Source organism: Carassius gibelio, chromosome A4 (assembly GCF_023724105.1).
Source record: "Carassius gibelio isolate Cgi1373 ecotype wild population from Czech Republic chromosome A4, carGib1.2-hapl.c, whole genome shotgun sequence".
NCBI lineage: Eukaryota > Metazoa > Chordata > Actinopteri > Cypriniformes > Cyprinidae > Carassius > Carassius gibelio.
Genome location: NC_068374.1, coordinates 21,807,601 through 21,879,689, shown reverse-complemented (window position 1 = coordinate 21,879,689; position 72,089 = coordinate 21,807,601). Strand labels below are relative to the sequence as shown.

Sequence of the window (72,089 nt, the reverse complement as noted above, 5' to 3'; positions counted from 1 at the left end):
TGAGCTGCATTAATGGATATCAAAGCCCAACTCAGACCTCATGAAGGCTTTGGCCACCCAAAGCATGACCAGCAGGCAGGGGAAAAGGGTTTTCTGCTTCTGCAGTTCTATCAAGTTTTTACTTTCATTAGCAGCCATTCATGCAGAAACATCTATAATGAATCTATACCATCCCATCTGTTTACCTCCTCTTTGTTCCATTCAGGATGTATAGACCCTAGTACCATTTAAACATCTTAACCCTATTTACAGACCACAGTTGAGATGCAGGCGGGACGTGATGAGAAATCAGATGACTGACAAACACACAAGGAGATTCTACAAGGATATCAGAGTGAAAATCCCCGCAGCGATCCACATGGAGGTGTTTGAGTTTGTTGTTTATTGTGACACGGCCGTACCTGAAAATGTGTGAAGGATGAAGGAAAAGCTGTTAAATCTCCAAAAAGACCAGACGACCAGATGTTGGTTTGAAGTGAGCTAACAACACTGCATGTGTGCCCATGTCTAACTACATAAACACGGATATTTTCTCAATCCTGTGATCACAAATATACTGTATGAGCAGCTAGTAGGCGCTGACTAAACACAATGATCTTCACAGCCTGTGGAGCTCAGAGCTTCAGCAGGACTCTATCTGAACATCAGCATGCTAGATTGATCTCAAAAGCTGCTCTTCGATGGATCTTAAAATGTCAACACTTCAGTTTGTGCGGAATCAAAAATTGGTTTGATATTGAATCAGCCTTTACATGCTGTTTCACAGCTAAAAGGAGGAAGAAGGTCCAGCAGTTATTGCAAACACAGAAAGGCAACTGGTGGACGGACAAAAGGTTTATGAAGTGTGTCCATGAAAGTGATCCCTTCAGGGTAAAACAAAGTTAGAAATACAGATGTAAAATGTGTTATTGTCTCAAATGCAGGAAAAACATGGGGCATAAGTCATTTTTCCCTCAGAGGACAAAGAGTCAGAAGCCACAAATCAAGAAACAGATATTCAATGCTCTCTAGAGACGCACACCCCTGAACATAATGTTGAAATCAAATGAATAACCATGACAGTCCATGAGGGTTTGACTCATCTTAAAGAGCTGAATAATATGATATTGGGTGATCTTACGGTTTTCAGACATCAAAATTAAGTTAAACATTTGCACATTTAAACACCTTAATCTAATCTAATCTCACTTTTTGTTTATTAATGCATTATGGTAATAGCTGCTTAAATAGTTAAGATAATGCTGTATTAGAGGGTTATTTTATGTAAATCTTATACTCTGTAGATTTATGAATGTTTAGCACTGTGTTGGAAAACTTCTCATCATGTGCGAGTCTTGGTGTCTGACAGTAAATGGGTCGTTGAGCACAGCGTCAGAAACAGCTGTGATTTCAGTACCCAGAGGTTTTGACCAGCATTCATTCAGATCTGTGTGACCTCTGACCTCCCTAAAGTTTGAGACAGAGATGTAAAAATTACAGGCAGACAGTAATGTTAGACTAGGAATTATAGTTGAACCGTAACCTGGGTTTAAAACTGTTAATATTATACATGAAGAACTGGAGACTAGATCTTGTTTATTTAACACATGCTGTAATAATATTTGAAAAACAGCAACATTTTAAATTTCTACTCTTTACTGGCACCCTCACATCTGGATATCACGTGTCACTGTGACAATATATTGTTAGGAAACTTTTGTGAGAACACCAGTAAATTAAAGCCAACCTCACAAAAAATTAAATGGAAACCAGGTTTTAATAAATTAAAAAAAAAAAAAAAATGCAATAATCGCTACTGTTATTGGTCTCCATTTATATACAAATATCCCATATTCATTAATTATGGTTGTGAAATAGTGAACATTACTATTGAAACTATTAGATTTTGATGTACTACAAGAACACTAATCGAACTACAGTACTAGTCAGAAGAATGAATTAAGACAAATACAAAAGGAGGCTTGTTGGTGTTATACTAAGATGCTGATAAACCACATATCAATGTCAGGCAGCATCATCATAACATCATTTGCACAAAATAATAAATCACTGACACATGAATCTCAAAAGAATGAATATTCACTGTGATCTTTAAAGAAATCTGTGCTTACTCTCGTTTTCCATTTAAACAAAAAAGAAGAAGAAAAAAAAACATTAAAACTTTGGTAACTTGCTGACTGTAGTTGTAATGGTTTTACAGTTTGGTTAGCAATGTACTCTTTGAGAGCAATTAATTCGCCAAAAAGTGCTTAATTGCGCATATAGACGTCACGCAGCATCACCAGTTCCCATGGTAACAGCAGAACATTATAATAACATCTGGAGAGCGCTTTTACCTTCTTTCTCCATTCAGCACGTACGAGCTGCGGAAGAAGCCCAGGAGCTCGTGCTCGATGTGCGCGTGAAAAGTGATGTTGATCTTGTAAGTTCTGAGGGGCTTCATCTCTCTGTGCAGCGATGTCACATACACCTGCTTGGGCTGGTAGTGGAAGCGGCGCTGGATCCTCATGGCGCCCGCTTTCTTACTTTCCGAGTACACCAGCACCTTCTCCACCTGCAGCCGGTCCGTGTGCAGCACGATCAGCTTCGTGGAGTGGACGCATTCAAACTCAATGTTCACCTCGCCGGAGAAAGTGAAGTTCTCCATGGACACGGACAGGCGGAGGTCGTAGTTGCGCGGGCGCAGGGTGGCCGGTAAGCGCAGGTGTCTCCAGGGCTGCTGGCCGTCCTCTGAGTCTCTGTGACTGATGTTCCCGTCCCGGGACTGTTTCCACTTACTGTTGCTGGAGCCGTTCGCTACCAGAACCCCGCTGCTCTCCGCGGCGCATCTCTCGAAGCTCAGGCGGAGTCTTTCACACCATGATGTGCTGTTCTGTCGTCCGGGGCCGGACAACCATGCTGTCGGCCCACTGGTCGGACAGAGCCCGTCCGTTCCTCATGCTCGCGTCCTCGATCCCCATTATATGACGAATCTGATGTGTTTTATATTCATGATCAGCCTTCGTTGCGTTCAAATGCTGGAGCTCATCAAGTCCTGCCGCACATCCATTTCTGCTCGAACGTGGATGAAGGTCCAGCACCTGCTTTCAGATCAGTCGCGAGAGTATCTCTCTTCGCTCTCTTCATTTCTGCCTCCATCCTCATCCCGGTTTCTCTCTTTCTCATGCGTCCTCTTTCTCTCTGGGTGTGTGTATTTTCCTCGCTCGCTCTAGTAGCAGTAGTCTAGTAATTCTGTCTTAAACTTATGTTTGAAACTGTTTGATTTTGTTTCTGTTTGTCTTCTTTATCTTAATAGATTGATAAAGTAGGAGGTAACTTGGAGTAGTATTTCTGAATTATTCAAAACGGTATCGCTGATTTATCATGGTCGATTGTGATTTGGTATTGGTAATTACTGAGGGTAGGACTTAATAAGCTTATGGCTTCTACCTACCCTTTTTTTTATATTTCGAACAGGTTGAGTGTATGTGTGGAAGAAAGGGAAAGAAAAAAAAGAGATTTTTTTTTTAATTTGTTGTTTGTTTGTTTTTTTTTGGGGGGGGGGGGGGTACTCATTTGTATATTTATTATGTTTTTTTCCTTTTGTATTTTTAATAGTTCGAAAAAAATGGATAAAAAAATATGTTTAGTTAAATCAAATTTATTAAACAGTGAAATATTCAGAAAGGCTGGTGTTACTTCTCTTTCACACACATATTAACTGCTGAGTTGCATAAATATGCAATAAAATAACGGAATTAAGACAAATTAAATGAAAATTATACACTCATCTGAGACAAACTATCACCCCTATGAGTACACGCTGTAGCTAATAACTAAAATGAAGCAGTTAAGTTTTGTGCAGTAGTGTGTATTTCAGTGTTTGTGTGGCTCATCAAGGTTTCAGTTTTATAAAATAATTATTAAGCAAATATTCACAATGTGAGCAGCAGCTGTACAAAATTAAAGGCTGCTGTCCATGGTGCTGAATCAAGAAGTAGCTATTTCAGCACCACCCCTGCAACCTACTATAAACTACAATCCCTCATCAGTCTAAGCTCACGCCACTGGTTTTTAATTCTCAAACAATTCTTGAACCACAAAGCCATTTTTCTTTCAGGGGGAATCAAACTACTAATAAGCTGCATATCAGTTTTTACATACTAATAGTTGAAGATTTATACAGCATTTTTAATTTATTTAAAAAGTTTGTTTACATTATTTCACTAGTAAATATCAAAAATCCTTCTCGTTATTCTACTTGTCTGTGGCCATACATGACAGTAACGCCGATATATGAGCTGCCTCATGAATATCTTTTCATCTTGTAGGTATCAAATAATGAAATACAGCAGTTGCCGAATTAATCTGCTCTGTGCTGGTTTGGTTTAACAGACATCAAACTATAAATTATTGAATCTTGGCTTTTATCGTGTTAATATTGAATGTGTGCCATTGATTTAGTCTGTAATCAGTGATGTCTAAGTTTCCATACAAAAAGCTTCAGACTAGCAGAAATAAGATTTAGGAAACCATCTCACAAGCAGATATATATATATATATATATATATATATATATATATATATATATATATATATATATATATATATATATATATATATATATATATATATAATTGAAGATATTGTTACAAATAATAAATTCAATCCCTACTCAAAGATAAATAAATACATCCGTAACAATTAACAGGGATCCACATAAGGAAGATCACTGGGGTCCCCGCTCTCACTCCCCAAACTACTACTACGACTACTACTGCTGCTGCTGGTGCTACTACTACTACTACTACTACTACTCACAAACGAACCTGGAAATCAGATAACAAATTAAATATGAATTCTTACCTCCCTGCTAACATAAACAGGAGAAAACAAACACAACAAACTAGGCACCCACCTCCCTACCAGGCTCCCCTTAACCAAGGTCCTGGAAATGAACATAAAATACAACTAAACCATTACATTCAGTGATTGGCAACAAATGTCTATGCTAATGATCCTTTCACCAGTTGCATTAACAGGAGCAATAATAGTAACAAAGACACCAGAAGAGAAGGGAGCCCATGATTCCTTTCACCGGCTGGCTTAGGTAGTGCAGCAGTCCTTCAAATCACCAACCAGCCCAGGCCTCCTAATCAGCTCCACCTGTAAACAGTTAGAGTGAAGAGGGAGAGACAGAAAACACAAGAAAAAACCTACACACGCGCTCAGGAACTATTGATATAGGGTTTCCCTAGCAACACATGAATCCATTCGTAAAAATATATAAATCAAATGAGCTCTAGCATGGGTTTTGGTTGGAAATATTTTCTGATGACTAAGAAATTTTTTCATGAAGACATCAACACTGGTCATGCTGCACTTTCTGAAAGAGATCAACATGCTCTATCAATGTCTGTTTTTTGTATGTGGCTTTATATTGCTGCGGTTGTTTCTGTGCACTTTTATAACATGGTAAAAACTCTGGCTTCCCAGGAGTTTTTGATGGATTTCTGAGCAAGTGTGAGGAGGAAGACTAATGAGGAACTGGTGGTTCCTCTTTGATCCTCATCAGTTATGACATGGTGAGTGTCATCTACTATGTTGTATTGTGAATAATATGATTTTGTTCATTTATCAACAAATCGTCATCTTTATCTTCAAAAGTCTTCCACAAACCCACAAACACCTATCACTTTAATACCACTTTCACATCTCCCCTCCCTATTTTCCATCACTCATTTGTCTCAGTACATCTGTCATTGTTTCATAAAGGAAGAACAGCTGCGGCTCTTTGAACAAAAAAAGATTGCTCCAAACACCAAATAACATTCTCAATTTGCAGCCGTCGGCATGGCTGGTTAAACAGCAAAGTGAGAGGAGATTCATGAGCAAGTGAAGAGACCATTGAAGGAGCTAAGAGAGAGAAGGCAAGGTGAAAGAATGAAGCGTATAAAGTGAAAAGTAGAAAGTGGGCTGCTAGTTCGACTGATTTTACTCACATCTGAAATTCTCTAAACTAGAACAGGAAGGAAATGCATTTAGATTCCCATTCGACGAAGATCCTCTATGTCCCTTTGCCCCCAAGTTAATTTAAAACCGATTCTTATGAAATAATGGGGCAGAGATGGAACATTCTGGAATGATTGCAAGATCTTCAGATCACATGAAAATGGAGGTGCATTTAAAGAGAAAAATAAGCAATTTCCTTTTTGGCATCCAAACGTAAAAGTCCGGGTCATGGTGTGCAAATGTGCGTGAACCATGTGCCTCCTGTTGAATGAAAACTTATAACACAAGATCAGTCTAGAGGACTGTGAGGGAGGCTAATTGAATAAAAAATGTCAGTAAAATGTCCTTGAGGGCAGCTGCAACTGCTGACTTATATCGGGCCATTTCAGAGGGGAGAAATGAAGAGAAGCACACTCACACAGACAGAAAAATAGAAGAGATTTGTTACTACATGAGCAGAGCAGAGACATATCGCCCCCTGTAGTCCACAAGCAACATTAGCGTAAGAATCACAGTCAACAATGGACAGAGATATACACGACACAAACTGGAAGTGTTATCCAAGCAATCTGGTGAAGTCTCTCTGAAACCTGTAAAGTGTTGCTGTTTTTCATCATTTCAGCAAATCAAGCAGATGTCCTTGTCCAGTGGAACTTCTACAATCTTAAACAGCTGTTCTGTTTCTGGCAATGAATGAGCCCACCTGCAGAGCCATTGAGAAATCCACCTCACACACCTGCTTGACTTAGACTGAAGACAAGCTGTAGCTGTTTAAACGTGAAAGATAAAAACTGTTGGTAAGTACACATTGCATATCATCCTTGCCACAAGGGGTGCTGTAGTGGTCATTAGGCTGGCTTTTCTATGGTCAGTTTTCTATTTCAGGAAATTACTGTCTTGGTATAGCAATAGAATTTTGATGATCTAGTTGGTATATAGGCAACAAGTGTTAGGTTTATCAGAAATTTGTTTTAAATTTGCTTTATGTAAAAAAAAAAAAAAAAAAAAGGATCCAGGAGGTGATGATTTTTTCACATCAGTCTAGAAATCATCCATCAGTGGTTTCAGTCACACACACATATTTGACATTCATTTATAATTCATATGTCAGATGGATATGATGTCGTATAAGCAGTATGACACAGTCAGACAGCAGGGAATTGGTATTTTTACCCATCTCTATGATAAAATCTGACTGTGCGGCTGATGCAAATGCTTCTGTTCATCAGTAGATTGAGGTGCATCTGATTCGGAGACGTTTCCAGAGAGATGAATGTGCTGAAATATTCTTACATTATCACGGCGCCCTAAAGAACAAAATATTTTACTCTCACAATGTGAATAAATTTGGTTAACTAGCTTTAAATGAAAAGCTTTTAGCAATGATAGAACTGTGGAGTGAAATATGCCTGAGGAAGGACATACTGTTTCTGGATCTGAATGTTAATGGCTGCTCTCATACTCATCTCTCACAATGGAGACTCTTACAGTCACACTGTGCTGAAGATTCAGTAAACACTATTATAATGAGCCAGCGATCATGTATCTATCTAGAGGAAGATGGAGGATTCCATTGAAACTGAAAGCCTATTTTAAATAAGAAGAAATAACATATCAATGTGACATCCGAAGTGATAAATGTTTTACTACATTAAACTCATGCCTGAGATGCTTGGCTGTTCTGTTTACAGCTCAAATGCAGTTCCTTGTGACAGCCGATGATTTATTGTCCATTCAGCAGCTTTTATCTCGTCATCTTGAACTCTAATGATTTCCGAGGATCAAACTACGCTTAGAAATAAAGCAGCCAGGCAGGTTGAAAATGAACAATCGTTGTCATATTCAGAATGACATCCAGATGCAATTTGCACAGGCCTTGATGGGATGATGATTTACATGGTCCTGCTGAGCATCATATGAGAATGATGATGAGAAAAGGGTCAGTCACTGTTAATAGTGGAGCTTTGGAAAGAGCACATTGTCCCTGGTGTTTATAGACCAGAATCCCACAATGTTCTTGTTTAACTTGCAAAGTCATTTCAGCCCATTTGCATTAAATGAGCCATAAAACTTCATAGGTTATTAGGTTCTTTACATTTAACAAGCAAACTGTGGTTTGACCCGTAAGAGATACATCATCAAATGGCGTACTTTATAGTCCAACAGCCTGTGTGTTTTTGTACAACATTCCTAGTGAAATTAAAAGTTGCACCAAACTCCCAGAGAGTCGCCACAAACAGGAATGATCAGTAAAATCTTTAGGCTGAATATTTTCTCATCATTCTCTCTGCTGATTAATTACCGTGATTTTCTCCACTGGTTGTCAAGGCAGCAGCCGTGTTTTTGGTTCTCAGCACTGTTTGGGCCGGTGACAGTATGTAATTAAATATAGGACTGAGGTATACACTGTAATTATAAGCCTCTGCTTGTTCCCTGTGGTTTACCAGGCTGCTGGGGAGGCACAGTCACTCAGATGGCCGCCCAACTGCCCCCAAACACTGATACAGAGGCCCGTCTGTTCCTAAGAGAGTTTGCATGGAGATAGGAAACAAGTCATGGTTAATTTAGAAATTTGTTAACAAAAGCAGAGGTTATCACAAATGGACACATACATATATAGGTATCAATGGCGTGTATGTTAATCACAAAATGATATTGTCTAGGAATCTCGTTCGCCAGTCTTTAACTTCATCTTGTTGAAATCTTAGGCCGCTTTAAAAGAGCCAGAAGGTGAAAGGGGTGAAAATGAACCCAGTTCTCTTTTTGTTCACTCATAACAAAACAGTTTTGATAACTCTTGTTATCATCTGTAATTCATTTCCTATACTCTTATCAAGGATGATATTCAATACAGGAAGTTAAGAGCAGAAATCGATATCTGAGAAAGCAAGTCAAATGGGTATTGAACAAATACATGTAACGTTGCCTTGTACCTACATGTGCAGTGACAATAAAGTTGAATCTAATCTAATCTAACTAAAGTGTGATATTGAGCTACAGTGCACATGTGCATGAATCATGTTTTCCTCTTTTAGTATTGCTGATATTACCTCACAGAAAAAGTTTTATTTTTATTTTATTCTTCCTTCAAGGTCTCTATCTCGCAGTGCAGCATTATCATGAAAACTGTATGAAATGTGTTGAACTGAAACTAAAGAGCTCAATTCTTATTTCTTTGCTCGGGGACACACTGCAGTCTTTTAAACACACAGGTTTGTTATTGTGTTTTATGTCTTATTATTATTAAGGCTACTCCAAGATATATGTATGCATGACATCTTAAACTTTGTCACAGTAATTAATTTATGGTTCATTTACAGAAACTTATGAGACCAAAATCCATCTGTTCAGAAACACAAGTGTTGTTTTAGCCTCAGATCATAATACCTTCACACAACTTCAGATTATATCATTTAACAGGCAGATCCAGCACAGAAAACTGCTAAATATATTAATGTAACACAAACATTGATTAAAATGAGGGAAGTCCTCCACAAAATAAAACAGGCCTTGTGAACTGAGAACTGTTACATTATCTAGTCTAGATGGAAAGATGTTTATATAAGAACACTGAGCTGAAAGATGCTTCCTGTTTATCTACTGGAAATAAAGTAGACACATTAAAAGGGTTAGTTCATCCAAAAATGAAAATTTAGCCATAGATTACTCACTCTGAAATCATCGTAGGTCTATATGATTTTTTTCTTTCCGATGAATTCAGTTGGAGTCATTTCAAAAATCTTCTTTGATCTTTCAAGCTGTTTGATGCACCTCGGCGGGGTGTTGCACTGCATCGGTCCATGTGAAGTTTAATAAAAGCTCATCAATGGAAAAAAAAATGAAGTGTTTCACAGGGCTCCGGGGTGTGAACAAAGGCCTCCTGTAGCGAATCAATAATTTTTTTAAAGAAAAATATCCATATTCAAAACCTAATAGTCACTTTAATCTAGCTTGCGCTCAATGTCGTGAACGAAGCAGTTCCGGGGGAATGACGTCTATTACTCCACAATGTTTGTAGTCTTTTTTTTTTTTTTTTTACTCCTTTTATTTGTATTTCTAGTTCGCAACCGAATCATTCGTCAAAGTGCAATGGATTGTGGATAATACTAGCCATTAGAGTGCACGGATCCACACTTCAAAAATCAGTCTTAAATATAAGATAGAAGACATGGGGACTTTATTTACTTTACTTTTTCTTAAGTTTATTTTTTTGTTTCCCTTCGTGTTGTGCTGAATAGTGTTCTGTGGTCTTGAGTGGTGTCTTGTTTGGTCTTATTATGTGCTTGTGTGTGTTTTGCTGCTGTGTATTCCCTCCAGTCCTGCTCTACCAGCCTAAAATTCCCAGCCTGTTGGTTGGTTGGTTGGTTGGTTAAGCATTTTGCCAACTAAGCCTGGTGCTGAGAACCTAATCTCTGATTCTGGCCTGCTTAGATTCCCTTCACTCTGACGGCACTCTCTGCTGTTCTCTGCTCTGGTATTCTCCCCATCTCTTCTGCCCAGTTTGGCCAACAACTGAGTCTGTTCGCCAGACTGTCTACCTCTTGGGGCAAAGTTCTCTTCCTGCTGGTTGGAGCTGTCTCAAGATTGTGTGCTGTGTGAATTTGTTTTTAATAAATCTGTTATCCACTCACTCCTGCTGACCCTGTCACAGATTTTCAAAGAATGTTGCTTATGTCAAACTTTCATATTGTTCAGGTTGTAAATTAACCAAATGCTCTTTTGGAGCTTCTCTTGCACATCTAAGAAGCCTATAATCAGCCTCTTAATGTATTTGTTTAGCCTCAGTCAACAGCAAGAGGTTGTGTATGTGCTGAAAACATTTGAAGTTAAATCTGTTCACGGCTCATTTTCTCCCTCTGGGTCAAACTGGAGGGAGCAAAGCAATGTGGACACAGTTCCTGAACAAACCTGTTATCATCTGCATGACGCAAACGAAATTCTTTCGTGATATTTGTCCCCAATGACCTTGGACACCAAAACACAGAAACCACTGCAGTTCATCTCATAGAAAATAAGCTATTTGCACCTTTGTCACGTTTAACTTCTCCGAGCTTATTTTTTATGCGCCTGTTGCCTCCATTCATTCCTCCTCTTTCCTCCGTGCTGTTTGTTTTATTGGGAGCTGGTTCTCATTAAATCTCTTGAACTCATTTTATATGTGTGTTTTCAAATTGAATCTGCATCTCTCCAGGCACTGTGATGGACTCGCTCGCATTAGCCTCCTCATTTGCTCTTTAGACACTTTAAATCCTTCCCAGCCGACTGGAGGATTTAACAGACAGATTATCATTTTAATAGTCAAATCGATCCGTCGACGTCACGCCATTCATTGCTTTACATTTCCACGTATATGAAACTATTTGTAGTCCCCCCCCCCCCCCCCACATACACACACAAACAAACCTGTTGCACCTTGAAGGCAAAAACACTTAACGCAGATCTAAAATACTCTATGTGTATTTCAGTCGCTCTGGATTTGCCCCTGAGAGCAGCATAGCGAAGAGGTCCAAAAGAAACCTATAATTGATAAACCCTCCAGCTCTCAGTGAACACAGCTGCTAATCTCCACATTTGTGCTCTTCTCTATCACTGTAGCTCCTATGAGGATGGAGATCTGAAGTGTCTCAGAGTGTCTCTCCTTGAGCGGAAGCAAAGGTGGAGGAGCAGGTGACACAACATTAACTTCGTCCTGATAAGAGAAATCAGCATCTCTTAATGTGTGAAGCCACATTTAATATTCCAAACCCAAGAGGAGGGGTTAGTCATATTTTCGACACACCATTTTCACCATTAAATTGATAAGAGCACGTCAAAAAAAAAAAAAGCTCAAAGTGCCCGACAAACTGAATCATAAAAAAAAAATCTAATGTGTTTTAAGAAATCCAGGGAATAGAAACAGTATTACAATCTCAGCTATGACACGATCCTCAACACGGTCGCACAAAGGACAGCTCTGCCTCAAAAGAGGAATTCAAAACTTGAGCTTGTCGTTTTTACCCTGAGGGTAAATATTTTAAGTCCACTCTACGTTTAAACTCTAGTTGGTTCTGGAGGGTTTTTTTTTCTTCTGTCTCTCTTTCCTTCAGCTTTAATATGACTGAATTAACATTCCAGGTGCTTCTTGGTTAAATTGTACAATATTTCTCAATATTACTGCATTGGCTTTGCACCAGGACTTCACAAACACCTAATGGTGCGATTTGTAATTATTGAAGGAGCTCCACATGGGTTATATATTCCTCAATTCACATCAGAATCTGAACACTGACCATATTATGCACAAAAATGTCCAGCTCTAAATTGTTTAGCAAGTTTATACCATAGTCTGCGGTCAGGTCAGTAAGATTTTATTTTAATGTGTTTAATGCTTACCAAGTCTGCATTTGTTTAATACTCACCTTCATATATATATATATATATATATATATATATATATATATATATATATATATATATATATATATATATGTATATATATATATATATATATATATATGTATATATATATATATATATATATATAGCAATTTAAAATAACTGTTATCTATTTTAATATATTTAAAATCTAATTTATTCCTTTGATTGCAAAGCTGAATTTTTAAAATCAGTGTCACGTGATCCTTCCGAAATCATTCTAAGACTTACTAAGACTGATTTAGTGTTCAATAAACATTCCTTATTACTATCCATGTTGAAATTGATTGTTATGTTTAATTTAATTAAAAGAATAAAATTATATATAGTATGTGATAAATAAATGTTATCAAACTCAATACTTTATTCATTAATTCCTTTTGACCACAAACTTTTGAATGGTGTTGTACACAAATTTTAGTTGGTCTTCCTTGTTGCTCTTTTAATGTGATATTAGTCAGGTAAAATAGTTAAAAATGTCATGTAAAAACAAAACAAAATGTGATTGACTGCTTTTCGTGTCAGTCAAACCATCCTTGATTAGTGGGTCCTTTGATTTGTATACGCTGCCATCACATACGTTATGCTGATAGTCAAAGGTACTTATAAACTATGAAATCCTTGAAGCACAAGATGAAATCAAAGAAATGATTTCATGCCTTGCTGCTTCTACAATGTGTAGTTATTTCAGCTTAGTAAAACACAGTTTTGTGAGGGTGTGTGTGTGTGTGTGTGTGTGTGTGTGTGTGTGTGTGTGTGTGTGTGTGTGTGTGTGTGTGTGTGTGTGTGTGTGTGTGTGTGTGTTTGTGTGTGTGTCAGCTGAATGTAGTACTGGATTTACAGACTATATTTAATTACAGTCATAGCTGAGCCTGTAATTTCAGTGGTTTACTAACAATCCCACTGCAAAGACACCTGGGACTTAAATGCTCATTGGTCAGTAATATTTCAGTTTTCTCAAGCAATCACGGTGGGTTTCAGATGTGAGGTTGTACCGTGTCTTTTACTCTCCTCTCCACTGTTGACAAACTTTGATGAAACTCGTCCCATCTCTCGTTCTCCCTGCAGCAATAGATAAATGTCACAGGTCTTCTTGTAGAATTAAATTCTGGCATTTCTCACCTCTTCTGAGTGTATCAGCACCCCTTCACCTACTCACGAGCGTTCCTGATATATTTCTAATCCCTCTACGAGTAATAGAATAACAATGAAGTTTGCTCTAATAGTCACACTGCAGTGAGGATGTCTTTGTGTCCTTGACTCATGTCTGATCTGCTCACAGACGGTCACACACAAAGGACAAATCCCTGACTGGCAGCCAGTGGACGTTTGATGAAACACAGATGAGAGGCAAAGTTAAATATAAGCAAGCAGTTGAAAGTTAAATCAAGGTCCTCAGTGAAGCAGAAGTTTAAAAGTATGCAAAAACAAAAGACAACATTTTGTCATCATTTACTCAAGATAATGCAAAATAAATTATTATTCTAAATATCTTATTTTGTGTCCTGAAGAAGAAAGAAAGATACACAGGTTTGGAACGACATGAGAGTGAGTAAATTATGACTGTATTTTCATTTTTAGGTGCACTATTCCTTTAAATAATCTTGTATATTTATATAAAACAAATGAAAATCATATTTCAATGTCAGAAATGTTTTATAACAATTATTTTGAAATGCTGGCCCTTTAAGGGAGAATGGAAAACAAAGCAGTCAATGCAAGTAATTTCAAAATGTGTAAAAATTCATATTTTCACTGTAAAGGTAGTTGGATATTCTGAACGTCGAGTCATTGTTTTAAATTATCACCAAGAAACATATTGTGCTGAGTAACAATACATAATTTTGTTGCCAAGAGCAGTGTCTGTTTCTCATTACTCATATTACTGACTTCTTTTCTTTTCAAATTATTTTCTATTAAACTTGTATTAAACTTCTCTCTCTATATATATACAGGTGCTGGTCATATAATTAGAATATCATCAAAAAAGTTGATTTATTTCACTAATTCCATTCAAAAAGTGAAACTTGTATGTTATATTTATTCATTACACACAGACTGATATTTTTCAAATGTTTATTTCTTTTAATTTTGATGGAGAGCCCAGGTTGCTCTGATAGTGGCCTTCAGCTCTTTGCATTGTTGGGTCTGGCATATCGCATCTTCCTCTTCACAATATCCCATAGATTTTCTATGGGGTTAAGGTCAGGCGAGTTTGCTGGCCAATTAAGAACAGGGATACCATGGTCCTTAAACCATGTACTGGAAGCTTTTGCACTGTGTGCAGGGGCCAAGTCCTGTTGGAAAAAGGAAATCTGCATCTCCATAAAGTTGGTCAGCAGCAGGAAGCATGAAGGGATCTAAAACTTCCTGGTATAGGGCTGCATTGACCTTGGACCTCAGAAAAGACAGTGGACCAGCACCAGCAGATGATATGGCACCGCAAACCATCACTGACTGTGGAAACTTTACACTGGACCTCAAGCAACATGGATTGTGTGCCTCTCCTCTCTTCCTCCAGACTCTGGGACCATGATATTTACTTATTTACTTTCATCAGAGAACATAACTGTGGACCACTCAGCAACAGTCCAGTCCTTTTCGAAGTGAGATGCTTCTGACGCTGTTTGTTGTTCAAGGGTGCCTTGACACAAAGAATGCGACAGCTGAAACCCATGTCTTGCATTCGTCTGAGCATAGTCGTTCTTGAAGCACTGAGTCCAGCTGCAGTCCACTCTTTGTGAATCTCCCCCACATTTTTGAATGGGTTTTGTTTCACAATCCTCTCCAGGATGCGGTTATCCCTACTGCTTGTACACTTTTTCTACCACATCTTTTCCTTCCCTTCGCCTCTCTATTAATGTGCTTGGACACAGAGCTCTGTGAACAGCCAGCCTCTTTTGTAATGACCTTTTGTGTCTTGCCCTCCTTGTACAAGGTGTCAATGTTCGTCTTTAGGACAACAGTCAAGTCTTCCCCATGATTGTGTAGCCTACAGAACTAGGCTGAGAGACCATTTAAAGGCTTTGCAGGTATTTTGAGTTAATTAACTGATTAGAGTGTGGCACCAGGTGTCTTTTATATTGAACCTTTCCAAAATATTCTAATTTTCTGAGAAATTTCCTTAGTTGTCAGTTATAAACATCAAAATTAAAAGAAATAAACATTTGAAATCTATCAGTCTCTGTGTAATGAATGAATATAATATACAAGTTTAACTTTTTGAATGGAATTAGTGAAATAAATCTACTTTTTGATTATATTCTAATTATATGACCAGCACCTGTGTATGTATGTATATATATATATATATATATATATATATATATATATATATATATATATATATATATATATATATATATTAAATGTCGAGGAAAAGTTAATTCAATTGAGTAATTCAACAAATTGTGAAACTCATGTATTAAATAATTTCAATGCACACAGACTGAAGTAGTTTAAGTCATTGGTTCTTTTAATTGTGATGATTTTGGATCACATTTAACAAAAAACCCACCAATCTCAACAAATCTCAACATATTAGAATACTTCATAAAACCAAAAAAAAAAAAAAAAAACAACAACAAAAAATGAAAGTGAATTGTTGGCCTTCTGGAAAGCAGATTCAGTTACTGTACATGTACTCAGTACTTGGTATGTGCTCTTTTTGCTTTAATTACTGACCTCAATTCAACGTGGCATGGAGTTGATCATTGTTTGGTCTCCTGTTTCTCATCTTCCTCTTGACAATAGCCAATAGATTCTCTATGGGGTTTCAGGTCTGGTGAGATTACCGGCCAGTCAAGCACACCAACACCATGGTCATTTAACCAACTTTTGGTGTTTTTGACAGTGTGGGTAGGTGCCAAGTCCTGCTGAAAGTTAAAATCAAAATGCTGGTCAGCAGAAGGAGGCATGAAGTGCTCCAAGATTTCTTGGTAAATGGGTGAAGTGAATTTGGTTTTCAAAAAACACTATGGACCAACATCAGCAGATGACATTGCACCCCAAATCATCACAGACTGTGGAAACTTAACACTGGACTTCAAGCAACTTGGGCTATGAGCCTCTGCACCCTTCCTCCAGACTCTAGGACCTTGGTTTCCAAATGAAATACAAAGCTTGCTCTCATCTGAAAAAAAAAAGACTTTGGAATAATGGCAACAGTCCATTTCTTCTTCTCCTTAGCCCAGGTAAGATGCCTCTGATGCTGTCTATGTTACAGGAGTGGCTTAACAAAAGGAATATGACAACTGTAGCCAAATTCCTTGACACATCTGTGTGTGGTGGCTCTTGATTCCTTGGCCCCAGCCTCAGTGCAATCCTTGTGAAGTTCTCAAAAATGTCTTGAATCCAGTTTGCTTGACAATCCTCATAAGAATGCAGTTCTCTCGGTTGGTTGTGCATCTTTTTCTTCCACACTTTTTCGTTCCACTCAACTTTCTGTTAACATGCTTGGATACAGCACTCTGTGAACAGCCAGCTTATTGGCAATGAATTTTTGTGACTTACACTCCTGAAGGCTCAGAAAACCTTTGCAGGTTTTGAGTTGATTAGCTGATTGGCTTGTCGTCATATTCTAATTTGTTGAGATCGTGAATTGATGGATTTTTGTTAAATGTAAGCCAACATTGTCACAATTAAAAGAACCAAAGACTTAGACTTCTTCAATCTGTCTGCATTAAATTTATTTAATACACAAGTTTATATATATATATATATATATATATATATATATATATATATATATATATATATATATATATATATAAATAATATAATGTATGATAATTATATGTAGAGGAACCGTCAGTAGGTGATACCTCTGGTCTGCACTTGTGAGTTATCGGTCGGATAAGGGGCTTCACTTGTTTTTTTGAGCCACGTTGTGTTATCTGCTCTTATAACACAGGTCATGTGCCAGCATCAGAGGAAAAGCATCAGAAAGCACATGGGCCTTGCCTGCCATCTCCTCACAGAGACCTGAAATGTCAAATTTATGTGGAATCCCCACTTGCCTGATGTCTGCAGCATCTGTAAACACCTATGCACCTGTGGTCTGTGACTAAAAGGGGTTTTATTGCTTGAGATTCTTCAAGACTCATGAATTATTTAGGAAAGTCTGCTGTAAAGATCTCAACCTTCAGCAGGCGGCTGCCTACTTGAGATGTTTCTCTGAAAATACATCTCTGGTGCTTCTTATTAGCTGGATGTGCCATGTGCACTGTGGAGACGTGAAATGGGAAATCCTGATCAGAATATCCTCAGTTGCTCATGCATTTATGTATCTAAACCAATCCAATGGCCAGACACTTTCTAATATTTCTCATATAAAGTGTAATACATATTTATCTAATACTTCTCAAATGCAGTATTTCCTACCTGCAATTTGTATACAGATATAAATAAAAGACAACTATCCGTCAAGTTAAAAATGACAAAAAATTCTTATTTTAAGGTATTTCCCCTCTCATATTTCCAACATACACCTCTGCTGCAGCTCTTAAATGTAATTTAAATATTTAAATTAGAATATATATATATATATATATATATATATATATATATATATATATATATATATATATATATATATATAATAAATATGGCTTGTTAGGTTTACTTGACTGTATTCACTTTTTATGTACCTTAATCAAAAGATATAGCAGAATCTGCTTAGTTTGAAAAATATTTGAAACGGGAGCGATTGGTTGTTGTCAGGATTATAGTGAATGTGACTTTGCATTTAATGAACTTTCTTCAGAGGCTTTAAACTTGCATAGTGAGGCACAAAATCTCCTATTGATTAAAGTTTTCTCTTGCAGCGTCCCATAAGTCCTGTGTGCAGAGATGGGACACACTGTTCTGGTCACAATGCCCTTTTTTCTCAATCACAGAGTAGTCGCTCATGCAAACCGGTCTCTTTGCTAAGTCAAGAAGCAAATGTTCAGCTTTAATACATTTTCAATTTGCCACTTCCTTTTTTCTATTTATGGCATGTATAACTCATAAGTGAGCCGTGTTATTTTCCAAAGATGTCAGATATGAAATAGCACACGCACGCAGGGAATTCACAAGCACTAAAGTACAGTAACGATATATGCTTTTACATGCTGCAGCAGCAGGGCAGATTTCACAGCTTTTAATGGCTTTACATTTAACTGCTCATAAGTGTATCAAATTTCCCTTTATTGAGGTCAGAAATGCAGGTCAGAAATGATATTATACCATCAGTGTGATATAAAACCTAACAATTCACCCGAAAATTTCAAGTTCCTCATACTTAGTTATGCTTTGGAAACTTTACATGTAGATACCTCAAGACGTAATAAACAGCACGATTACATTATATAAGCATTGTTGATCTGTTTAAGTAGGTTTCCACAAGATGACTAGACTGAGTTAACAAGCATTACTACAGACGGCCAGACTAACACAAACACAAGCTCGTTCATGGCCCGTAGAAGCTCAAGATATATGAGACCAGGACATTCAGGCTGTGAAATGTGGCCGAACTGCAGTAATGAGAACAGAGACGTCCCTCAGAGGACCCTGAGGTCTGAGACGTCTGCCACCAGATGTTGAAGTGCTGCACAAATGAGACCTTACATATGCATACTGAGTTTTTTTTATATGCCTGTCAGGGTATATGAATCAGATTATAAAGTGGTTTTCGTTGCTCTTTTGGCCTTTGAATTCTCTCAGCCCATCGCTAGTTTTGATAACAGGATTTCCCAGGACTAAAAACTATCCATAAATTGTTTCCCTAGGAAATTTTTTTGGAAGTGGGGTTCACAGTTCATACTTGTAGCATCAATCTGAAGTCATCTTACAAAGCTTCTCTTGCACATGTAAATTAATTTACGCTTACAGTCTTATGTACACTTCCACCAATATTACCCTGCATATGCATATGTGTTCCTATAGCTCAAGTGGTAGAGCATTGCGGTTAGATTCCCCAGGAACACATGATAGGTAAAAATTGAAAAATTGAGAATTGAAGTCGCTTTGGATAAAAGCATCTGCTAAATGCATAAATTAAATGTAAATTTTGACGTCATTTTAACTTCATAATTTAGCATTTGAGACAAATTAATATAGAATTAACACACATTCACATAATCATTAAAGCACTGGGTTCAGTGAAATACTGTCACTCCTGTTAGCAGCAGAGAAAGAGTGAGGGAATAAATTTTACAGTATGTTATTTTCTGCTAACATTGCAGCAGTCTGCGCAAGCATTGCTGTCCGCGGTGGTCAAACTGTTCTGTTAGCATGAAATAATGGAAATAATCTGCTGAAAACAATATATTTAATTAGAAACACATAGGGCACATTGTCAGCGTGGTGTGGATGAGTGAGTCAGTTATTTAATCCTAATTGGTGTGTCATTCTTTATATATTATGTAGCCAACAGCTAATATATAAAAATGAGTTGCAGCAAAGAGTTTATAAAATATAAAGGTTGTCATGCTTGTCTGTCTCCCAGCCAAATACTGACTCTACAAAAACTGCTTTAAAGTCTGTTTTCGAGTTCCATAATCTTTTCTCATGTCAAAAAAATACTAAATTATTGCTAATGGAATCATAAAATCTAAATCTCTAAAAATAAAAGTTCTAAAAGGGGGTTTTAGCAAAGAACCCTTCAGTACTTCGAAACTGTTTTTTTCTTGGTTTGTTCATAGAGAACGTTTTTCCACTTTAAAGAACCTTTCGTCCAATGGAAAGGTTCCATGGATCCAAAGATTCCCATAAGAGTGAGTAATCCTACAGTACTTGTTTTCTTCTGTTGATCACTTTATTCATACTTACATCAATTCTCATGGATGTTTTTGCTTTCCAGACTGCATCACAGGTCATAAGATCATAGATGTTCATGTATTAGATCTCCCATCGATAATAATTTAGATCATTGTCATGCACGCCTCTCTATACAATAAATTCCATCGGAATTTTTATCTTAAGGATAATTTTACAGATTTCTCTGTTGTTGGTTTTTGTCTTAATACATTTAGAATGCTTTATATCTATAAAAAAATGGACCAAGAATGAATGGATTGATTCTGCTTTGGCTTTAACAAGGTTTCCTGCTCAATCAACTGTGACGAGGTGTCAGCATTATTTTGAGCTCTGCGTGTGTGTGTCTGCACAGCCTGTGGCATGTGATGGAGTCGGCCTGATGCTGCCAAAGCGAGCTGGGAAAATAATTCAAATAGCAAGTGGGTGGAACAAGATAATGAGGACCTCCACCAGGAGGGCGGGCGATCCGCCGCATTTTGGGAGACATAAAAACAGAGAGGAGCCAATACAGCTGCAAAAGTATCACAATGATTTTCACTTCAAACTGACACAAGATCTGTTGCTTTGCCTGTTTGCTGAACAACAAGTTACCAGCCACTTATTATCGCATTTCACGTCTGAAGTGCTTCTTTTTCGTAAAAGATAGATCTAATTTAGATTGCAGAAACGATTCAATTATTAATTGGATATTCCAGTAAGCTGACAAACTGTACACAGAATATATAGTAGCTGATAATGGCATGTGACTTTGACCTGGATATTAAATGGTTTCTTTCAGGATAGCAAGCAAAGGCCTCTCAGTACAACACAGCAGCCAAAGTCACCAAAATGTCATTTGTCTTATTGCACATGTGTCTCAGTTGCTCGCAGTAATAAATGCATTTGCTCATCATCATTTGTTCATCATAAAACTAATTTGTTGTTCTTTTCACTCTTTATTCTGTCGACCAGATGTCTGATTTGTCCCACATGCAATGAGATTTCAGGGACTGTTTGCCAAGCCGGATTATCAACGTAAGACCGACGGTGTCTCACTTCCAATTAGACTAGTAATGTGTCCGAGAGCAGCAGTCAATGAGAATCTCAACTCATCTCCTCCATATACATTCAGTCATCATTAACACGCCATTATGTTCACTGACCACAAATGGAGGCAGTCCTGTATCTTATGAATATTGTTTTTGCTTCACTGTCTTCAGAGACGCATCAGTAACGTTTCATTACCTTTTCAATGAATTGTGAGGCGGTTGTTGTTTCATCTGATTGGGTCTGTACTGTAATAAAAGCACAAACTGCGATAATGAGCCATGAGTCACATTTAAAGGACATTCATGAGGAACATTTTTCTTCTTATTGATTGTATTTATAGAACAGATGGAACAGGTTTAAAACAACATAAATTGACTCCTCTTGTATGAATAACTGCCTTATTCATTTGAATGAACAATTAATAAACATACAGTGGTTAAACTTTATTTTGATAGTCCGCTTTAGACTAAGTAACTTTGCAACTACATGTCAATTAACTCTCATTAGAGCATTTGTAGACTGTTAGGTTAGGGTTAATAGAATAAGTAGTCAGTAGAATGTATGTTGAGTGACCATCAAAATAAAGTGTTAGCAGATATTAAGCAGACAGTCTACTAATACTAATAATTAAGCAGCAACAAACACACAAACGTATAGGTCATTTTTCAGAGCAAAGCCTGGGGTTTATGGTAAAAGTGAATGACAGTGCAGTTACCAGTGTGTTTTCATTGTTGTTACACAGAACAGGCACAGTAATTAAAATGTATAAAGTCAGATTATGTTCAGTGTTTCTCATCTGTGTTAGTGAGAAATGGAGGTCTGGCTTATAGCGAGTGTTGTGTACTTTGTGCTCTTGTAAGTTTCTGCGATATGAATAGCATCTGCTACAAACACGACAGTGAACACAAGAGACTTGGGAAGTAGCTTTATAATTAAAACCAGCATGATTTAGCATAATCTTTCATGCAAATATCAAAAGAGTCACAGGCTGACAGTTAGCGGCGCTTGTAGCTGTAAAGTTTTGAAGCTTTTCAGTCTTTTGTCTCTTCGACTGTGAACAAACTGTCCCCGGCACATGAACGTCTCTCTGGGCTTTCTGTTCAGGTGTGTTCTCGCGTCCAGCTCTTCTTTCTGATTGCTGCGCAGTCAAGTGCCAGACGTCCACCAGCCAATGTTCCCTGCCAAAACAAACTGAATATCCTCCCATTCATATTCATTTGATCCCTACCAGACTGTAGTGGTATCTGATCTGGCATTTCACCATCACTGTTTTTCATTTGGAACAAAATAATATATTAAACATACCCATTAAAATCACCATTTGTCCTGCACAGAATCCTATCCGTACAGTGGCCATCTGTTTGGTTGAGTTTTAGCGAACTAGACTATTCCACCATAATCTTCTCTATATGAAAGTTTGACTGAGCAATAGTTATTTATTTACTGGCATGACTCTCTTAAATGATCGAGTTACTAAACAGTTGTCACTGGAGGCCTGTCTCCTTCATGTGTCTTGTAACACTTCACACTCTTTCATACATCATTATATGATAATTACAATTTGAACTCGAATCTACATATAAAATGTAATCGTTGACATATTTTAATGTTAACGCAGAATAGCTGGAATCGTTCAGGTGTGGCTACACACAGTCTGCAGGGAACAAACGGTTCACCTGAGGACTGGCTGATGTAACTCTACAGCATTTATTTCTGCAGGCCTCATACATATTTTTCCACCTTTGATTTTTCTTCATGTTCATACCCTCTTTTTTGACATTCATTGGAATAAAACAACTCGTCCAGTTTATGTGTAGAAACAATAATATTTCACGATGACTCATAACAAGTGAACGTCGGATGCCTCGGGCTTTAATGTAGTTTTACTTCTTTGACTTCTTTGAATAAGGAAGAAAATGTACTGCCTCCAAACTTAGTCTGCTCAAGCTGTCACACCGAATTCTGTCCCAAAAACTTCTTTCTGACTTAATGTTTCAGATTTTCTTGTAAGATAAGAAGGTGCAGGCGAGCCTGAACACAGATTTGTTGATTTGCATTACTTGTTAAAATACATTCAAACAAGCTCTGGAGCGGAGCTGGTCCAAATTGTCCAAACTTCTTTAACGCCCACATCTGCTCAGAGCCACAGAGAGGAGCAAATGTTTTTATGTTCTGCACTACATTAGGAATATTTGCGTCTTCTGAACTCAGCAAGAGAAAGTGAAAAAGCTTAATTCGCTTCAGGAAGAAGCTGAGGGCATAAAGTCATTCTGTTATATAGCTCTCTGTTCACACAGAAGCAATGCCATTAAAAAGAAAGAACTGGTCCAAAAAATGATCTGGCATGGGGATATTGGGGGGAAAATGGTATTGGATACATTTTCATAGATTAATTAGTCATTTTATTTAGTAAATGATGATGAAGATGATGATAAGGATGATAGAAATGTCTAGATGCCTTATCCAATACTAGGAAAGCTTGATGCACAATAGAGTGTTTTAGTCTCCCCTTAAATCTTGGGACATTGAATCACCAATTAGATGACAAAAATACTAATTCATTATGCAGCACATGATAAATCACATACCTTCTCAAAAGACTGTCATAATGCCCTATCATCTATCAAAATGAATATTAATTAAATGAATCCAACCTAATGTATAATATATAATGTTTGTAATATAACAAACATTAAATGAAATAGTCATTAAATACTCTTTTTTTATGATTCATACTTTAATAATTACATCACAGATTTTTCAAAAAAATACATAATATAAAATATTTAATATTTTATGCAATTCTGTTAGGGATTGCATATCTAAATGTCATTTAAATGATTTAGGGTTCATGCATTTAATGTTTAGTCTTTATAATAATACAATATAAGTATCTATGTAATAGTCTTTGCATATATTGATATATTTACCATTGCAAATCTTGTTTTTTAATGGAGAAGCACTGTTGATAAAATAAAATATTTTCTTTAATAAGAGCCAAGAAGTCAAGGGCTGTGAAAAAGAGCAATACTGCCCCCTGCAGAACTATTTTGTTCATACAAAGAAATGTAAGTGTGCATCTGGTCTTCTGGTCTTTCATCTGTGCAACTGGTCTTTTTTCGCACAGTAGTAACATTCTGTTCCTTGACCCAATGCAAAACGTTAGACATCCTTCCACTTGCTTTTCTCGCTGTCCACTTTTTTCTTGCTGTTCTCGAAGCTTTATTGGATCAAAATACATTCTGCAGCCACACTGCAACACTGTGTGTTTGTAAGAAACAGATCCATGTTAAAGATGTTTTTAACTTATAATATAAGTCCGCTATCCGTAATATTGCTTTCTCCAGTGAGAAAGTTGTCTAATCTGAATCAGGAGAGAAATACGCACAGATCTGAACAGCACCGTTTCAACACAGTTCTGAGCAAATATGGTGTGGATTTTAATGTGCGAGGACAACCGGGGATGGATTTTGGAAGCCTTTCATGACTATATCATCTGCATGCTTAATTCCTTCCACCCCTTCATGAGCTCGATACATAAATCATTGTTATTCCTTGATAATGTAACCTATATATATTTTGTAGAATTTCTTGTCTTGGTGATGATTTCCCATTCATTCAACTTAAAAAAGAATCTGAAAAGAACGCAACATTTGGATGAATGTCCACCATCCACTAAAATGCCAACACACACACACACACACACACACACACACATATATATATATATATATATATATATATATTATATGCTATTTAGGCTACTGTAGTTGTTGAGCAAATTCATGTGCAAATTTGAGCAGCATTAAACATGCCAACAACAGCAACAACAAATAAAACAAAGCCATGTCAGAGGCCCGTTTCAGAAAGTAGGTTAAGTGAAAACTCTTGAGCATATGTTAACACTGAAATGAGGGAAACTCTCAGTTTTCTGGTTCAGAATGTGAGTTATATAAAACCTGAGAAAGCAGGGTGAGTCTAGTATGTTTCTAAGTGAGGTACTGTAACTTATACTCAGAGTCTTTTACCATGGTAATTTACTCTGTGAACCTAAGTTTCTTTCAGTCTCCTCCCCATTTTTAAAGTGTAAGCAATGTTTAAATATTTCATTCATTCATCCACGCTGCAAAAATGCTTTTCTTACTGAGTATTTTGGAATATACACAAAATGATTTATTGCCTGTGGGATACCATGAATATGAATATTAGTTCAATAACTTACTGTTCTGCCGGGTTTCACCTCTGATATTGTAACAGTGATAAAGAATTAAAGTGAGGTATTGGAGCTCAGTTGATCATGACTGTTCATTTTCAATTCATTCAATGAAACACTGTGGTTCTGCATTAAGATTCTGATTTAACAGAAAGATTAAGATTTAACAGAATGCACATGAATTCTGCAAGATGGCTTTTGTTCATATTGATACTGTTTTTATTTATTGGTCTTTTGGTTGGAAGTAATTGGTTAAATGTAGCCTAAGTATTTGATATATAAAAAAAACTAAATAGGCCTACTTTAAAATGACAAATCATTGGCATTGTTTTATTAAAAGTTAACAAATGCACTTGGATTTCAATTCTGACCGATTTCGAGTTTCTTTGACTACTTTGAAGGTCAGTATGTTGTGGGTTTGAAGTGTGCCTGTGGGAGTGTGGGTGTTTCTTTATTAGTGTCATTTAAAGTGCGTTCAGCGTAATTTTTTGGTGACGTAACCACAAGGTACGCCTCGCGTAATTTCCGCTTGCGTGCATAGTGTGGCGGTGCGTGGAAAACGCACGTGGTCGTTTAGCGTGTTGCTGATGCTTGGACACTTAAGAACCATAGACAGTAAAAGACACTGAGAACTGAATTCCACTGTTTACCTTTTCCCTGCGTGTTCGTTGGCTCATCAAGATATCAGGGTTGTTTAACCTAATGCTAAACAATAATAAGCAGAACGTTGCTGATGTCTGCACGTGGGTGAGTTTTGTTTTTCTTTCTCTCTCCCTCCTTTCCTTGTTGCAATACTTGCTGTGATAAAGATTTCTGCCTTAGGGTTATTTCTAAATAACCCCAAAGGTAGAAGTCGTTACATAAATTCAATTAATAATTAATATTCTTTGGGCTAAAAATCAGCGAGTCAGTTCAACATAAGCGTGGTGACGCCTGAAGTCTGAAGTTTCATAGCGATTTTTAAGCACTAATAACGTAAAGGATCTCTAAAGTTTGTTTTGCGCCTTTGCTTTGTTTTCTTACGTACGTAAGGGATAGGATTTTTATCAAATCGCAAAAGCCTGTGATTTAACTAAATATAATACCTCCAATTTCACAGACAATGCGTATAGTATCAGACTAAAATGCAGTTCTGATGGCTTGACATAATTAAAGCTTAAGCCACATGACAAACTTTATATGAGTGATTTATTTAAAGGGCCCCCCCCCCCCCCACCCCCTTGAAATGCTCGTTTTAATCTCAATATCTTGAGTACCTATAGAGTAGTACTGCATCCTTCATAACTCCAAAAAATCTTTAGTTTTATTATATTCACAAGACAAAGATAGTCTGTACCGATTTTTCCCGGAAAAACACGACTGGCTGGAGGCGTTACGTGTGGGCGGAGCTAAAGAATCACGAGCGCCAGTAGGCTTTTGTGTTGAGAGCGAAGCTGTGACAATACCGTGAGGACAAAACCAACCAAAACAAACTATGGCTAACAGTCAGATTGAGCGTATATTTATGATCTAGAATCAGATCCAGAGGCTGAAATTTAACAAGAGCAGCATCAGCAACAACGTCTCTATGTGGTATTTACTGAAACTGTATATATTTGCTTAGCGGTTTTGGAAAATGACTAAGTTCCACTTTGTCGTCTTTTTTTTTTTTTTTTTTTTTCATTTTCTGTACATGTGGAAAGTGCAGTTTGATGACAACATCGCATGTTGTTTACTTGATGTGTTTACACGCCGACAGTTAAGTTAACAACACAGAGATATTTGAAACAGTTTTACTCACCGCATGCGGTTCCAACAAACGATCGTGACCCTTTTTCGTTGGGACTGCATTATCCTTAAGAAATAAACGATGTGCAAATCCGGCATCAAACTGGGCTTTGTTTGTAAAACAAGCATCTTCGAAATGCAGGGGAACAAACAAAAACACTTGCACAACTCTGTCGATGCTCTGTAAAAATAAACTCCATCCACTGGTCGCTTAATGCTGTTTCTCTTTTGGTAATCTGTGCAGGGTTGTCTTGCCCTGGCAACCAAAAACACACTCCTTTTGTGACATTTCGCGACGCTCTCGCTCTGATCAGTGAACATCTGTTGTGCTCTCAGTGCTCTGCTATACGGGAGCACGCACTCTTCTGGCAGAAGTGCCCTCAGGACCCATATAAGGAAATTCTGCTCCATCTAACGTCACACAGAGCCATACTCGAAAAAAACTTTCCGAAACTTGTGACAAACCGGAAGGAGTATTTTTGAACAGAAATACTCCTTCAAACGTACAACTTAATTTTTGTAATCAGTGTAAAAAACTCAGTATGCATGAAATAGCATTTCACCCCCCCTTTAAAGACAGCGATATATATGAAATAAATGTTTTCTGTAAATGGGGGATATCTCATCGTCTGTGAATATAGAGTGATTTGATTGCTAAGAAAAAGCAGAAAAGCACTTTATAAATGTAATTGTTATGTTGCTATAACACACACATTTTAGATATCAGTGAAACTTCACAATTCTAAATGCCCTAAAAAGGTCCTCAAAACTATTTTTGAAAATAATTGAATTAAATAATGCAATAAAAAAAAAAATGCAAAGGACAAATCCATATATAAAAAATAAACACATGAAACAAACAAACATTGTGCTTTACATTTTTATATGGAAGTCTAAAGTATTCAGCTAACCTAGTACAAATATTGAATAATCAGATGTAAAATAAAACAGCATAGTCTTAAACTTCCATTATTTCTTATTAAAGCTACAAAAGTCATTCAGTCAAAAGCACAGAGACATTTTCTTCTTTTGTCTTTTGTTGTTTAATATTAAACACATTCAGCAGCAGGAATTGTTGTCTGCTGTCACCACAGAAAATGGGGCGCAATAATAGTTTTATCTCGATTATTGGGTTTTCGCTATCATCTGCGATTATGAACGCGATATTGTGTAGCTTTTCTGCGAACTACGGCTCTGTGAAGTAAGTGCGGCTCCATTTGAAAGCAGGTGATGGACATTTACCGCTAATCACAGAGCCAGCTTTACTGACGAGACACGCATTACAATCATGCGATTAATCGTGCAGCCCTATAACTCGTGTCATTTCAGGTAATCCTTAAAATGGAAAGAAGCATCCAGCGATCACCATAGATTTGTGTAGATAGATGGATGCCTCCTTCGACAGATCCAAGCACGTAGACGCATCTGCCATCTTGCAACGGTCAACTTGACGTCATTCACCATAATAATAAATATCTGAAGGGGCCACAATCCTGCACATCCCATTGTTTTTAAAAACCGCTAAGATTTAAGTTCCCGAAGAAACGGGATAACCTTTCACAAGTGAGAATGCTAGCGAGGAACCATAGATGTATAAGGATTGTGGAATTTTCTAATATTCATTGATTATTATGCTTAATGATGTCAAGTTGACCTTTCCAATATGGTGGACAACTTTTGTATAGCAGCCCATAGAAACAGGCACTCATGAGGTATCTGCTTATTACATCTACGGCTGTTGCTGAATTAAAAGAAGGTAGAAATGTTTTGAATTATGAAGCATGAAGATAATAAACACTCGAATGCAACAATGTATAGTTTATCGGTGTTCAAGTCATCTCAATAGCTTTCATAAAAATGAAGTGTATTTAATTATAAATTTACATGCCATTGCTAATTTACATGGCCTTTATCATGGTATAGAATATACTCTGCCTCATTCTTGTGAAGTAAAAACTTGGTATAATGTTTCTTTTGTTGGACGACACGTTTAGAAACCATTCTCGTTAAAAGGGAACATGTGTTGCTTTATCAAATGCACTTTATAAACGGGTAGGCGTTCGCACATATCAGCGCGTAAACTCACTGGCCTAAAATTAATAATTGTATTATTTTATTATGTTTTAGATGAGCAGTTGATAATACAACATTTTATGGCATATTGTCATTCAAAAAGATTTGATGAGTAAGACCTAAGATGTATGCAGTCTTTTAGTGCTGCAACGCGTCACACTGTTTGTTTACATCTCGCATAATGGCATACTGGGAATGGAGAAAGTTGCGTTCTATCACAAAAACAGAGACCACTGTTACCAATAGTATAGGTATACTTTAAACAGAGGACAAATAAAATGGCCCTTTGTTCCCTTTGCAAAACCGATATGGTGTAACACGGCAGCACAACTGCGATGCGCTTTATGCAAAAGTTTGGGCACCCCTGATAATTATTTCAATTTGTAATCTGCTGGTCTTCTGAAGCAGCAAATTCATTTGGATGTAATTAATACTGTACCTCATGAAGACGGTAACATCATGGCACACAAAGAAACTCTTAAAAGTTTAAAACGTTTAGTTTATTTACAACATGTTGTAGTTAAGTAACATACTATGACAAGCAAGCTATTTTGCTGAATATTTTCATGATTGCAAATGTTACATTGATTTTAGTTTAACAAACAAGTTACTTAGATTTTACACAAAATATGAAGTGTTTTGTGTTTTTTCACCAATGAAAATGGTTCCAAACTAAGATCAGAAGTATTGCATATTCTCCAAGCAGCTTTGTTACTGAATGATGTGGCGTTTAGTCTCATGATTAAAAGAATGCATTTTCCCCAACATTTCTTGTGTATTCAAAACTGTATTTAAAAAATGAGTCTCACCAGCCTCCTAGCTACTATTTATTGCAGTTGTCATTTTGCAGTTTAAATTATATAATTTGATTGGTAACAGCCCTTTATATAAAATTTCTTGATCATTTGTAAGAATTTGACATGAAAGATGATGCATACAATATTAATACGGTTAAAAAAGGGCTTTATGAAGGTAAATAACATCCTGGGGTAAATATTAAAAACATGCAGACTTGATTATGTAAAAGCTGATAGCACACTGATGAAAATATTGCTTCAGAATAAATCATTTACACCACCAAAAATCGAATGCTTTTGTAAAGAGATTTTGTATGGGATATTGTTTGCTGATATGAAAAGTATACTATATTTTGTAAAAATAAATAGCATTTTTGACAGCTATATTTTTTCTTTTTACATTAAACATAAAATATTATGTGTACATATGTAATATAATGTCTATTTCCAGCATAGGTTTGGTTTTAATTTTCACACAAGGTAGTATTAAAAAGGTCTTTAAAAGTCTTAAATTGACTTACATTTTTAGAGGGGTGCCTAAGCTTTTGCATAAGACTTTGTGACTGAAATGACACTAGAGTGTATTATTATTGCTCACTGTTGTCTGTTGTGTCTTTATGAATACACAGATAGAAGATCTTGGGTCAGAATTGAGAGGGTGACATGATGAAAACGATACAGCTCCGGGCCAGAACGAATGAGGTAAACCCAAACAAGAATGTGTTTTCTGAAGCAGTGGCACAATCATAGATATGTAGTAAAATCAGGGTGGTAATAATAATAATAATAAGTGTCTGGCAGCTTGTAGTAATAATTTGGAGGGTGCCTTTCAGTCTTGGATCTGGCAAAGAGGAGGGGTGTCTCAAAGTCTGCCTGAGATGCTATCTGTGACATAATTTGTTTCAGGAAAGTGTGTCACTTGTTACTGATATAATTAGCCAAAGTTTAGGAGTGTTTATGAATAATGGCCAGATTGGTTAAAGTTATAGGCACAAATAGTTGAAAATAACATGCATTTTATAATTGTACAGCATAATCTAGCTGGGTTGATTTTATCTTTATCTTTTTTTGTTTGAAGTTTGTCTTGCCATGTTTAGCAAGCATTAATTTAGTGCAAATTTAATTTGACACTATATTGTTTGCAGGGGGAAAGTATGAGCTTTTAAGGTTCAATGATATTCATGTATCCCAGTGGTATGTTGCTGTTTTGAAAAAATTATAAAATATAGTTTTGTCAGGTTTTGTTTAATTAGACCAAAAAAAAAAAAATGATTGTAACTATAAATAAGTTTGGTCACCTTACAAGGACAGTTTTCAACATGTTTTAAATATGCGACTTGTGAAAAAGGAGACAGCGGATCCTGTTTGACATGTTTATTGAAGGCACTGTCAGTTTTTAACATGAGTCTGAGTGAGGTAGAGAGCACATTGGGTTTCATTTGGCTTCATTTTCATGTTACACAGCTGCAGAGAGACACTGAAGATGTACAAATGAGGTTAAGGTAATTAACTTGACACAGTATCTGGAAATCTTTAAATGATAAAGCAAACAAGTCAAGACTCCAACAGTTACAATGTGTATGTTATAGTATTGTTCACATGCACTCAGCCTTCAACTTTTATAGCCTTCATTCATCAGTGTAATAGCATCTTGCACAACTGAGAATAGATATGTAGGCATATTTAAAAATTAGACACAATTATAAGTGAAACATAGGGAGTTTAAAACTCAATGTAATGCAGTTGAGGTTTTTGGTCAAAGAATTGGTAACCGCTCTAAAAACTGTCATCACAACCTCAGTGGGTTGTGGACATTCTTGAAATGCTCCCAATGTTGAAACTAATTGTGTATATATATTATGATTTTGTACAAAAGATTAAAATAATTTGTGATGGAAATTATAAAATGTGCATGTCCCTGATGATTAAAAGTGTGCTCTCCCTCAGGACAGCAGCAGTGTTTGGAGGAGTAATAAGGTAAGTGTAGTGAACACACTGGGCAGCAGGGTGGCACTGTCGCTCTGCGGGACTCCCAGGTTGGCGGTGGTGCAGGACGGGGGTAGTTGTGTTGCTTTTGAGCTATAGTCACTCTTTTGAAGAAAGAAGTTGTGTGTGAGGGCGGAGAATGTGTCTGGACCATACGGCACTTGAATGGTCTGCCTGAGGGTGTTGTGTCCTGCGTACGTCACCTGGAGGCATGGAGCAGCACAAATGTAAGTGTTATTCAATGTCTGTATCAAAAGAAATAACTATCTACACATTTCTTTATTGGCATGACTAATACAATTTTTGTGAACGGCAGGAGACAGAAGATCAGTCTACATCAGGGATAGGCAACTCCGGTCCTGGAGGGCCAATGTCCTGCAGAGTTTAGCTTCAGCCCTCATAAAAACTCACCTGCCTGTATCTATCTAGTAATCCCAAAAAACACAGATTGCCTTGTTCAGGTGTGTTTAATTAGGGTTGGAGCTAAACTCTGCAGGATAGTGGCCCTCCAGGACAGGAGTTGCCTATCCCTGGTCTACATGATTGGCTGCAGGCAGTGTCCCCAACTGTTATATTTATGAAGCTTGTGTAATAGGTTTGATGCAGGTGAATTTGTACCTCTGTGTTAATGTTTTCAGGGTTTCCATTGTATGTGCTGCTTGTAAAGACTATTGTTTTAAAGTAGAAGCTGTGAATGCACAGTGCTGAGGTATGTATGTGGATAACAGAACACAGGGTTGCCAACTCGCTCATCTGGCATGACACTCAAGCTTGGACTTCAGCATGAGGTTGATGCTGAAAGCGTGAGTGTCACGCCAGATGCGTGAGAGTTGGCAACCCTGAGAACAGCAACTATCCCTTGAAATGCACTCTTACAGTTTAGCTACAAACCTGATCCAACTCACCTGTGGCTAAGGAGGACGTTGATTGTTGGAGCTAAATTCAAGTAAATGGCAAGTGTAGCTATGTTTATAAGTAAATTTGCTTTACATCATACCTACATACTGTGTCTGTCATCTTTTCCTCCCCTCATGTTTCCTTGAAAATAATTCCATCTATGTTTGCTTAGCTACAACAATAGCATAATGCCTTTATCACACTTCTGAACTTCGAGCACAAAGCTGCCCTCTGGCTTCACATATGAATGAAACATACTCCACAACTTTCTCAAAACGTGCAGTTTTAGGGTCTCTAGGTGTTCTTCCCAAATAAATGGAATGAATCCATAAAATGCAATCTGGTTAACAAACATACCTGAACCTTTCTGATACTAATTTACAAAAATGCCTCTATCCCATTTCTGTTTATCCATTATAAAGGCCCATTCATACCAAGCACGATAACGATATAGTTTGAAATCTCGTTCTCAATATTAAAGAATAGCAGAGTCCACACTACAAGAAATGGTATCGTTTTCAGAACTATTTTTTTCCCAGCTGATGAATGATACAAACATTGACATCCAATCAGAATCCATCCTGCTATAACGAGCTCGAGGATTTAAAGCGGCAGAGACACGTGCGCTCAGAATAGCAGACGATATCGTGCTTGGTGTGAACAGGGCTTAACTCTGGGAATTTCCTATCTAACTGATGTTAAAAATATAAACCTTTTATTTAGTCTGAGTGAATGAAGCCTTTGGCCCCAACTTTACAGTTAAACAATTAATTTCTCCTCAATGAACCGTATTTCCTGGACTAAGGCACATGAAAACAGCCCGCCTATGTGGAGCCTACTGTCAGTCTATACTTGCTGACTAAATCCCTGGTGGATTCAAAGACCACCAACACTTACAGTTCAACTAGCCCTTTAAAACAATTACTTATCGCTCTTTTCCTAAATATACAGTCATTTTGTGATACTATTGTGGAAGAATGTTGAGTAAATCACACAATTGAAATCAATGAAATCTCCTTAACACTATCAGCTGTGAATATCCTCACGAGAGGGACTGAGCTTACTGTGATGGTATAGTTGCCGGGTAGCAGAAGTCTGTAGTATTCCCCGTTATGATCCGTCCTGAATGGACAAAGGTTTCTTCTCCCCGCTACCTCCACTACGGCGTTTACGGCAGGCATCCCGTACGAGTCCGTCACTACTCCTTTCACCCCTGTGCAGAATCAACCAGTCAGTCTTACTTTTTCATAAGAAAGGTACTTTTCTTCATATCTGGGGTGGCCTCTTTTCCATAAGCAGCCACTTTATATCAGAACATCCAGCAATCACAGGGAACACTACTCTATATGCAAATGGAAAAAAATGTTGTCTTGCTTTTCTACACTGTTTTGCATAAAAAAGGTGCACGGCCTATCTTACAAAGTCAAATGTAACTTGACCATAATTAGTGGTCTCTGTGAGGTCTAAAAGGACACTTGCTGCTCTAGTTAGTCTCTATTACAATGTGTGGCAACGCAGTGTTGGCTACAAATCCTGCGGTTCACTTGCGGATGGATTACAGTGACAGTTGTGTCAATGCTGGGTGTGGACAGTGCCTTTGTCCCTTTGTGACTATCCTGTGAGACTATCTTGTTGCTAAAGGTCAGGGATGATACAGTGTCTGTTTATGCAATTTAATTGTGACTGTAACCGGGTATGCTTATTGTGCCACAATAATCCACTCGCCTTAAATTTTAATGATTTATGAAATACAGAAAACAGACAGAATCCAGCCATGGCATTTACAGTGTAACACTAACACACAGATGTGTAATATCTATAATGTATAATCAAATCAAGATCTAGAATAGTAGTGACCACTGCTATTTTGATGTGAAATTGGCACAGCTATATGTGAATGAGCAGCATGGTTGTCTGCCGCACATACTCGAGTGCACCTGATGATAGTTGTGTGTTTAGCACCTGCCCTCTCACTATATGAGATGCTACCCGTGAACTTCATTTCAAAAGCTGCTCTGACAAGTTCATTTCATCAGAATTTTACCCTTTCATTTTATACAACTATCAGTATTTCATAAACAAACTCAAAGGTCTTAACCCAAATTTAAGACTTACACAGATACATTACCACTGACAAACAACAAACATTTGTTGTGCAGAAACATGTTAGCCAAAAAAAAGGTACATTTTCAATTGATTAAATTAACTCACCTGTTAAAGGGTTAGTTCACCCAAAAATGTAAATTATGTCATTAATGACTCATGTCGTTCCAAACCCGTAAGACCTCCGGTCTACTGTCCATGTCCAGAAAGGTAAGAAAAACATCATCAAAGTAGTCCATGTGACATCAGAGGGTCAGTTAGAATTTGTTGAAGCATCGAAAATACATTCTGTTCCAAAAAAAGAAAAAAAAGAAACCTTTTTCATTTATTCAGCATTGTCTTCTCTTCTGTGTCTGTTGTGAGCGCGTTTACAACACTGCAGTGTAGAATGTCCAGTTTGCGAACGAATCATTCGGTTGAACTGGTTTAACCACTTCACCGAATCTAACGGAATCGTTTGAAATGGTTCGTGTCTCCAATACACATTAATCCACAAATGACTTAAGCTGTTAACTTTTTTTTATGTGGCTGACACTCCATCTGAGTTAAAACAAACCAATATCCTGGAGTAATTCATGTACTCAGTACACTGACTGAACTGCTGTGAAGAGAGAACTGAAGATGAACACAGAGCAGCGTCAGATAACGAACGAAAAGAGCGGATGATACTGCACATGCGTGATTCAGCGTGGAGCAGACTGACACACAGGGCGTCTGAACCGAACTGATTCTCTTGGTGATTATGAACTGATTCTGTGCTAATGTTATGAGCGTGGGTAAACCGAAGGATTGCATGAAGGGTAATCATCAGCAATGAAGATCATTACGCCGAGTGCAAAAGAACCGGTGGACCGTTTTTTTTTTTTTTTTCAACCAGTTTACTGAATCGAACTGTCCGAAAGAACCTGTTCGCTGGAAATAACCGAACGTCCCATCACTACTGCAGTGACTTACATCAGCAGCGTCACTGCAGAGTCGTGAACGCGGACTGACAACAGACACGGAAGAGAAGACAATGCTGAATAATGTTGTGTTCTTTTTTTTGGACCAAAATGTATTTTCGATGCTTCAAAAAATTCTAACTGACCCTCTGATGTCACATGGACTACTTTGATTATGTTTTTCTTACCTTTCTGGACATGGACAGTAGACCGTACACACAGCTTTAATGGAGGGACTGAGAGCTCTCGGACTAAGTCTAAATTATCTTAAACTGTGTCCTGAAGATGAATGGCGGTCTTACAGGTTTGGAACTAACCCTTTAAATGTTACATACTTTTATTTCAGTGAATATATTCAAATATTCTATTAGAGATCCAAAAAAAACCACAAAAAAACAATATATTACCGTTTACATTTCTATATATTTCATGATTTCAATTTATCATATTTTTAGTAATATATATAAAATAATAATAAACAATTGTGGCCATTTAAGTAACAAAGTGAAACTGAAACCTCCTACCCTCTTCATGGAACCAAAATCACTTCCAGTAATAAATAGGTCTACTTATCAATGCTGCTACAAATCACACTTAACATTACTCATTGCACTTACCTAGGTGTACTTGCTGTATGTAAGCCAGAAGTGCGGGTTTGTTGGCCTCCCATAGGCCGGGAAGCTGCGCCTCTGGAGGAAATTTGCAGCAAGAGATTTCCAGTGTGAGCTCTAAACACTGTGCCCACACATAGTTATAGTCTTGCATTCCACCTAAGAGAACAACACATGAAACTAGTACGTAACTATTAATTTGTACTAACACTGCAAAAAATTATCTGAATGTCTCAAAAGTATCATTAAATTAAAAAAAATTTTTTCCTACTTTACATTAATTGGACCACAAATGTATTTGTTACAATTACTGCATATATCAGCTATGTTTGCAGGTACACTCATGAAAAATTATTAAACTTATGCTGATATTTTTACCTTGTAGAGGATACCAGTAATATCCGTTAGTGATGCCGTTGGTAAAGTCTGGCGAACCGTAACAGCCTTTTCCATTGTGCATTTCACTGTGGCTGTAGGAGTAGGTGTTTGCCAGTTGGATAAACACGTCATCATCCGGGGACATGCTGTAACCTTTCTGAAGCTCGTTTCCTGAATTAAAGTCAATGGCATTACAATGCTAGACTTGAAATACATTCCAATACATTCATCATTAAGACAGTGGTGTTAAAACTTTTTGGTAATATTTTATTTTAAGGTGTCCTTGTTAGACATATTACATATACTAACATATACTTGTTATAATAACAATTATAATAACAATTATGCATAATTAGATGCACGTAACCCTATGCCAAACCCTAATCCGAACCATAATATAGTAAGTAGGTCTACATGTAGTTAATAATGTATAAAATAAAATGTATCACACCACCTTCAAATAAAGTGTAACTAACTTTATGCTTTTTGTAAGGCATAATACCTTAATTATTTTTAAGACTATAACTGTCCATAGTGACATTACAGCAAACAATCATTTTACTTGCTTTTCAGAATAATAATAAAACTTTCTGCTTTCAGAATTGGATTTATGCCTTCAACCCTGTAAAGCCTAGCATATGAAAGGCTATTGTGAAAAATTGCATTGTAATAATAATAGTTATTATTATTATTATTAATCTAAAAATATTTGATGTAATTTTGTCTTTGAACTTCCATTTTTGTGGTAGATCTACATTTAGAAGGCCTTACAATTTCCATATCAAAGTCCAAGTAAGCTTTATAGGGTAAACATAAATCTCCATCATTTAAAAAAAAAAGAAAAGTTACTGCTATGGATTCATTGGCAACTGACCTCCATTGCTGTTGTCGTAGGGATAGCTGGCCACCACCGCTCCTCCGTGTAGATTGGCTGAGAGGACAAAACTTTCTGTCTTTAGCCAGTCCATCACAGCCCTGACCTCCTTCTCCCTTTCCTGCTCTGTATTACCCGCGAATGCGTCCGGAAAATTACGATTCAGGTCCACCCCGTTCTTATTATACCTGCGGGTGGGGAAATGGGTTACTCACAGAAGAAAAGGCTCAATAAATTGGCTTTTTGGAAATAATTGAGAATATTAACTTCATTCTGGCACATTTCAACTTTCAAGTTAATTCACTTTATATACTTAAATTGTACACAAATTGCAGTTCAGTTGTATGTACAGTGCCTTATGAAATTATTCATACCCCTTTTTTCACATTTTATGTTGCGTTCTTATGTTAAACTGCCTTATGTCAAATAAGTACACTGCACAAGTATTCATATTCATATTTCTGGGACACTTGAAATTTTACTCGGGAGCATTCATATCATTTCTATACGTTACTACACTTTGAGTAGAGTTAACTTGTTGCAAATTCAATTGAATGTGTATGATCTGGAAAGGCGCACACAGCTCAACGAAAGGTCTAACAACTAAAAATGCACATCACAGCAAAAACCAAACCCTGGGGTCAAAAGAAACTGCATGTTAGAGCTCAGAGACAGGATTGTGTTGAGACAGATCTGGGAAGAGCTCAGAAAAAAAAAAAAATCTGCTACATCAAAGATTGACGGAAGCATGTAGCCTACATTATCCTTAATGGAAGTTTGGAAAAAGCAGGACTCTTCCTAGAGCTGGCCTCCTGGCTAAACTGGGCAATTGATGGAGAAGGGTCTTGGTTAGAGTTGTAACCAAGAATGTGATGGTCACTCTAGTTGAGCTCCATGATCATATATTTGATCCGAATTCAATTGTGGGATAAACTTACAGGAGGACAAACATCACAGCAATACTCTATTAGGGTTTCAAAGGGGTTGAAAATAATAAAATAAAAAAATCCCTGGAATATTCCAAATCCTGGAAAGTTTCCAAAATTTCTAGAATATTTCTGAAATTTACTGGAAAATGTCCACCTTTTTGCAACCCAACTCCACTGATCTGGGCTTCATGGTGGTGTGGCCAGACTCAATTTATGTAGTCTGTGAAGACGCATGAAAAACCACTAGAAATTTGCATTTCTGGTCTAATGAACCTCAGTTCCAAGAAAACCAGTTGCTGCTCATCACCTGCACAGTACCATCCCAACAGTCAAGTGTTGTGGTAACGGTCTCATGTTGTGGAAGTGTTTTTCAGCAGCAGGGACTCGGGGACTCGGGGACCTTAATGAAGACGTAGTCCAGAGCATTTAGAAATGCAGACTGGAAAGAAGGTTCACCTTCAAACAGGACAATGACCCTAAGCAAACAGCAAGAGTGGCTTATGGTCGACTGTGAGTATCCTTGAGTGGCCCAGTCAATCAAGCTTTTCTGAAGAAACCTGAAAATGTCTGCCGGCCCCCATTCAACCTGACAGAGCTTCAGAAATGCAGATGTGAAAAGCATGTCGCATCATACTCAAAAAGACTTGAAGCTGTAAAGGTGCATCAATGAAGTACTGAATTAAAAGGATAGTTCACCCAAAAAAATGTCTGTCATTAATTATTAACCCTCATGTTGTTCCAAACCTTTATGTCCTTTGTTCATCTTCGGAACACTTAATTAAGATATTTTTGAGAATACTTTTTGTTTGCAAAGAAAACCAAAATAATGACATTATTGCATGTGCATTCCCCTGCTTGGAAACCAGGCTCAGCCCATGCGTCTGTGTTACTCTCATGAAGACGAATGTCATAGCTTATAACCTTTCACATTCTCTTACGGGAGATGGTTTAACTTTCTCTACCACATACCTGAGAGAGCCATGCAATGACTAATGTGTCTTATTAATTTCAGACTTCCATCACGTTAAGCAAAATCTAACAAAAACCATCTATGCTATTTAAACGGTTAAACTGCTCATCAGCACAACACAGATCTTGTTCTGAAATTTTCACTGCTACTTTAGGAGTGAAATGTGTTACATTGACAGAATGGAAATTCGCAAAACGTTTCATAAGTTACATACGAGGGACATGGGATGCGTTGAGCATTGTGAATGCCATGCATTCAATTGTTTGAAGTGGCCTGCTCATAACAAATAATTCAAATCTACAGTCATCAACAGTGAACAAAACAGTGTCTGCTTATGACAACCCCAAAACAGTCAGAATTTTATTTCCCCATTCTTTCACCTCACAATTACGTAGGCTATTTTTTTTATTTTTTATTAATGATTAACAAACACTGTTTAGAGATGCTGACTCTACTTCCAGTACCCCATTACATGCCCGTTTCTTTCACACATTCACAACAAATAACCTGATTCTTTTGGCAGCCTGAATTTATGCTGACACCAAAATCTTAAAGGATGAAGAACATCAGAAAGTGAACTAACAGGCCGGTGACAGCCGTTCGCATTAGCTCATGCTGACAGGTCTAAATTTGTGCGGGTGGATTATAGTGTTCGCCGTGATGCTGACGGGTGGAGCGATCCTTCTTAATCCTGAACACGGAGCACCCTCTCTATGCTATACAGAAGTGTGTCCCTCAGGGATTCCTATCTGCTTACAGTTGCAATGCTTTGAAGTGCTTTTAACAGCCTCTCTCAGTCATCAAATGCAGCAGAGCTAAACCAGCAGGTCTGGATGCACAAGCTGAAATATATTGCTATATTAAAAAAGAAAAGAAAATACAAATATATATAAAAAAAAATATTTTACACTTTACAACTTGTTTATTTATGTTTAACTAAAAACCCTCTCAAATATATAAAGTTTACATTGTAGTGTACAAAGTCTATTGTGAAAAAGAAAAACAGCAACCCAAATTAAGAGTTACACACATGTCAGTCTAATGCAGCTCAGAGGCCAACAATGACAATGGTTTAACACAAACAAACAGGTTTACTTGTTTTGGCTGGGTTTTGTTCAGAGGTTTTGAGGTTCAATAGTCAAGTCTCCCTGGGTGGTCGACATCAAAATGCATAGAAGACCAACCCAAGCACAATAAACTGTATGTGTGCAACATTTAGCTGACGTTCAAACACAGAAAAGTCTTTAAAAGCTAGCGTCCACTCTCATCCTCAATAGTAGAGACGAGCTTGTTTATGCCAGGTTCTCTCACAAATATTGGAGCTCTTCAACTTGTTTGAAAGGTTTCTGAAACCGATTAAGTGCCACATAAATCCACTCTCGTGTGTCTCTGGAACAGATTGGCCCTGGGTTGTTTTCTTTCACTGATTGCTGGCCTCATCCAGGCACATGATTTCTCTCTTAAGACCCTTGAATCTAAATCACGGTGGATGCTTAAGATGATCGATGTGGCATGAAACCGACTCGGGCGTAAAAATGGTTGATTAGCAGCTTTCGGCTCAATTAACTATTTGTTTAAAAGAGCTCTTGAGGTTTCCATTAGTGGTGAGCTGTTAGTTTGATGGGGCATAACGGATCGCTGCAGGCTTCGTCTTGTCTATTTTCTGTACCTGTGACCAATGTTGGCCATTTCTTTTTTTTACAACCTCAGGATTGTGTTAGGATAACTCATCCTGGGTCAGTCTAAAAAGAGACACATTGCTCCACTGAGACATATAGATTGATAAAGGAAGGTACTTTCCTTCAACCACTGTTTATTTGTAATGACAGCCTGGAATTGATCTATCATGGTGTTTTCAGGATTCTGAAACTAGAAATCAGTGCAACTTTACACACACACATTTTTTGTCTCTCAGTTAGATTTCTAAGCATGCACACATGCAGCCATAAAATCTCTGTCAGTCTGCACTCAAGGTCTGTCAGTATAATTTGGAGGAGTATCAGGGCTGTCATGGGGCGTCTGGATGGGTGAGAGCCATTCATCTCTAAGTGAGAGACTTTTAATAGTCTTCATGTTGTGCTTTGTGGCTGTGGAGTGATCAATGCAGAAAAGGGCTGTCAAAATGACTGAAAAACCAAATTAGAATTTTGTACTTCAATATCAAAATTTGAATTATTTTCTAATTTAAAATGCATAATTTCAGTTACGGTGAATAAATGCTTTTGGCTTCTCTCCTGAGGAAACAAAAGGGCGCAGTGTTTATTCCAAGCATAAGATAACATGACTATCTGTGAAAAAAAGTGCATAATGTTTAATATAATATTTATAAACCAATAATAATTAAGTTGCTCAAACAACTATAAACAAAACAGCACCATATATATTTTCAAAGTTTAATACAAAAACAAATACAAAAACAGAGTACGTTTTCATGAGTTGCAGTGGGATGGGGGAAAACCCCTGCCATAAAGTCTCGAGATAAGTTTTTTCAGAGTTAAACTTGCATTAATTTTACATGGCTTTCTAAACATGTGGCTCTTTTGTGTGAGACATGAGGGCAACGGTGATAGATGTCCCTCTAGAAAAATGTGCGAAATGTGTGTTCTGTGTGAATGGCTTGGTTTCAGTTTTGACGTAAACGAGATCTTCTCTAGGGAACTGGAACTGGGGCTGTCAAATTCCAGATATGACAAAACATATCTCCTTTCCAATCATCCTACTACTTGTCCACTTGATCCTATCCCCACTCACCTCCTTCAAGCGATCTCTTCTTCAGTCATACCTTCACTTACTCACATTATCAACTCCTCTCTTCAATCTGGAACATTTCCCTTAGCATTCAAGCAGGCTCGGGTAAGCCCACTGCTCAAGAAACCATCTCTAAATCCAGCGCTTCTTGAAAACTACAGACCGGTATCCCTTCTTCCATTCATTGCAAAGACACTTGAGCGGGCTGTGTTCAACCAGCTTTCTATGTTCCTTGGACAGAACAACCTCCTGGACAGCAACCAATCTGGCTTCAAAAGTGGCCACTCAACTGAGACTGCTCTGCTCTTGGTTACTGAAGCCCTGCGACTAGCAAGAGCAGCTTCAAAATCCTCGGTACTCATCTTACTGGACCTGTCTGCTGCTTTTGACACTGTTAATCACCAGATTCTCCTGTCCACCCTCAGAAAGATGGGAATCTCTGGAACTGCTCTCCTGTGGGTTAAGTCCTACCTCTCTGACAGATCCTTCAGTGTGTCTTGGAGGGGTGATGTTTCAAAGTCACACCACCTTGCTACTGGGGTTCCTCAAGGCTCAGTACTTGGACCACTTCTCTTCTCCATCTACATGACATCTTTAGGATCTGTCATTCAGAAGCATGGCTTTTCTTATCACTGCTATGCTAATGACACCCAACTCTACTTCTCATTCCAGCCTGATGACCCGACGGTAGCTGCTCGCATTTCAGCCTGTCTGAGTGACATTTCTAGCTGGATGAATGACCATCACCTTCAGCTTAACCTTACAAAGACTGAACTACTGGTGATTCCAACTAACCCATTGATTAATCACAACTTCTCTATACAGCTGGGCTCGTCAACCATAACTCCTTCGATGACAGCCAGAAACCTAGGAGTTGTGATGGATCATCAATTAAGCTTCACTGACCACATTGCTACAACGACCCGGTCCTGCAGGTTTGCCTTATACAACATTAGGAAGATTAGACCCTTCCTGTCAGAGCAAGCAACCCAACTTCTTGTCCAAGCTCTTGTTCTCTCCAGACTGGACTATTGTAATGCTCTCCTGGCGGGCCTTCCTGCATGTACTGTCAAGCCTCTGCAAATGATCCAGAATGCAGCAGCGAGGGTTGTCTTCAATGAGCCAAAAAAAGCTCATGTTACTCCTCTCCTCATCAGGTTACACTGGCTACCAGTAGCTGCTCGCATCAAATTCAAGGTACTGATGCTTGCCTACAAGACGACCACTGGCAAGTCACCAACTTACCTAAACTCACTCGTTAAATCCTATGTGCCCTCCAGAAGTTTGCGCTCTGCAAGTGAACAACGCCTTGTGGTGCCATCCCAAAGAAATTCAAATTCACTCTCACAGACCTTTTCCTGGACTGTGCCCAGCTGGTGGAATGACCTCCCAATCTCAATTCGTACAGCTGAGTCTTTACTCATTTTCAAGAAACAGCTAAAGACTCATCTTTTTCGCCTGCACTTAACCTACTAACACCAGTACTTTTTCTTTTCTTGTCTTTTTCATTTAATAAAAAAAAAAAAAAAAAATTATATACACCTGGCTATGCGTTCTATACTAGACTAACTGAGACTTGTCATGGCACTTGTATTCTGTTGTTGTTCTCTTGTTGACCTGACTGCTTCTATTGTTCTCATTTGTAAGTCGCTTTGGATAAAAGCGTCTGCTAAATGATTAAATGTAAATGTAAATGTATAAAAGTATCAATCAAATCATCCATTCGACTCGTGGAGTTTCAAATTATTTGTTACCAATATTTACATGTGTATATTCAAAGATACTTTTTTTTCATCCAGAAAAAAAAAAATTACATTTACATAAAATATAAACAGAATAGAAATTGGTTAAAAAGGACAAAATAATGCTTTAGATTTCCGAGATGGAAAACTTTATGCCATTGCATGCAGTGTGATGAGATTTGAAACATCAGTTCTACAATAATAATAACTATTTCTCTTAACAGGTTTTAAAATAATGTGCAGGACACTGTATACTGTGAAGGACTCCGTATGTAGTAAGCCAGTAACCCATTTCCAAATCCTCATTCCACCCCACCCTTCCCTGTCTGCCATTATTCAGAGCATGTCAGACTGCTCTAACAAACACCACAGAGCCACGCTGTTTACACTGTTAATTATAATTATCCCTGGAGTATATTAAATGAGGCAGAAATTGCATGTTGCCCTTTAAAGAACAATAATCTATAAGATGGAAAAGATGGAACCAAGATGGAGTGGCTTCATTCTGCTGCAGACTCTCAAACTCAGCCTGAGGAAGAATTCCTGCAGTCCAGCTGTGCTTTCGGCATCAAATTACAGTACTTTTGTTGAAGTTTTGATTTGTGCCAATGACAAATCAATCGTTCGTGTTCGATTCATTCCACAGTGTGAAAATGTGGAATGCCGGCCGGGCCAAAACGTCTGCAGATCTTTTGATTGCCCTAACCATCTAAATCTAAAACTTCAAAATTTGTCTTTTTGGAAGGAAAGTACCGCCATATTCGACCTAAATCTGACAAAAGAGTGGATTTTATTATCTACCAAATATAGTCACAGTACAACACAATCTTAAAATAGACCACTTCCCAAATGAATTTATGAGAATGTATGTTTCCTGTCAATTAATCCTCTGAGAAAAACATTTCCTCTCAATCTAAAGGATGACAAATATTGCAAATTACAGCCTGTAACTCGTACAGTATGCAAAGAGCCAAGTTTTTTTTTGTCTTTTTTTCCCCACAAACTCACAACTGAGATTACCCAAGCAATTTACTGTATAAGATGGCAAGGATGATTTTATTTAGTAAACTATTGAACTTTTGGCGGGGCTATATATAAATGTGTCCTTTCTTTCTCCACAAGAAACATTTATATACAAAACAGCCCTGTTTTTAGTTGTCCCTTTTTTAACACATCGATAAATAAACTTAAAAAGAAAAAGGGACCAGAGTGGCACATTAAAGACTTGATTAATGATTTTGCTATCACAAGATTAAATCCTATTGTACCCAAAAGTATAAACTCAAGTTCTTTGCATATAGTATGTTTCAGGCCATTTACATGATGATCAGAATGTGGATTTTTTTTTTTCTTTTTTTTTTTTGTCTCTTAGCTTACTTTTCAGAGGAAACAATGACTCACCACTTGTGATGTGGTGTATATATTTTGTCTTTGCCGACTGGGCGCACAGACAAATCAAAGCAATGGGTTTACGAGAAATACATGAAGTAGAGTATGATGGAGTCTGGAGTAATCTGGAGGATGATTTGAATGCATACATAAATGTGTAGGTTACTACAATGCTTACGGCTGTTGGATAAAGACTGTAAAACTCAGACATTGTTCGGTTAACTTTACATAGCTTTCCAAAAGGTTTGAGCATTAGAATGCATGGCTAAAGTAAATTTTTAATGATATGCGACAAAGTTTTCCTTTTTTCTTGACATTTTACAACTGACCGTTTTGTGAAATTTTTTTTATTTTTTATTATTATATTTTACTGAAAGATATGTCGGTGAAAAGCATTTTGTCTTCAGAAGAAACGCAGGAAAGTATTTCATTTATTTTTTAATCTTAAAATGTTTTTGTAATAAATGTCAAACCAGCATTGGTTATTAAATCTGTTCAAAAGGCTAGCATAGATTTTAACATAGCTTTTCAAGATGCCTTGAACATAAGTGTTATATGGTATCAAATTCAGCTAAAAAAGAAGCAGAGGAACTGCACGACACCTTTGGATCAGTTCATCATTCTTTCCTGAGGATAGCTTTTGAGTTCTTTAATGTACATACATTAACGACAAATCTGGTAAAACATTGCTTCCATGATTTGTAATTTTGTCTCACAACATCCAGATTTACTACAGCATGGAGACCTTTGGAAGTTGGCATCATATGAGCCTTTATGGATGATATAACAACACTTACAACAACAGTCCCTTGCACCAAAAGCTTCTAGAAAAGCTTAATAAAAAACATCACATAGGTGAGGATAAAAAACCCAGTAGAGCCCAGTAAATGTTGAAGCATATCCATTGTTAAAGATCATGTGACAGATCAAAGATTTCATACTGATGGAATACCTGTACCAAGTGTTTTGGTTGATGGTAGGATGCAAAATTCAAAGACAATGGGCAGTGTGAACAACTAAAAGAAGGATACCATCATGTACACAAGTCCTATCAATAAGACCTTGCTGCCAGAAAAACTCAAGCTGTTGATAAGTGCACAGATCAAATAGTGGCTTGGTCTTCCACAGTGATTGAGTGGAAAATTGAACTACCCATTACAAGTCTGGTGGAAGAATTAAAATGCACTAAAGCTAGGGTGGTTATGACTATCACTGATCTTGCAATTCGAACAGCAGCCCCTCGGTTCACAGTGGGGAGAAAGTGGAATCCAATTGAATTACTGCACTCCGTACAATGCAAGGTCTGCTCCTCATTTCAGGGTTGTTGTTGTTCAAATCAAGCATGGTAGAGCTGGCATTGGGCTCATCCAAAAAGCTAATTAATGGGACAAGGCAACATCAAGACAGAAGAGACAGCTTGGTGTTAAGACAGCAGAACAACACGCTAAGGCCATTTCAATGGCTAAACAAGGTCAATGGACTGATTGGGTGAACCGAACCTAGGAAAGAGGAAACTCAGTTGGCATGTAAATGGAGGGACCTTGACTGAGCTTTCTCATCAGAGCCACCTATGGTCTCCTACCCAAACCTTAGAACCTGAATCAAGCACCTGAAACACAGACACATACTATCAGGAGTATAGTACTATTGTATTATAGGAGTATAGTGCTATTGTAGTGAGCTACAAGCCTCATCCAAAGTCATTATATGCGACGAGAATCAAGTTCTAAGGCAGCTGGCATCAGTCTTGGAACAGAGGCGAACTATCACAAATGCTTCTCAACAAACGTAAGTAGGATTTTCCCACTTAACTCAATTTATAAAAAGTAGGCCAACCTCCAATTCACTACAGGACACAAAATACACAAGCAGTTTCGATCAGTGAAGCATTTTGCTCAAGCCTGGAGGATGAATGTTGAAACTGGCGTTTCCCCCAGATATTGTGATTGCAAAACTCCTGCCAGACATGGACCTTTGGTCCACAACAGCCAAGCTGGCATATTTTGAAGAGGTTACAGTACCATGGGAGGACAGAGTGGAAGAAGCACTTGACAATAGGGCTGTGCAATTAATAGAAAAAACTTTTTGATTTAGACCTCAAACGATTATGAAAATGCAATAATCGAGATAAAACGATTATGTCCCTTTTTCAGTGCTGCACTTTCATTCCACCATAAAAGCCCAATTTCCCGTGCAAATCAGTAAAATAGTGTAAGGTGACATTTGCAAATTGGGATGGGCTTGATTTATCAAAGTATATTTATTATGTTTTCAAAAGCATGAAAGAGACTTTTTTTTTTCTTGGTACAAAAAAAAACTTGGTAAACTTTATGAACTAATCTTGAGAAACATAATATAAAAATGTAAAAACTAAGAACTACAATCAGAACGATCCTCACTTGAAGAGTTATAGGTTAAGGTTCGTTTGATCAGAATAAGAGACAGTGGCAGCATCTGACGGGCTGTGTTGGTTGAGAGTGGTGGTTCGTGCAGGACTGCCAAATCTCATAAGAAGCTCATATCGAAAGCCACAGCAATAAGGGCGAACCGCAGCATGTTAAAATACCATCGTCATCATTGTTGATGTGACAGCTGCATGGATGCTGTTGTAGCACGCTCGCTCACTTTCACTCTTTGCTCAAACTCCTTCTCTGAGCTTACCCACAATATCATCAAATCCAGATTAGATCTGTTTCCAATTGCACCCCATCTGTGCAGGAGAGCTTATGTGGGTTTTAGGCTGCAGGAGCGGGACGTTTTGTATTCAAGGATGTGGCTTCTACAGTATTAGATGAGGTCTGGTGTCTCCCCATAGTTTTGGGGCTTACGGAGTTGGACATATGACTGAGCTTGTCTCACAAATAGGGCTGGATGATATATCGAATACATCTACATCATGATGTTAACCATCATCTAGTTTCTCTGAACAAAAAAGGACAACATGCATCAATGCAATCAGAAGACACCAAAGTGATTGTATGGCATTTTGTCATCCGGTTGGCACAGTGATCAAAAGACGCATTGTTACATCCACCGGATGAATGAAACTTGGTGGACCACATAGGGGTTTTCATATCTTCTGATTACAGATTTCACCATTTTTTCCACATGCGTGTATTTTTGTTTATCAGCAGGCTGTGGCGACAGACCATGGAAGTTATTTTCCTTTAGGCTTATGATACCCTTTTCCTCCCAGAAAACTATGTACACTGTTTGGGAGTCTGTGGGTCACACAGTTTGGGTTTCATTTTGTTTGCTACAATGGATGTTTATCTTTGTGAGTCTGTATGTGTAAGTAAGATCCCTCATGCCAGATTAGTCGTGTGTTTTCGGCTTTTGTATCCAGCTTATCTGCAAAGTTTTGGATGAAAAGTGCTCTGTATCTCTAAATGTCTCATCTGAAGCATGGTTTCTCTGGGCATACCATTACAGGCAACTTAGATATAAACTGTTCTGAATTCTTTGCAGCAAAATTAAGCTTTTCAAAGAAAGAGAAAAAAAAGTGATTTTGCTCATCTGGATGTTAAAGGGTGATTATGGAAAAACAGATTTTCCTTTCAATGTACTTAAATAACAGTAGTAGCCAGAACATGTTTCAGCAATTGTCTTATTGTGTTGCACAGAGAATTGAAAACCAGGAAAATCTTTTTCATTATAGGTTGAATTATCCCAGTATACGCAAAACTGTATGTACACAAATTAAGGGCAAAGTTAATGCCTCAGTGATTATGTCAATGCCCCATTATGCCATTTTTAAGGTTTCTAATATTGGTTTGGGAGTCTTCATCCAAAAAACTTTTTTTCTCAAAATATGGATTTAATATAAGCTAATTGTCCAATGATTTGTAAATGTTTTAAAACAATTCTAAGCTTCAGTCTCTCTAAACCCCTCCTTTCCGTGAACCTGCTGTGCTCTGATTGGTCAGATGGCCCAGTCTGTTGTGATTGGTCTACCGCATTACAACCTGTGCCGGAAACCATAAACCATAAAGTATGCCATGGTTCCATATCTTAAACACTTGATAGAAAATATAAACATTTTATCATACTGACAGGCTGTGATTCAACGGAGCCAGTTGTTCTAAATAAACTGGATACTGAGCCATCTTTAGAAAGCAAATGTGTTTTGAATCCCCGAGATTAGACAAGCAGTCGTCACTAAAATAACAGGAACACAAAAAAGATTTGGGGTTGGGCTGCTATGAACTTTAACTGATTCTTTGCAGCCTCATGTTTCGGACATGAAAATAAAATGAATTTACTTCCATGGTGTAGGAGACAGAGCTTCTGCTCGACATGATGTTAACCACATGAACAAGCTACAGTGTTTAAGGAAAGGCTGAGTTGTTTGCGGCCAGCCAATGTAGAACATAGGTGGACATTATGCAAATGTGTTACTCTGTGATGTGTAGCCAAACTGAAGTGGGATTCAAATTACAGACCACTCATTTAGGCTGTTCAGAGTCAATTCTCTCTCTCTTTTTTTTTTTTTTTTTGGAGACGATAACTATTTATTGTGCACTTTCAGCTTTACTACTTTACAGATCGTTTACATTCACAGACAGCTACATTACAGCATGGCATGAAAGGCAATATTCAATATGGCATAATAGGGGCACTTTAACCATTATGCCAATGTAAAACTTTGTGTATGCTGTTTGTTGTTCATAGCTTTAGCATCTCTTTCCCACTTACCGGCCTACTGTATAAATGCAATCCCGGGCAGATGACTCAAAGCCGTCTGGGTTCATGGATGGCAGGATGTGCACACGACTGCTGTTCAACAATCGTGTCACCAATGGATCACTTAGGTAACGGCTGGTCAGATAATCAATCAACTGAAGCAGTAACACACGGCTCACAACCTGAACACAGAGACACACATACAGTCAAAATAATAGTAATAAAAAATTGATCTATTTCTAAAGAGTTGCATTTTATTTGAAATAAGATGCAAGAAGCACTGGAGCAATGGTAAACTTGGTAAACACAGCCTTTCGTGGTTTATCGCTTTTATTAAACAACTATAAAAGCAATATGATAACGTTCAATTAAAATGACTTCTTTTTTTTTTTTTTAACAAATGAGTGTCAAAAAAATATCAAAAAATAAAACAAATCTATACAAGTAAACCAAAAATGAATTAGATTTTTTACACTGTCCAAACTTGTCAATGACAATAGTTTTTTTTGACACTAATGGGAGAAAAAATAAATAATAATAATAAAAGTATGAGAAACCTCAATAATTCATCAAATGTTTTATCAGACAGCTACAGTATGTGTTAAAGGATTTTGGACTAATGAGATTCCGCTATGGGACATGTTACCCAGAATGCCCTATAAAATGGAAATCAAGTAACTGACTAAATGCCTTATCAATCACAATTTATGTTACTTAGGACAAACTTCAAACTAAGTTTGAAAAGGTAGATTATCTTTTGTTGGTTTCTCGTGTAATGCCCGGTTATGTCACGGGAGTCAAAATGATCCATTTAACAACTAAAATTCACCAAAATAAACTCCACATAAAAACATCTTTATTGCCCAATAATCTTAAAAATAATATAAAAACTCACACTCACTGTGTCTGTATTTATTTATTTAGTATTTGTCATGCTTAATAGAGATGTGTCAGAATCTTAAGCAGGAAATGAACTGTTCCATTCCTAGGAAGACATTGAATAGATCATTGATGCCACATCATTGTGGTCTCTTCTGGATGTCACAGGCTGGCAGAGGGGCTTTGATGTGCTGTGAGGCAGCCACACCAGAAACTACTCACCGAACCTGAAGCCCCAGGTGCTCATAAGTCAACATGGCAAGCTCTGAGACTACAGATACTATCAGTCTGGTGTGGATGTCTGTGTACTCTTTCTGAGAATTTACGGCCTCCATTTGTCCTGAGGACAATGTTTTTTCATAGAAACTGTATCTGAATGAGGTTAAAGTGCACGTCATGCACACAGCAAAACTGTGAGACCTGAGATTATGAAGCACAAATGTAGAGCTGTGGGTTAAACTTTCTGTCCAGGAGTGTTGTACTCTGCGTCGTGTGTGATTATTGTTATCTGTATCCGCTGAGACAGACCACAGCAAACGTCAGCGCATCAGTGTGATAACGTCTTTAGAAGAGAGTAGTAACATCCTCACTCACACAAACAGACTTCCACATAGAAAAACATGATAGATAATAGTCTTAGATATATACAAATATAAATTATATGTATAACAGTGTATAATAAATTTAGTTCAATAAGTGAATAAATTAGTAAATAAACGTATTTAAATAACAAAAGTGTGTGTATATATATTCTAATTTTAAAATGATCAACATATGATAGGAAAAGACTTACAGCTGTCCCTGATTAGACTTCTATAAACTATTCAACTATATCTGCTTACACATTTCTGCCGACATGACAATTTCCTTCTTATTTTTAATGGTTTTACATGAGGACGTCTGTTCAGTTCTATCATCAGCTGATTTGGATTTGAAGTCTATACAAAAGAAACACTTGCTCCATAAGATCTCCAAGCAAATTCTTTAAACCAAGAGCTAAAAAAAGTCCACTGATGACGATATATTGAGTCCTCTAGTTCTTTCTGTCTCCATACTCACTGACTAATCTCAGAACAAACATCTGTTTCAGCAGCAGTACTGTTCTCGGGAAACAGTAAAGTCTGGTTTCACATCTCATCGACACATCTTAGAAGTTCTTAAACATTGTACTTGTGATTTTATAGTTTACATTACTGCAGGTTGCTTTATTTAGTGGTTATATGTTGATGTGTCATTACATTTCTCTTATAAAGTTAAATGATGTGGCTGAAACTTTATTGATGTGGTTTTGTTTTGGTTTACTGTACAATTTACAGAGTGTCTATCTATTGTGAGGGAAAAGATCTAAGAACTGTTTGCATTTCCTCTTCAAAAGACCCACAGCAACACAAGAGGCACACCCTCGTCCCCTCAGCGCTCCAGACGTCATCACAATCAAGTGAATGTGAAAATATCATCCACAATACAATATTTTTATTTTTATTATTTTTTTATTAATTTTTTTTACAAACAAAAACTTTTTCCTACAGAAGTCCTAAGAAGCCATGGATTATATCTATTTTTTCCTTTCTTGAATTGTCGTGATAACGACTTTATCTCGTAATCTCAACATAAGTTATTTTCTTGTGATCACGACATACCAAAAGTTGATTACTCATTATCACTATAACTTCATTTTCTCATGATCTCAACATAAAAGTCGTTATCACGACTTAATTTTCAAGGGGGGGAGGGTTCCCCCTTGGTCCGTTTGCAATCGCGTTCTGGTCACATTCTGTGCAAACGCACAAGATGCACCCCACTAAGAACGTCCCTGTTCGTGATCGCTATAATTTGTCTGGTATTGTTCATTGTGTATCGTTAAGTTGAGTTTCACCACCGCTTCCTGTGTCATAAAATAACTGCTTATTAAAACCAGGGTTGAGGTCACTGTATAGACCCCTTAATCACCTGCGTCACTGTGTCTTCACCGCTCTAGCTGGAGGCAAAACACAAGGCAGAACTCATAGCAGGTGCGCTAAAAGTTTGAGGTTTTGACTTTTAAATGTCTTGTTGTTGTGTTTTTGGCTGCCAGAATAGAAGGAACAGCACTTTTGTTTCAAAACTAAAGTTTTACCGGTTCCCGGCAGATTTCACAGTAATCAAGAAGACAATTGTGGTTGAATGCAATACGGCGTACAGACTGGACGGAGATGATCATAAATAATACTTGTGTTTGCAGTGCACACTTCATATCAGGTAAAATAATATGCATATGAACTGGTGTGTTGGTTTTATCTAGTGAATCAGCAAGTTTCTTTTTTATAGGTGAAAAGTCGCCAACCTTCAGCTAGGGCTTTGCAAAAAATCAAATGTGATTTTCATGCACATCTCATCAGTAAAGATGCTCTTTTAATTAGAAGTATTATCTCCAGCACGTGTGTTCAGATCAGGGTTGCCAGGTTTTCACAACAAATCCTTCCCCGTTGCCTCTCAAAACTATTCCAAAACTAATCGGGATTCCAGGAGGTTCCCAGATAAATAAAAAAATGCTTCCCGGGGTTAAAATATGCGGGGGTTTTTTTTGGCATGGTTGTCTTGGTAAAATTCACATTTTAGGGGCTAAATATCATGTTATTGGTATTGGGGTTGTTTCGAACCACGGACATGAAAAACAACCGCAGACTTGGCAACACTGGTTCAGGTGGAGCGGCAGTTACTACACAGAGCCGTAGTCTACCGACAACTAACACAAAATCGCTTTCAAAATTTTAAAATCGATTTTGTGTAGATTGTCAGTGAATTACGGCTCTGTGTGGTAAATGCCAACCAGTGTTGCCAAGTCTGTGGTAAGTTTTTCATGTCCGCGAGTCGAGGCGACAATACCAATAACGTGATATTTAGCCCCTAAAATGCGAATTTTACCAAGGCAACCATGCCATAAAACTAAAATTTTAACCCCGGAAAGCAATTTTTTATCGGGGAACCTCCTGGAAACACGATTGGGCTAGTTTTGGACTAGTTCTGAGAAGCAACTGGGCAGGATTTGTTGTGAAAACCTGGCAACCATGATCTGAACACACGTGCTGGAGATACACTTCTAATTACAGGAGCGTCTTTACTGATGAGATTTGCATGAAAAATCGCATTCGATTTTTTGCACAGCCCTACCTTCAGCGCACTAGCTCGTTTAAATGTTAAACACACATACAGCGATAGATGTGTGTGCCATCCTTTGAATGGTCTCTTAAAATAATACACATTGCTAATCATAGTTAGCCCAGCGATAGGTTACATTAGAAAATAAGCCTTGACAAAATTCCCCAAACCACCCAAAAGTAATTCATATGGCCGTATGGCATACGGGTCAGGTAGCCTGCTTCCATCCGCGAGAGTTAATTTATAAAAATAGCTGTCACGGACAGTTCCGAACCTTCTTCTGCATCCATGTTTAATACATCCCTCCTAAAACGTGCTAGCTTACGCTTGTCAACATTGTGTCCGCACCTCTTTTTGCCTCCAGCTAAGCCCCGCCCACCCGGAGACGTTGCAATGTTTACAAACTTTTAAGGGGTCTATTCTGTTTACACCTATATCTTTATTTGTGCTTCTTTGAGGTCAAGATTGTTATTTATTAAGTAATAAGTGGGGATGTTCTGGTTATCTGCAGTAGGGCTTTAACGACATAGGCTAGCCTATTTGTAATGTGCCTCTTTTCCCTATTTTTAATCTTTATTGAAAATAAATGTAGCCTTTTTTAATAAGAAATGTGATTTAGATGTAACATGCATAGGCTAATTTAACTCAGTGATGCTCTAAAGTGTTGTAATCTTTTTTGTTTTCTATATTTCTTTGTGGAAACCACACACACACAAACATGAACACAGTTACAGCATATCATGACTACTAAAAATTACAGATTATATATAAATTTTAAATAAAAGGTAAATTAAGTGATTTGAATCCAAGCAGCTCTAAAAGATTTTAGAATAGTTCTGCATCCTTCTGAATGCGCTCCGTCTGAGTTTGCAGTGTTGCTTTGACCATTTAGACCTATTGTAGACATTTTTACCAAGCAAAGCAAAATTTACTGAAATATCCATGACAGGCTACAGTAAGAGCACACTGTTTATCTGTCGATCAGATGAATGTCAGTTGCGACAGTATAGCAACAGTAATCAAACAATTAAATAAAAAAAAAAAAACTTTCGTTACATCAAGATTACGAGAAAATTAAGTCGTGATCATGAGAAAACTTGTGTTATGTCGAGAGATCACAAGAAAATTAAGTTATTACAACAAAACAAGAAAGAAAAAAAAGTGAATAATCCATGGCCTCTTAGGACTAATATTAATATTTCTGCTGTAAATGTCATGTACCATGAAAATAACAGTGATTGGTCGCCTACATGTCAGTCAGATGGCCAAGAAGTAGGCAGTTCAAGACCAGACTTGAACTAGACTTACTGTGAATACTGATGGTCAAATCTGGCTTAATGAGTCTAGAAAAACATTAACTTTACTGACAAGCCTATACAAACTTTAGTGGCTGAAATGGATAAACCAGAGAAGAATATTTACGGATCGATTTCTGATTACTGAGGCACGTGGGCTGCTTGTTTAAGTTGGCGTGTGTGTAGGCCGTTTCTCAGTTGGCACGTAGACAACAGGAGAATTGTCCTAGAAAAACAGCTACACACTATACCCCCAGCTTCTTGTCAAGACCACCCAAACTACGATTCGTCATAACACCCTTAAAATTTGTACAATCCTTAAATAAGATCAGACAAAACAACAAACAAAAAGATGAAGGGTCAAATCGAGAGAGAGAGAGAGAGAGAGAGAGAGCAGAGAAAAGGGAGCCACTGTTGAAAAACCTCCGGTCGTACTCTGAGTGGTCTGTATATTCACAATTGTGCTTTCATGCATCCGGTGGAGCAGCGTGCAGAGGAATAATTTAAGATAGAAGTTAAACTAGAGCTGGGAAAACCTGCTCTATATGGCCGAAGGTCATCTGACCCTGTGTTACACATTCATTGGACTTCACTTTTCCATGAATGCCTCTCACGGTTATATAATGCAATCAGTTTTTGAACACAAAATAATGTTTAATTCACATAATACCTAGGATAAAACTTCAAAAACATAATAGCAAGCATTACTATTACCATTTCTCCCATTCTTTGTATTAAATTCTGTCTCACTTATGCAAATTACAAATGATACCTCAAATATATTAATGCTATTCTCTTACTAAGCAACTGCACTTTTACATTTTCACTTGGTGGACAAAATGATGGAAAATCAATTAGACTCGCAGTACACTGAAAATGGTCCCAAGCCGTACAGACCAGAATATCATAGAAGCTATATCTTTACAAAACTAGTCAACTAAAACTGTGAGTGAAATTGGGCAAGGAGCACATTTAGATGCACACATCTTACTAATGATTAAAGAAAGCTGATTTACTTTTATTTAAATAAATGCATTGCATGCATTTGCATTACATGCAAACCAATTACCCAACAACACAAGAAAAACAGATTTTTTTTAACTAGTTTTGTAAAGATGGTTATTTCCCGGTGATGATTCTACCCAAGTGTATTCTATTTATTTTTAAGTTAAGCAATCATGTCAGCAGGAAACTTGTACAGACTCATTTTTCTCATGTTTCTTTTTTTCCCTCTCTCCAACTCAACAGATTTCTGGTAAGCTTCAATAGTAACAAAATGAGCTTAAAGGGGGGGGGGGGGGGGGGGGGGGGGGGTGAAATGCTTGTTTTCACTCAATATCCTGTTAATTTTGAGTACCTATAGAGTAGTACTGCATCCTTCATAACTCCAAAAAGTCTTTAGTTTTATTATATTCATAAGAGAAAGATAGTCTGTACCGATTTTTCCTGTAAAAACACGACCGGCTGGAGGCGTGACGTGTGGGCGGGGCTAAAGAATCACGAGCGCGAGTAAGCTTTTGCGTTGAGAGCGTCCAAAACAAACCATGGCTAACAGTCAGATTCAGCGTATATTTATGTTCCAGAGGCTGAAATTTAACAAGAGCAGCATCAGCAACAACGTCTCTATGTGGTATGTACTGAAACTGTATATATTTGCTTAGCGGTTTTGGAAAATGACTTAGTTTCACTTTGTCGTCTTTTTTTTTTTTTTTTTTTTTTTTTTTTTTTTTAAGCTGTACATGTGGAAAGTGAAATTTGATGACAACATCGCATGTTTACTTGATGTGTTTACACGCCGATAGCTAAGTTAACAACACAGAGATATTTGAAGCAGTTTTACTCACCGCCTGTGGTTCCAACACACGATCGTGACCCTTTTTCGTTGGGACTGCATTATCCTTAAGAAATAAACAATATGCAAATCCGGCGTCAAACTGGGCCTTGTTTGTAAAACAAGCATCTTCGAAATGCAGGGAACAAACACAAACACTTGCACAACTCCGTTGATGCTCTGTAAGAATAAACTCCATCCACTGGTCCCTTAAAGGGGGGGGTGAAATGCTATTTCATGCATACTGAGTTTTTTACACTGTTAAAGAGTTGGATTCCCATGCTAAACATGGACAAAGTTTCAAAAATTAAGTTGTACGTTTGAAGGAGTATTTTTGTTCCCAAAATACTACTTCCGGTTTGACACAAGTTTCGGAAAGTTTTTTTCGAGTATGGCTCTGTGTGACGTTAGATGGAGCGGAAATTCCTTATATGGGTCCTGAGGGCACGTCTGCCGGAAGAGCACACGCTCCCGTATAGCGAGGCTGAGCACAGACATTTCACTGATCAGAGCGATTCACTGATCAGAGCGAGAGCGTAGCGAAAAGTCACAAAAGATGTGTGTTTTTGGTTGCCAGGGCAAGACAACCCTGCACAGATTACCAAAAAAAACATCTTTAAGGGACCAGTGGATGGAGTTTATTTTTACAGAGCATCAACGGAGTTGTGCAAGTGTTTTTGTTTGTTCCCTGCATTTCGAAGATGCTTGTTCACAAGGCCCAGTTTGACGACGGATTTGCGTATCGTTTATTTCTTAAGGATGATGCAATCCCAAGGAAAAAGGGTCACGATCGTGTGTTGGAACCGCAGGCGGTGAGTAAAACTGCTTCAAATATCTCTGCCTCCTTGTTAGTGCGTCCCCTCCCATGCTGGAGACTATCTTTCTCTTATGAATATAATAAAACTAAAGACTTTTTGGATTTATGAAGGATGCAGTACTACTCTATATGTACTCAAGATTAACAGGATATTGAGTGAAAACGAGCATTTCACCCCCCCTTTAACAGTGTAAAAAACTCAGTATGCATGAAATAGCATTTCACCCCCCCCCCCCCCTTAAAATCTGTCAAACCATACTAAAGTAAAGAGATTTCAAATGAACATAACTGACCCAGCTGTGGACAGCATCTTCTGGCAAGACACAGGAATTCGTTTGCCTCAATCCTCACAAAGCGTTATGGGTATTGGGAGCTTTTGAATGTTCATTGTTTGTACACGCAGTATTGTGGGACATTATGGGATTGAACAAGTGCACTCATTGTCCACTAAAACCACTAAAAATGACTGTCGATGTATGTATAATGATGTATAAGGCTATCAGCGGCAATTTCAGACACAGCCATAGAATCTTTTGGCCCGTGTCAGAAAGCGGTTGACCAGCATACCCTTGAAACATCAGAACAAGGGCCCTACAACCACTTTAGCAACTGTACAACAACACACCAAGAACATCAGTAGCATGTAACTACTCCAAATCGTTCTTAAACCATATGCTTTCATGCATTTGCCAGATGCTTTTATCCAAAGTGACTTGGTAAAACCAAACTGACAATCAAACCCACAATTTTGATGTTGCTAATGCCATGCTCTGTAGTTGAGCTGCAGGAGCAAGAACAAGCAAGGGTCAGAAAAAATTAAAGACGCAAAAAGGATTCAGGCAGATTTCTGTTTGCGTTTCATAAATGTGTCCACAGTAATGGAATTATTTACTTTTATTCTGAGTAATGTGTTGATTTAATGCATAATTCCCATCTCTTCTCCTCTTTCATCCCTCAGTAATCCACACTAGCCCTGCCTGTGTTTCCTCTCGGTTCGTTCGCTTTACCTAAATGTTTAGAGAGACTTTTTGCCATTCAGGTTTACACAAAAGGATCGTGTTCTGTCTTACTGGAACATTAAGAGACTCAGACAACCTTAAGAGCACTTCAGTGGTGTATCAAAGGTCTGACTCATGGATGCTGATGGGGAAAGTTTACGTGACTAATCGGAGTAATGTTTACCAGTTTATTTGAAATGCACCTCCCATCCTGGATGTTCATATAGCTTCCTTGTATTTGCGTGATTTGAACAGTGGTCCTCTTTAAACATCCAGACAGGATGTTAGCTAATGAAGCCTCAGCTGCTGTCAGACAAGTGAAGCTTTGACTACATTTAAAAGGCCATTAGAGAAATGTACAGTAGCTACCGGTGATATGCATGAAAGCATTTGAAGATGAAGCGTGATATTTTATGACGTTTCAAGCTCTTGGTTTCCACAACAACTACATAATGACAAATACTACTGCAGAATATAATGCTTAAATAACATTTTTGAAGGCACTTATGAAGATTTGACTGAATAAACATTTGCTACAATAGCGAAGTCAAGTCACCTTTATTTATATGGCGCTTCATACAATACATGGTGTCAAAGCAGCTCTACAGTGTTAAAAAAAACATATGTTTGTGAGCTGATAATGCAAGAGGACAATAGAAAACAGTTAAAGTTGGTTCATCATTGATTCAGTGATGTCATTATCCAGCTCAGATCAGTTTTCTTTAGGGATGCACCGAAATGAAAATTCTTGGCCGAAACCGAAAACCGAAAAAGAGAAAACCAAGGCCGAAAACCGAAACCGAAAGAAATTATGCCAATTATTAGTACCCTTGCATTTATTGCTATGACCGTGTACTAACTTTACTAAAATTAAGACATTGCAATTAAGTAAATGAATATTAAAGTTTCAAAGATAATTACAATTACATAACTTATTTAAAAAAAAACATAAAAATACAATTACAAATGATGCAAATATTTATTAAGCACATTGCAACAATGCACAGTATAAAATAATATTCAAACTAAAAATTTATCCCACTCATGTGTATATTTAATAATAATGTACAGGCCTACTGGCCTGCAGAAAGGTTTTAAAATGAACTGTTCTCTCATAAAAACAAAGTGCATTTAGGTGAAGTGCATTTGAAATTTTTCTATGTAGGACTAGAAAGTGCATTACTTCTCCAGTAGGCAAGAGGGATATCACTTCTGGGGATGGGGACTTCAGACAGATAACCATCTAGCTGTTGAGCAGTTGAGCTTGTCATCTGCCTGACATTTGAGAAATATTTGAGAGAGTGTATTTAAATAGGGCCAGGGCATAAATAAACATTTTTATCAAATTAAAGCAGAAATCTAGCAGAAAATTTAGCATAAATATGGCTACAATCTGATATTATGTATTTATATATGTTTGTGTGTGTGTGTCTGTGTCTGTGTCTGTGTGTGTGTGTGTGTGTGTATGTATATAGTAGCCTAAGAACAAAATAGCCAACGTATTATTATTATTTGAGGCACTTTCTTGCAGAATTCCACTGAACATATCTGACAACGAGGGTTGTCTCCATCTCCACGCGGGTTCTCCACATCCAGCGCGGCCTGGATCATTTCTCGTGCGCGCTGCCTTATTTCCGCATCCAAGTAATGGTTTTATAACGCGGATCAAGCACATTCGCAATGAAGTGCAGAGGATCTCAAAAGATCTCAGTGAGATGTGTGCTAACAGACTCTATAAGACTGTACTTTTCTTTGTTTTTACTTCGTGGTCCGTCTTAATCTCTTTGTTAGGAGACGTTTAGTGCTGCGAGTAAAGGAATAATAAGAGAGAGAATGTTCTCACTGGTGTGAAGTTTATGTCGCGTGGAGCTCGTGGTCTGCGCTATGCAGGTGCACGTGCAGGTCGCGGTTTATCTGTTTGCGTCATCACAACATTTCGGCCGTGTCGTTTCGGTGATAAAAGGCTATCGGCCGAAAACCGAAAAGGCAATTTTCGGCCGAAAATTTTCAGTGGCCGAAATTTCGGTGCATCCCTAGTTTTCTTCCAATAGTGTCTGCGCAATGAAGTCAAATATCGTCAGACATTTTTTTACAATTCAAAGGAACAGAACACAGCAGCCCAAAATTTTTCATTATATTCTTCTCTGTTGTGTTCTAATAATGTCCTTGTGATATCAATGTCACATTAAAATTCCGAGCATTTCATTATTTTCCCTAATGGATAAAAATACAGCACAATGGAAAATACACAGGTTATTCAGTCAGACAGATAATACAACCTTATTCAAAAATTATATATATATATATATATATATAGAGTAAATTAAGTAAATTTTTGCCAATAATCTCTCTCCAAAAATCTTCCCCAGCCCATTCATCCATTAGCACTTCCAACCACAGTTTCTCTTCAGAACATTTTGTTTAGTTCCCCTCACAAAGACAGGAAGTACTGAATTCACAATGTGCATGAGGGCGGAGCACATTGGTGAAAAGACCCCCCCCCCCCCCCCCCATACACTACCTTGTTTTTTTTGTTGTTTTTTTCGGTGAAGGTCACAGTCCACTGCTCTTCATTGGCATCCCAGCCGGTTCCTCGGACTGTAATGCTTTTGTGTATAGACCCTTTTTCCCACACACCCCTTACCAAATACACCCCTTCAGATCAGCACTGGCCCCCTCTAGCTCAAACAACAAGAAACAAAACTAAACAAACTGAGAGCTGGATCTATTTAAAGCAGCTTCCAATTCCAAATTTAGCCCCATCTAAAGAAAACGGACTGAAACGGACTAAAGAAAACTGTTCTTTGGAAGAGATTCAGTAATATAAAACCAGTTCACGCGAAAGTTCCTGCTTGCAACATAAGACTTAGTAAAAACCTAAAGGGAAACAGCTGCATTACCTCGTTTCCGTGCATATTGCCCACATATTTGAATTCCGGGATGCCAGTTCTGTGTTCTCTGGGATGTTGACCCAGTATTAAGACCCAGAGTTCTCTTCCTATAAAGACAAAATGTAAATGTTAATCAACTGCAAACAAATGTTTCAATGAGTGAATCAGTGAATTTGCAACTGAATTAAGTGCTGTGGATCTTGTGCTGGTCACATGATTAATGTCTCACTGTTTTCGGAGTCAACCAGATACGCAAATAATGTTTTTGCACAGTTTGGGCAGGAACCTGGCAACCCAATCCCATGTAATCTCACGTCTAGCTCTCATTCACTGTTGCATTTGTATTGGTCTTTAAGGACTACTGAATATGGATCTCATATTGACTGCACAAGTTAAAGCATGCTTGCTTAAAACAACAAAACAAGAGAGAGAGAGAAATCATCAGTTTTAAAAGATGATCTTGTGAAGGTAAATAAAGTCTTCTAAAGCAAGACCACCCTTACCATTTCACTGTTTAAGCTTTTATTTGGATGCTGAATTTGATCAAAATTCTTAACAGTGTTATATTTTTTAAGTAACTTTTGAATTTTAATATAATAGATCAAAAAATGATAATACAATTAAAATATATCATATATGACTAAATGGTCTGATAAGTGGTGTGTGTGTGTGGTCCATGTAAAGTTCTCTAAGGTGTGGACCTCGAAATACTTGAAACCTTTCACTCTTACTACAGGGGCCTCTCTCCAAGTTCACAATGGTTTCTTTAGTCTCATTGACACGCTGTTAGAAAGTGTCAGGTTCTCTTTCTCCAACAGATTAGCTACTTTTATACACATTCAATTCCTGTAAAATCACTGGATTAACTTTTCTGTTAAAATATACTGATTACTGAACACCAAAATGTCATTAAAACAGCCTTTGAGACTGGAAATATAATAGGATACTAACAGTTTGAGAAGAAAAAAAAAAAAACTGCATTTGATGCTGAATGCACAATTTATGCAGTTGTTCAAGATGTCACAGTTTACAATTTACTTCGAAGTCTAACAGTGTCGAACTCTGTGAATGGGTCAAACTATTTAAAAGCAGACTCCAGTACGTGCTCAAACATGCACGCCAATATTATGGTTTTGTTCACACATACCATCGAGGGAGAACTTGAACAGGTTGTTTTTATACACTCCTATACAGGAGTTTTTATACACTCCTATACATACTGTATGCTGCAATAATCAGAGTTACTATTAACACACCTGGATTTTTTTCCCTTTAAAGCAGCAAAAGAGAAGGAGTGATCTGCAAAGGTTTATTTTTTTTTAAGGATTAAAATTTGACTAAGGCGGCATGAAAAGAAACTTCACACTATCTATTTTCTAAATGCATGTTATTATAGATCTTGTTGTGACCAATTCATCCGTGTTTCATTTCTTAATGTTTTGACCTCAATGTTTAAATCAAAAGTTAAAAATGAACCAAAAGTCATAACCAAAATTTTTTTGCATTTCTGTACATTTCTGAAATCTAATTACTGCGGTTTATTAAACAAGACAAAATTATGTGAAGAATTATGAATGATTTCTGTAGTGTAATCTTGATTAAGCCGACACTGTTGACAAATGGTATTTGTCTGGGTTGATAATCAGACAAGATTAGTTAGTTAGGCCCAACTAATCAAACGTATGAAACATTACATCAGAGATAATCATAGCCCACCTCCACCTCCCGTTCTTGCCCTGCTGGGCAACCTTAACACGGATTAGACCAAGACAGGGCAGTCAACAAACAAGAACGGCCTTCCAGGCTAAGCAGCTGGTGTCCTAGATTACCTTTAGTTAGCTTGGGTCTCTTATTTCGTGGCCTTAAATAGGCGACACAGTGGGATTAGGACAAGGGGTTAACATAACGGGGCAAGTGCGCACAATGGCTACACAATCTCTTTGAGGTCTGAAGTGATTGAAGAAATTGGCTTACAATCAGCCAGTAACAATGGCTCCCAAGAGATGAAGGAGATATGGGTAGGACTTCATTAAGGGTTGCTTTCTTGAAGTGCAACTCCATCATCTAAATTAAAAGATATGGTACCACAGTGTCCTTGGATTAGTTTAGGGCACTACCCGCATTAGTAGAAAGACCTTTAACTGGGGAAGCAGAGGTTTACTTGAGGTTTTAATCAACTAAAGTGGGCCCAAAGGTCAGCCTTGGGGCACACCGCTTGTCTAGCGATGAATAAAACAAGATTTGGACTGAAGCATATGGAGGACCACCCTTATAGAAACAGAGGTTGCAAAAATGTGTACAGCGTGATATTAGCATCTAAATAAGATGGAGAAAAAAAGAGAGAGAAAGAGAAGAGTGAGAGAGAGAGAGAGAGAGAGAGAGAGAGAAAGAGACTTGGCAGCAGATGTGTTCTACTCAATGATGGTTTTGTGAGAAGCCAAAAGAGCAACCTGATCTACGGACCGAATTAACTTAAAATGTCACGGACTTGCAGCACCTTCAAAGATAAGCCAATGTCTCCATCACTCTGTAATATTAAACACCATATGGCTATAGTAACCCAAGAAAATTACTTGAGAAAAAAATAATAATAAATCGGATATGAATTGCAGAGAATGGTAGATTTTGATGGAATGAAAATCTGAAACACTATCATAATTGTGTCATGTAGTTTTCTTAAAATGCATTTAAAAATATTGAATGTATATATACACACATTACCAGGAAGATTAATACTTTCAATCTGCAAACAATTAACACATTTAATTCTTCAAAATTGATAGCAATGAGATTTACATTACAAAAAGATATAATCAAAAAACAAAAAACAAAAGCAAATGCAGTTCTTTTGTCCTTTCTATTTATGAAGGAATCCTGAAAAAAAAAGAGATTCCAAAAAACTATTAAACATCACAATTGATTTCAATACTGACAATAGGAAATATTTATTCAGCACAAAATCTGCATATTAGAATAAAATAAAATTAATATTCCAAGTTAATATTAATATTCCACTTCCAAGTAATACAAGACGAGCATGAACTACACTAAATCAGAAAATGTCTTAACTTTTAATGTGGAAACGATGTCCGATAATCACCTTCCTTCACTGTTAAATCTAGTCTCGTCTGTTTCCCACATGCAAGCAAAGGTCAGCTTTATTTGTTAAACCAATCTCTAAGCACAGGCGCCACATTGTACTCCTGTGCGGGCAGTATTTACCGGCTCTGTTCAACTCTGTCAGATTGACCGACTGTGAAAAACAGCAAATCTTTAGCTGCACTGATTTCCCTTTCAAATAACAAATGGGATGAGCAAACTATCCTTTCAAACATCCCCAGACAATAAAGACTGATTCAAAACGCTCTTTCAAATAAGGCCATATAGGCGTAGAGACAGATCTTTGAAGCGGGGCATTGTAGCTACCCGGGATCCTTTTGTTGGGTAATAGAGTAAAACTGTCTGGTCTTTCCAAGCACCTGAGTAGAACCATGGGAAACTAGTGTGAGGTCTGTTCAAGGAGAGTTGTGTTATCTCACTGGATTTTGCCGCTGATATGAACCGCTTTGCTACACTTCAAGTGGTCTGACATTTGGCACTCAGAAACTAAGAGATGAAAAGTTCAGTCAGAGACCAATATCTTAATCAAATGTCATGTCTAAATCATTCAATTAACAAAATACTATTTTCTCAGATGTGAACAGTAGATTACATTTTGACAACAAGTATACTATCAACCTATATTCTAAATGTGCTCTTTCAAAGGTTAATCACATTGAGTTTTAAATATTCATAAACGCTCCTGGAATTGCATAAAAACTGGTAAATCTTCAATCTCAGTAACTGCTAACTATTATCAACATATAGCAGGACTGAAAGGGTTATGATGGACTCTTTACATAAAAGTTTCCCTTTGAAATGTCTTAGGTAGTCCAGCGTGTTCAGAGAGAGGTACTGATGTGAATTTCACAGACCGTGAGATATTCTGCATGAGATTTTCTATGGAGGTTCTCAATATCTCTTTATAAGTGGCCCTTAAGAGTATTTGGACATTTAAGCAACACTTTAAATGAATTAGATATACCCAACCCCTTATAAACAAACAAATGATGCTAGATGGTTTCTCAGAACTAGTTTTCAGTGGATGCATAAAGCTCAATCACAGGTGTAATTTAAAAACAGACTAATATTTGGCAAACAGAAAGGTTCCAGATACTTTTTGACCTGATATTGAACATTATATATGTTGATTTATCTTTCGAAACATCTTTATTTGTGAAAACTTTTATGTGGAACGGTCATTGACACTTAGTTTATTTAACATTTTGTTATCTAATGCAATGATGTTCAAACATCACACAAGGGACCAAATATCACGGAGGCCAATGTTCATGTAAACAACTGTCTTCTTACAACAACTCACAAAATCACAAAAGGCATCTGCTAACAAATCCATAAATACAACATTAAAAAAGAAATCTAAATCTAAATCTTTTGACAGGAATGAAAACGAGGCTGTGAGGAATATAAGTAGAGTGCTTTCAATGGATTGTAATGTTGTTTAATATGATACAGATGGTCCAAAAACATTCAGTTGACAAACGCTCCATAAGTCATGTCCTAGAGAACATGATCTAGGACCTTTATACAGTGTGTGCCACTGTAAAGACCAAGTATATTCCTCACAGCCTTGCTAAACCTGATTAAGGTCTATTCAGTCCACGACTGCAAATTGTTAGAAAATATCATGCTCTCTGTCAAATATCTCTGTGATTCTGCCTGTTTGTGTTCTTTCTCTATTCCGTTTCATCCTTGTGTCTCTCTTCCTCATTCTTTCTCTGTTCCCCCTCTTTATGTCTCCCATATATGTCTCTGCTTAAGGCTTTTTCATTAGTTAGCTTGAATAATAGTATGCATCTGTTAAGAACTTATTCTTCTCCCTTAACTTTAATTTCAACACGTTTTTGTCTTATGATGCAAGGTAAAAAAAAATATTATTATTTATATATATATATATATATATATATATATATATATACCCATGCATTCATATATATGCCCATGCATTCATAAATGACACAGGGACTGAGAGTATTCTGATGGCACTAAAAGATAAAGAGTTAGACTTCTTAACACAAATGTTATTGGTTTTCCACAAATCCTTACAAACGATATTATAAAATTGTGCAACTTACATTGACACACTATTGTCAGTGCATTTTCTTTCTATCAACTGCTCCTGAATGAATCTGTGTGCAAACAACTCAAAATTTTGCAATTTAACTAAAACCCTGTCACCAACGACTGCTGTGTGGGTGTAACCTACAGAAATGTTAGCTAACCAATAAGATGCATCCAAAAAAATAGGCTTTCTGTCTATTTGTTATATGTAAAATGTACGTTATTAAAAAAAGCTTTTTTTGTCTTATCCAAATGTACCACTGGTTATCTTTGTAAAACAAAAAATAAATAAATGAAAAAAAGTTTTGTGTGATCGTGTCTTAATAAACTTTACATTCGGTCTTGAACTCAAAAACATAGTGAGAAGTCCAAGTACGGAGGACTGTATATCTGGCCAATCAAAATACATAACCAGAACTAACCAGTTTATGTATGTATATATAAATAAATACACAAATTAACTCCCCCAGGTCAGTATGTTTTCTCCCTTACAGAAGCACTGACTCAGCTTGTTGCTGTATTTGGCTCAGTGTACTGCTGCTGCTGTTTGTAGACTCATAAAAATATTTGTTGCACAATAAGCTCTCTGATGGACGGCCAGGCAATAAGTCTGAACCTGCTGCATGCATCTGTCACCCTATGCCTGCCCTTCTGTATTACACTGTGCTCTTCTGAAGGAGCATACAAACAGAAGAGTTCAACTCACAGATTATAAATATAGGAAAATGTTGTCACGATTGCATTTAACGCTGCACCAAATCTGGTTTACCTTCGACGGACTGGCCGATACTGTGTAGATGCGTGATATCTGGATACGTCTCGTGGATGTCTTTCAAGTACTGCTCCATTTCCACGCTGTTATGATAGCGAAACTCCAGACCGTGAACGGATGACAGCCAGAACCAAAACCACAGGCAGAGCGTGAAGACGAACATCCTTTGAGCCAACACAATGGAAGAGTGTGGAAGCCTTTGCCAGAAACACAAACAGAGAAGACAATGACATGAAGTGCCCTCATCTGGTTTCATTTCACTTTCTATTGTCTGCCAATATGGATTCTTTTTTTTTTTAAGGTGTGTAATAAGTTTTAAAATTCCATGTAGATAAGCAGCTCACCAGGAAATTATTTGATATAAAGCCTTGGGCTCTCCTGTTAATAATTAACTAATTTTCCTTCTAATTGCCCTTCATAAAAAACATGATCAGCATCATCTATCTATCTATCTATCTATCTATCTATCTATCTATCTATCTATCTATCTCTGTCATAAGCCTCATGCAGTTAATAAATGCCCTTACAAAAAGTATTTTGGTAGTGCAAGTATGATATCAATGCTATTGTGCTAAATTTACTGCATTTACATGGTATTTCAAGGTTCTTTAAAACGGCATGTTTGGGTTCGTGTCCAAAACATGATCTTTGTGTTGCATATAAAAGGTCAGCAGTAATGTAATATGCTTTAAAGTCACAGGTTAATGTTTGTCTTACGTTTTTAGACATTAAAGTTAGCCTTTTCTAGAAGTGTGAAGTGTATCTCTGAAATTAATTAAAATACGTATTTGCTGAGGACAAAGGCGTCACCAGTGATGCCCATAAATTCGAATTTATGAATAGGCAGGTCACAATTATATGGTGGAACCATGCTATCAATAATATCACACTATTACAACATATACATGCACACACAGACTCAACCATACACATGCGTATCAATAATAATAATAATAATCAACAAATGACTAAAACCAACACTGTGCACTTAAATTGTAAACAAAACATAGTCTGGTTAATAAAAAAGAAACAAACTGCATTACCGCAAGGTGTTAATTAACCAAACAACTTTAGACGTTAGCTACATACCGGTAATATGAATGCGAGTAAACGAGCAGCTTACCTCTTGTGCGTTCTCTGGCGGTTCTCCGACACTGTTTAAGACCTTGTCCTGTTAGTTTAGTTACTCTTTTTTCATTATATGATCTCATATAATGTTAAGAAAGTTAATGTGTCGTCGTCCTGCCCGTGTCATTGATGAAATGAAGGTATCTTGTTCCATACCGCGGTGAGTTCAACTGACTCCAGTCCAGCCTCACGTGTGTTTGGTGCAGCTGAAGGGAGTAATGAGTGGAGGCGGGACGCGAACACACACACACACACTGTATCAATGACACTTGACAAAACTTTTGGTGTGTTCGGCGAACTGCTCTTCATTAATCTGTTTACTATTTACATTCAATTAAAATGTACATTGTACACGAACAACGACAGGTATTACCTGAAATTTACTTTGCATATTCCATTTTGCTTGACATCTTGACTGTTGACATACTTCAGTTTGCATATTGACTTTCAAACCAACTGACGTTCAAAATGACTAATATGAAGTCCATATATAATATAATATAATATAATATAATATAATATAAACAACAACAACAACATTCATTCAGGAAAATGCTATGAACAGTGTGTTTACATTTTATGCAAACACCATAGTCTGTAAGAGAGCAACACAAGGAAGAGAAAATGGTTTGTACATTTCACTGTACGCATGAGAAGATCTCTTGAAGTTTTGCTGTCGAATTTCAAGTTCGAGTCCTTCGAGGCGACAGTACTAGCAGCTAAATGACAAACCTGTTCCTGCTACATTCTTTACTGCTGAGTTTACACTCACCTACTGTAGAATTATGAATTAGCGAGTAGATGACTAGAAATAGATGTGTATTAAAATAAGATCACAAACACATAACAGTCTAGTTGTATATTAACTCAGAGACATTTGCATTCCATCATTATTCTTTATACTGATCTTAAATGGTGCTTCAGCTTGGTCCAGGTTGCATTTCTAGGATAGTTTAAATGTCTAAAGCGCTCTCTAGAAGGAAAAGGGAATTTCTCAACAAACTTAAATCAGTGGCATGAGTATGTACTGTTTTTTCTTCCAATAATGAAAGGTGTCCTGAATTCCAGCCTGTTTTTGTCCTGGACATAAACTGGTCTGCACAAACCATGATATGTCATCATACATGAGTCATGGCAAAGGAAGGATTCCACTTTACCTGAGCTATGATCCCCTCAAACACTGCAAAATATGTCACAGTTGAAATCCAGTCATTTCAATAGGAATCAATGCAACTGGGAACTGCAGTGTGAGGCTGAAATATCTTCACATGGAGATTTTGCAAAGGGTTCCAGTTCGTCACCCGAATTTAGCACATTGACCAGCAGAAAGCTGCTTGATTTGAAAGTGACTTCCGTGTGAGCTGTGCTATATGCTATCTACAATTTACAATGGACCCTTTTCCCCCCTGAAATTTCACAAATTATATTGCTCCTTTACTCTTAAAATGTGGTCACTTTTACCTTTGTTTGGCAAAATTTTCATGGGCAAAATCATTCCAGTCAATTCAATAGGATTCCACGTGACTGGGATTTTTGCATGAGCGTAAAAGAGTTTGCAACAGGTTCAAGTTGGTCATGCAAATTTGGTTACTAGAATTGACATTGACTTCTTCATGAGCTGCACTTTATACATCGCTGCACTATTGACAATTAGGCAATGAACCCTATTATTTGGCCATGAAATGTCACCAAAATTCTGCAAAAGTGACCATACTTTTACTCCTAAAGCATGGTTACATTCATCCTTGTTTGGCGAATTTTCCAGTCATTTCAATTGGATTCCACCCGATTGGCATTTTTGCCTGAAGGTGAAAAATTTCTCAACAGGTTCAAGTTAGTCATGAAAATTTGGCACATTGAGCAACAGCTGCTATGTTTCAAACTGACTTCTCTGTTTACTGTGCTTCATGCATTGCTACTGACAAAAGACAATGGACCCATTTTTTGGTTGTGAAATTTCGCTGAATTTTTGCAAATGTGACCATACCTTTATCTTAGCATATTTTATTCTTGTTGGAACATGCAAAATCCAGTAATTTTAATAGGATTCAATGATTGGAATTTTTATTTTGCGTGTGTGTGTGTGTGTGAAGATGAAAGTGGCTTGGTTTGGAAGTTATTCTTTGTGGAAAGTGATCCATACACTACTGGGAGATAATGGACCCTTTTAGGGCCACAAAATGCGACAGCGCATTTACTCTTACTGCTTTCACTATTTCTTCTCAAATGTCCATGTGGAAAGTTGCTGTTTTAATGCCAGGTTGTTGTGGATGGTTGCTAAGGTGTTCTGGGAAGTTATCAAGGCACTGCTAAGCTGTTGCATGGAAGTTAAGTGGTTACATATAGTTAAAAAAAAAAACTAAACACATGGTTTCCAGATATGGTTCATGCCCGTCCTTGAAGGTAAGTCTAGAAGATTTAACTCACATGAGTTTAAATGTAGGTTAGGGTGCCACGGCAGAGGAGTCTTAAAACACTGTAAAGAGGAAATATGTGTCCATTCAGGCCTATAATTCCAGTCTCAATGTAAAAAACCACATAATGGCTCTTGTACGTCATTAGTCATGACAGCTGCAATCTAGTCCCAGGTCATCTGTGAGCTCAGACGTCTGGAGGTGTTCTCCGTGTCTGTACACATCCACAGAGGTCTCACGTTATGTATGTTACATACTGTAAAAGTACACTGCTTGAAAAAAAAAAAAAAAAAAAAAAAAAAAACCTGAAGTTGTTTCTTTCAGCTGGGTCTGGTCCTGTAATTGGCCACTGGTCGATTCATTTTTGGGTCAGTATTTATGAACAATATATTGGGTTGCATCAACAAATT

General features: G+C 37.4%; 1 protein-coding gene across 1 annotated transcript; it reads right to left on the bottom strand.

The window, feature by feature from the left end:
• Nucleotides 1-31,443: 31,443 nt before the first annotated feature.
• LOC127972912 (carboxypeptidase M) lies at nucleotides 31,444-69,471 on the bottom strand. Its single transcript, XM_052576906.1, has 9 exons — nucleotides 69,261-69,471; nucleotides 68,135-68,334; nucleotides 62,194-62,291; nucleotides 50,348-50,517; nucleotides 37,875-38,062; nucleotides 37,001-37,171; nucleotides 36,629-36,781; nucleotides 34,032-34,180; nucleotides 31,444-32,273 (listed from the first exon to the last, which is right to left on the bottom strand). Exons 2-9 carry the CDS (start codon nucleotides 68,298-68,300, stop codon nucleotides 32,028-32,030), a joined length of 1,341 nt encoding a protein of 446 aa, XP_052432866.1. The 5' UTR covers nucleotides 68,301-68,334; nucleotides 69,261-69,471; the 3' UTR covers nucleotides 31,444-32,027.
• Between the last annotated feature and the right edge of the window lie 2,618 nt (nucleotides 69,472-72,089).

What these genes read in the sequence shown, in the direction of transcription:
- LOC127972912 (XM_052576906.1), bottom strand. Translation starts at nt 68,300, where the DNA reads ATGTTCGTCTTCACGCTCTGCCTGTGGTTTTGGTTCTGGCTGTCATCC. An exon ending in GCAATATGCACGGAAACGAG is followed by an intron (nt 50,518 to 62,193) that starts GTAATGCAGCTG and finishes CTCTGTGTTCAG; the next exon opens with GTTGTGAGCCGTGTGTTACT. An exon ending in TTACTGGTATCCTCTACAAG is followed by an intron (nt 36,782 to 37,000) that starts GTAAAAATATCA and finishes TTGTTCTCTTAG; the next exon opens with GTGGAATGCAAGACTATAAC.